General features: G+C 33.2%; 4 protein-coding genes across 6 annotated transcripts in view; 2 read left to right on the plus strand and 2 right to left on the minus strand.

The window, feature by feature from the left end:
• The first annotated feature begins 19,130 nt into the window (after positions 1-19,130).
• Positions 19,131-21,018, plus strand: LOC128280479 (uncharacterized). The gene is made up of 4 exons (XM_053018632.1): positions 19,131-19,309; positions 19,414-19,712; positions 19,895-20,382; positions 20,482-21,018. The coding sequence occupies exons 1-4, from the start codon at positions 19,131-19,133 to the stop codon at positions 21,016-21,018; spliced, it is 1,503 nt and encodes a 500-aa protein (XP_052874592.1).
• Positions 21,019-34,772: 13,754 nt separating this feature from the next.
• LOC108457367 (growth-regulating factor 3-like) lies at positions 34,773-37,733 on the plus strand. Of its 2 annotated transcripts, none has more exons than XM_017756385.2 (5): positions 34,773-34,922; positions 35,058-35,598; positions 35,723-35,893; positions 36,275-36,650; positions 37,212-37,733. In XM_017756385.2, the coding sequence occupies exons 2-5, from the start codon at positions 35,367-35,369 to the stop codon at positions 37,645-37,647; spliced, it is 1,215 nt and encodes a 404-aa protein (XP_017611874.1). In that variant the 5' UTR covers positions 34,773-34,922; positions 35,058-35,366; the 3' UTR covers positions 37,648-37,733. The 2 variants fall into 2 exon arrangements, with proteins under 2 accessions (XP_017611874.1, XP_017611875.1); XM_017756386.2 differs by having other exon boundaries at positions 35,726-35,893.
• Positions 37,734-37,948: 215 nt separating this feature from the next.
• On the minus strand, positions 37,949-44,613 carry LOC108457366 (pleiotropic drug resistance protein 2-like). The gene is made up of 21 exons (XM_053019113.1): positions 44,349-44,613; positions 43,803-44,263; positions 43,603-43,723; positions 43,380-43,468; positions 43,205-43,289; positions 42,829-43,119; positions 42,660-42,750; positions 41,676-42,576; positions 41,420-41,580; positions 41,238-41,341; positions 40,980-41,145; positions 40,810-40,893; positions 40,614-40,729; positions 40,183-40,515; positions 39,801-40,091; positions 39,606-39,689; positions 39,394-39,527; positions 39,072-39,299; positions 38,810-38,981; positions 38,459-38,713; positions 37,949-38,367 (listed from the first exon to the last, which is right to left on the minus strand). Exons 2-21 carry the CDS (start codon positions 44,171-44,173, stop codon positions 38,098-38,100), a joined length of 4,347 nt encoding a protein of 1,448 aa, XP_052875073.1. The 5' UTR covers positions 44,174-44,263; positions 44,349-44,613; the 3' UTR covers positions 37,949-38,097.
• Positions 44,614-68,294: 23,681 nt separating this feature from the next.
• The window catches only part of LOC108457342 (serine/threonine-protein kinase D6PKL1), a 4,427-nt gene continuing 2,128 nt past the window's right edge, over positions 68,295-70,593 (minus strand). For both annotated transcript variants that reach the window (XM_017756354.2, XM_017756355.2), the window contains exons 2-3: positions 69,842-70,593; positions 68,295-69,346 (exon numbers count right to left, since the gene is read on the minus strand). The exon at positions 69,842-70,593 is cut by the window's right edge. In XM_017756354.2, coding sequence (XP_017611843.1) covers positions 68,500-69,346; positions 69,842-70,593 — 1,599 coding nt within the window. In that variant the 3' untranslated portion in view covers positions 68,295-68,499. The remainder of the gene's footprint in view (positions 69,347-69,841) is intronic.

Here is a 70,593-nt window from a genome sequence, read left to right on the forward strand (position 1 = left end):
CGAATTTCGAATAAAGTATGTTGAGATGAAAATTGATTAGATAACAAAATCCCAATTAGCTAACATTTCTAAAATACAAAGCAGGATTGGGTTAAGACAAATTAGCAATTCTGATTGTTATCTAATTGGGATTTTGTGATTAAATATTTCCCATGTTTCTAAAGATTTAAATTGCGTTAACACAAATTAGCGATTGTGATTTTTTGAGTTGGGCGATGAATGCGTGCACAAGTTTTGGCCTTTTTCTCCAAAAATAATGGTGCCTTTTTTTTTTCTATTGGATTTACATCATTATTATTACAGTTATCCGAAAAAGGCAAAAGAGTTATAACTGAAGCCCGACCAGAAACTGAGATGGGTAATTATTTCATCCAATTAAGTGATTTGGGCTTTATGTTGGATATGTTTTGGGCATAAAACCTTAAGATTTATTTTAGGCACAACCATTTAAGATTCTTGTGTTTAAGAAAAGGATAATTATAATTTCATTTTAAAAATGTGAAAATAAAAACAATTATTATTTAATTTTTTAAAACAGATCAATTTTACTACTCGTAGAAATAATTTTAACAAAGTAATGTTTCTTAAATTTTTCATAATTAAGAGAAACAAATTTATTTCATATAACCACCTATTTATGGATTTAACAGAATAAAACATATTTTAAAGTATATTTAAATTTTTAAAAATAATTTATTGAAAATTTAAGTTTTAGGTTCATAACAATGTTTAAGAAATACTATTAAATAGCTATACAGTTAAAGTTTCTTAAAAATAACTTAAATTTAAATCATTGTTATAAAGATAAAATAAAATACATCACATATATATTTTTAAAAATAACTTGAATTTAAATATTCGTTATAACATACAAATTGGGTAGCCTCATGTTGCATTTTTTTAATGATTCTTATTTTAATGAACGTTATGATATGGCTATGTCTCTAAATAAATAAATATTGGGTTTATGATAAAAATTCAACATTAGCATTGGTAACTAATTGAGATTGTGAATAGTTTGAGTAAAATAACAATATATCAATTGTCCAACTAAGATATCTAAATATGTACTTGATTATATTCTAATGTCTACATGTTGGAGAATAGCTAAATTTTACTAACAAACTTACTACAAATGTTATATCCGATCATGTATATAAATTCTCTCATGGCACTAAGATATGATACTTTAAAACCAATGAATTTTTTTTTTTCATTTTCACAAAAATGAAAGTGGACTTTATTCTACTATCTTATGTCCGCTTTCTTTTTGGTATTTTCTATATAAGATAACTGATAAACATGAATCTCATATTTTAAATACTCAATGTAACAACTTATGTCCAACTCAATTAGTGGATCTAAATATAAATTGCCACGTTCAAATGGCGAAACAACCTATTTTACTATTTCACTTTATTGAAATGGTAATGTAGTGGTAAAATTATTTGAAAAAAATTTTGACAACATTTTTGCTTATTTTACGTAAAACCCCTTGCAAAATTTAGATTACACAATTTATTCATATTCAAATCATCTCCCAAATCAATTCTCAACACTTCGATATTTCGAAACATACCGCAACTCGGTATATCACATTAAAACCATTTAATTAACTAATAATATTATGATTATAGGAACCAAAAATTAATTTTGTTAATGTCACGAATACATATCTATAACCAAATGACTTTACTAAAAACCAAGTACATGCCAACTTGAAACAAAACAAAATATACGAACTTTGTTGAGTCTAGGATTTGTCGGTTGGATGCTAATGGCTCTGAGTATAAAATCTCAAAATACAAGTAGCTTGCATATGAAAACAAAACTATTCGGTGAGTATTAATTTCAAATGGTATTACTATAACTTACTCAATATAGCATAAAATGTAAATAAATGGACTCAGTTGATTTATTTTTTCCTTACATCAATTCAAGTATGTTTCATATTAAAATTTATCCAATACATTAATATACACATGTATCCGAAACAAACCAAATGCGATATTATAACTAACCAATCTATTTTAATGAACTTATTAACACTTTTTGCTAACGGTGTATGCAACCTTATTTGATTTTGTCTCAATTTGTCATATTGTATTACATTACCAATTTGAATCTAACCATTATTCCTATTCAATATTGATGTTTGCTAATACATAGCCCAGATCTAAACTAATTTACGGATCCTATTAATACTACAATTTGGCATTCAGTGCCTCATTGATACGTCCCGAACTAAACAAATTGCGCCCAACGCTTGTCGGTTAATCCAAAGTAATAATCGTGCCCAGCACTCGTCGGTATGACCAATGGTTAGTGCTCCAGGCGCTCATCGACCTATAGTTGAAATAATTTTATATCGATACATCCGATGTAAACAATTTGCGCCCTGCACTCAATAACTCAACTAAAGTAGTAGTTGTGAATGCCACAGTTGGGACGTTTAAAGGAAAATGCGCCTAGCACTCATCGACTTATTGTCAAAGCAATTATTATTACTATTATTTTACTTGATTTTATAACTCATTAATTATTCTCAACTTTGCCCAATAATTACTACAAAACCCATAGTCTAATTTCATTCTGAGTTTAGTTTCCATTCTATTGCCCAATAATCTTGCAACTGTATTTTCAGCTCTTTTAACTCTTTAGGTGACATCCGATATGGAGGTATAGAGATTGGTGCTGTGCCCGGATAAACCTCTATACCAAATTCAACTTCTCTATCGAGCGGTAAACCCGGTAATTCCTCAGGAAATACATCAAGAAATTCGCAAACTCTTCGGATCTTGCTACATTGACTTCCAACCGAATCTGAGTTAATAACATATGCCAAATATTCTGAACAACCTCGTTGAAGTAATTTACTAACCTTTATTGCTGAAATGATACGTGCCGACCCACCAGTACAGATACCGTTTACGTCAATTCGATCCCCACTGTCTGTTTGGATACTAAACTTCTTTTTATAACAATCCAAAATCACTCCATATTTGGATAGCCAATCCATTTCCAATATTATATCAAAATCCCCAAATGGCATAATCAACAAGTCAACAGGAAAAGTTTTATTCTGTATAATTAACGGGCATCTCGGACATACTCGATTCACTAATATTGTTTGCCCCAACGGACTCGACACTTCTACAGACACTCTAGACATTTCAGATTTTAATTTCTCCGATTCAACTAATTTTGAATTAATATAAGAATGCGAAGATCCAGGATCAATCAAAGCATAAATAGGCTCAGAATACAGTAAAAATATACTTGTCACCACATCGTGAACATCACCTTCTTTTCGTTTTCTGACCACATAAGCTCTGGCTGGTACTCTGGCTTCAGACTGCTGAGTAACAATATCACTACTCCTTCTACCAGCACCTCCTCTGGAAGCCGAACTACCCCTACCTGACCCTCTGCCTCTAGTAGTAGATATTGATCTTTGTGACGATACAGGTGCAGCACTATTGGTGTTCGGACAATCTCTAATAAAATGGTCTGTAGAACCACATCTGAAGCAACCTCTAGTTACTTTCCAACATTCTCCTCTGTGTTTCTTCCCGCAGTGCTCACAGTCTGGAATTTCTACACTTCGAGATGGACCTCTCACACTACTAGTAGATACTGTCATCTGTTTACCTCTGCTTCTACCACTTCTTTCTGAATTAAAATTGGGTTTCCAGTCACTTCTTGATTCTCTGAATCTCTTCGGTAATGGATTAGAACTAGTAGTTCTCATACGTTTCCCAGCTGATTTACCAATTTCTGATTTTTTATCCAGGCCCAGTACTTGTTCTTTCATTTTTGCTCGCTCAACCAAATCAACAAGTTCAGTAATTCTGAGACTTATCAATTGAATCTTGATTTCATCTCGCAGTCCCCGTAGAAATCGTTTACAACTATCAGCCTCGGTTGGAATATATTCTAAAGCATACCTGCTCAATCAAGAGAACTCTCGCTCATAATCCAGTACTGACATATTCCCCTATTTCAACACTAAAAACTCTTGCTTATTCTCTTTTATGTACAATTCCCCAATATACTTCTTCTGAAATTCTTTTTGAAACAAGTCCCAGGTTACCTAATCATCCGGCAAATGTCTAACCACAGATTCCCACCAGAGATACGCTTCTCCTTGTAACAGTGATACAGCACATATTAGACTCTCTCTGGGGGTACAGTCTAATTGTTGCAAAACTCTTTTTATCGTTTCCATCCAATTTTCAGCAACGGATGGATCATCTCCTTTTAATCCCTAAAATTCCGTGGCACCATATTTTCGTAACTCTTTAATCGGGGCCTGTTTGACAGTAGGTACAGATGTAGTAGCAGGTATAGTTCTCACTATATGCTGTAATGCATCAGCTATATCTCTTAACAGTAATGATATATCTCTTAACAGTAATGAGGTATTTCTTTCTCTCCCTACGTTAGGAGGTTGATTATCTAATGGATTCACACTAGGTGTAGCAGATTCAGTTTCTTCTAATTCTCGACTTCCAGTATACATTTCCTGTTCAACATTATCCAGTCTTTCATCTGACATTTTATCTATAAAACAAATTCAAATAAATATATTAGCATCCAAAAATCCCGACTCAATTTTGACTCGACAATGGCATGTACTCCTAAACTCAATTCCGAGCCCAATTTAGCCCGAGAATCGGCTAAACCTGATAGCTTTAATACCAACAACTGTAACACCCCCTAACCCCAAACCGTCGTCGGAATGAGGTTATGAGGCATTACCGGATATATTAGACAACTTACGAATAATTTACAATTAATATAACTTTCATACTATAATATAATAATTAAGTCCCTATATTGGACTCTCGAAGTTCAAACACGTATTAAAAATAGAACGGGACTTGTTCGAGTATTTCGGAAATTTTTTTTTTTATAAAAATTTCAGAGATTCGCTTATTTTTACCTAAAACCCCCTGCAAATTCAAACCAAAACAACCAACACCAATGTTTCACATTCATATAACTAATATTTATATCATTAACATAATTTTTAACTTAATAACTATCATAGCATCATTCTAAATTGATTAAAACTTCATTCATTTAACCATCTAAATCTTATAATTCATCCTTCACTACCCAAAGTAATATACATATTCAAGTGACTAAACAACACCTATGTACATGCCACCTTTACCCAAAAGAAAATATACATCACCAAATTTGTGTTGGAGTCGGGATTGTTCGGATCTTGGTAGGGACACTTGACTTCTACTAACTCTCAAGACTGAAACAACCGACAATGAGTATGGATATACTCAGTGGTATTACCATAATTCAAAATATATCATCAATAATAAAAATATAAATATTAAAATACATAATAATTAATTTCTTAAATACTAATTCATACTTTATTTTTATTTTTATTTTCATCATTTCATAATAACAATTCAATTTAATTATTCGTCAATCAATGTATTTTTCACAAACTTGAATTTAAACCACTTATGAACATTTAGCTCATACTTTTCTCTTTCTATCACAATTACAATTTCTATTCATAATTCAATTTCTTTTTTTTTTTCAATGCCTTAAATTCACATTTCAATTTTTCACCCTATTAAAGTAACTCGGACTTTGGCGGATACACGGATCCAACCAAACACACCAATATGGCACCCAGTGCCTCATCGGATAGTTCGAAGTAATAGTTGACACCCAGTGTCTCATCGGCCTAGCCGAAGTAAAGTTGGTACCCAGTACCTTATCGAATCTATCCGAAGAAATTTAGTGACACCCAGTGTCTCATCGACTCGAGGTCGAAGCATCCCTGAACACTTCTAATCCTATGGCATGCCAACTATATCCGACTCAGCCCGACTAGTTAATAGGGTATTCAATTCACTTTCTCAATTCTATATCACTTTCAATTCACAATTCAAATCACCATTCATTTTTCAATCAATACACTTTTCAAATAATCACATATTCCATAATTCACTTATTCTATTCAATTTAATTCAATTTGCATCACTTTCATTTTCACTCAATATTCATATCAATTTCACATACTTACCTCAAGTCTTACTTACCATACATAACAATTAAAAATTCATCAATCAATAATAATTAAAATTCGAATTTTAATAATACACACCGTAATTCTCCCGTTTTAGTCCTCGATGACTTTCTCCTTTCCTTTTGATGCTGATGCTTCAGGTTCTTTGTTGGCAAATTAACTCCAAGCTTCAAATCCTTAGTTTTCTCTTTTATTTTTCTTTCCCTTTTTCTTTCTCTTTTTCTCCCCTGCTTCCCGTTTTCAATTCTGTTTCTATTCCCTTTTGTTTCTTTATTTCTCTTTTATGTTTATTTGCTTTACTTATTTAATTAGCATATATTATAATAAATTTATTTTAAATATCTATTTTAACATCATTTACATATTTTACAATTGTACACATATTTAATTCTACATTTGTACCAATAATTTTATTACATTTGTCATTATTTCATTTGTTTCTCAAACAAAAATCTCATAATTTAAAATTTTAATTATTTAATTAACAAATATCTTTTTACTTAAATTATAAGTAATTTAATATTTAAATTACAAATGTACCAATATAATTTTTACACATGTATATTTTATTACCATATATTTATCAACTATTTAATTTATTTAAAATATAATATTTATTAAATAATCATAATAATTATAAAACCATAATAATAATTTTAATATATATAATACATACATTCAAGAAAAATCTTGATTTTTTTCCATTTACCACCTCAATTTATGTAAATGGCTTAATTGCCATTTTGATCCTTTTTATTTTCTATTACTTTAGAATTAAACTTTTACCCCTTTTTCTATTTAGTTCTTTTTGCTAATTGTTCTAAATTAAGCTAATTTCACCTAATTAAATCCTAGTTAGACACACCACTAGGCTCATAAATATTTTTAATAATTATTTTTGAATTTATTTCACTAAGACGGAGGCCCTATAACTTACTTTTCCGGTGTCCGTGGATTTTGGGTCATTACACATAGTCTACTCAAGATATCAAGAAACATGAGATGGAGTATGCAAGTGTGACTATTCCATGACTTGTGTTCATTCCAGAGATAAAGGACTTAAGGATTAATACATGAAAGATAAATCACAAAAGGTTATGTCGAATCATGACTTATTGTAACTTAGGTAGCAATGATGCATTGCTAGATGTCACTCATTGTATGTAACATTAGAATCGGTCTAGTATTACTGCTAACATTACAAGAGCCTACAGGTTCACACCATATGGTTGAGATGATCGGAATAAAACATAGTTGGTATTGTTTTTTATTGTCACATGAATTCAATTAATTATAGAATTATTATAATTGGGCAATCAAATATCAAACATATTATATATACAAGAATGTTATACACATAATTAGAACATAATTCTATTAATATATGAAGTTGGTTCGTGTATTTATTTATTTTAAAATATCCGATATAAATATACCAAATTTAAAAGGGAAGTTATATATAGATAATAATCCTAAAAAGAAAATCTAGTGTTGTTTTTGAGTGGTCTAGCAGCCATCAAAACAAAGAAATCTCTAAAACTATTTTGGGGACTTCTTTCATTCATCGTCAACTAGGTGGACTACGTAGAGGTCGGCATTTGAAAAGTTACGACTTGGTTCGATAGTGGTTCAGGAATTCTCGTTGCCGAGGCGTCGCTGTCTACTGAGATTGAAGTTTCTGTAATTTCGAAACCATTTTTATTATTTTGATTCAAGATTCGTTCCTCACACATTGATCCATGGTTGGATTGCGGGAATTTTATTTTTTTCGCTACGTCTTGGGGGCACCGGTATTCCAACAGAAACGCCTTATATTAAAACATGATAAATCAAGTATGTTATTACAAATAGATGGAATTTAATAAGGTTTAAAAAACCTTATTTTAAAATAAAATAAAAGAAGTGTAATTCTATATGGATTCTTCTTTTGTTTTATTTCACCACTGTATTTTATTTAAATAATGATTCGGGTCACTTAATTCTAACAATCTCCATCTTGACACGAATTCTCAATGAACAAATTCTTCATCGTGAACTCTCAACGAACAAGCTCTCCACCTCTTCCATAAAACCCCTTAAGGGTTTAATTTCAACAATGGACACCAATCAAGTCTAAGCAATGCTTAAACTTGGTTATAGGAAATGACTTAGTCATCATATCAGCAAGATTTTCATGAGTACTAATTTTGCTCACAACAATATCACCACGAGCAATAATATCATGAACAAAATGATACTGAACATCAATGTGTTTTGTTCTCTCATGAAAGATTTGATCTTTTATAAGGAATATTGCACTCTGACTGTCACAAAATACAGTACTAATTTGAAGGTCTTCATTGAGTTCACTAAATAGTCCCTTCAACCAGATAGCTTCTTTACAAGCCTCAGTAATTGCCATGTACTCAACTTCAGTAGTAGACAAAGCGATTGTAGTTTGCAAAGTGGCTTTTCAACTGATTGCACAACCTCCGATTGTAAAGACATAGCTTATGAAATATCCTCTTCTACCAAGGTCTCCAACAAAATCAGCATCAACATACCCAATGGCTCCATCTCTAGTTCTTCCAAATTGTAAGCAAACATCAGTAGTACCTCGTAAGTATCTTAAAATCCACTGAACTGCTTTCCAGTGTTCTTTACCTGGATTCGCCATGTATTTGATAATTGCACTGACTGCATATGATAAATCTGGACGTGAACACCATAGCATACATAAGAGATTCCAATGTACTAGAGTATAGAACATGTGACATGTACTCAATCTCATCATTTGATAGTGGAGACAAAGCTGATGAAATTCTAAAATGGGCTGCTAAAGGAGTACTAACAAGCTTAGCACTTTGTATATTGAACCTGCAAAGAACTTTCTCAATGTACTCCTTCTGACTTAAGTACAATTTACTTGCTTTTCTATCTCTGAGAATCTCCATACCAAGTATCTTCTTTGCTGGTCTTAAATCTTTCATCTCAAATTCTTCACTTAGTTGGGCTTTAACCTTTCTTATCTCTCATTTATCTTTTGCTGCTATCAACATGTTATCAACATAAAGAAGTAGATACACAAAAGAACCATCATTATTTTTATTGAAGTAAACACAACTGTCAAAACTACTTCTTTTGAAATCATAAAAAGTCATAAATGAATGAAACCTCTTGTACCACTGTCTTGGTGACTGTTTCAAACTGTAAAGGGACTTTTTCAGCAAGCAAACATAATCCTCTTTTTTTTAGTATGTAAAACCCTCTGGTTGTTGCATGTAAATATCCTCCACAAGTTCTCCATGCAAAAATGCAGTTTTTACATTTAACTGCTCAAGCTCCTGAATCGACCTATGCTTAACAACTGGGAGAACACATCCATGAAGTCCACTCCTAGAATTTGACTGTAACCCTTTGCAACAAACCTTGCTCTATATCTGGGTTCTTCAACTTCTGGAGTCTTTTCTTTCTTTTTAAACACCCATTTACAACGAATAACCTTTTTACCTTTAGGAAGTTTCACAAGATCCCATGTTCTGTTTTTGTGGAGTGATTTCATCTCTTCTCATATAGCAAACATCCACTTTTCAGAGTCTTCACAACTAACCGCCTCAGAATAATTAGATGACTCTTGATTCACATCTATATCTTCAGCCACATTTAAAACATAAGCAACTAGATCAGCTTCTACATATTTTTTTGGAGGTTTAATTTCTCTTCTAGTTCTGTTTTTGGCGATAGAGTATTGCAGTGAAGAAACAACTCTATTCTCAATTTTTGTATTACCTTAAGGAGTCGACTCTGTATTAATCTGATGCTCCACTTACTTTTGATTTTATTTATTAGTTAGGTAGCATAGCAGTTTCATCAAAAACAATATCTTTGCTAATCACAACTTTTCTATTTTTAGGACAGCATAACTTATACCCTTTTACACCACCTTTATAACTAAGAAAAACACATTTAATGGATCTCGATTTAAATTTTCCATTATCAACATGAGCATACGCAGGACATCAAAAAATCTTTAAATCAGAATAATTAGCATGATTACCAGACCATACCTCTTGTGGAGTCTTTTTCTCAATGGCAACGGATGGGGATCGATTGATCAAAAAAATGCATAGAGGCTGCTTCAGCCCAAAACGATCTTGGTAAGTTGGTATTTGACAACATACATCGAACCTTCTCCATGATCGTTCTATTCATTCGTTCTGCAACGCCATTTTTCTGTAAAGCATGGCGAACTGTCAAGTGTCTCACGATCCATTCTAACTTGCACAATTTATTAACCTTATCAAAACAGAACTCTAAGCCATTTTCTGTGCTGAGGTATTTTATTTGTTTTCCTGTCTGTTTTTGAATAATAGTTTTTCAAGACTTAAATGCAGAAAAACACACTGCTTTTTTTCTTTAAGAAGAACACCCAAACTTTTCTGGAAAAATCATCAATAAAGGTTAGCATATAATTAGCTCCACCTCTCGAAGGCACTCTGGATGGCCCCATAAATCAGAATGAATATACTCCAACGTTCCCTTGGTGTTATGGATTTCTCTGGTGAATCGAACTCTCTTTTGCTTCCCAAAAATACAGTGCTCACAGAAATTCAGTTTCCAAATTCCTTACCCATCAAGAAGTCCTCTTTTGCTCAATTCTTCCATGCCATTCTCACTCATATGCCCTAGGCGCGTATGCCAAAGTTTAGTAATATAATCATCTGACAAGGAAAAGGAAGCGGCAGCTACATCACCAGTAACAGTAGAACCCTATAAAATATATAACTTGGTAGTTTTTCTCTGCCCTTTCATCACAACAAGAGAACCTTTGGAAATCTTTAAAACCTCACTTTCAGCTGTGTATCTGTACCCTTTTGAATAAAGAGTACTTAATGAAATTAAATTTCTTTTCAATTTTGGAACATGTCGTACGTCACTGAGTATTCTGACAACTCTATCAAAAATCTTAACTTTAATTGTTCCAACACTTACGATTTTACAAGAAGCATTATTTCCTATCAAAACAACACATTTAGACACTGTTTCGTAAGTTGTAAACCAATCCCGATTGGTATTCATATGGAAGGTGCAACCTGAATTAAGTATCCACTCCTCGTTCACTTTAGAATTTTTGACTAAAGCGACTAGAAGTTCACCATCGCTGTAGTCTTCTACAACATCAGCTTCACCAAAATTTTCTGGTTATTTTCACAGCCTCCCTTTTAATCTTGTTCTGTGGCTTATACCACTCAGATTTATTGTGCTCTTTCTTCTTGCAGAAGTTACAAGTTTTACCTCTGTTTGAAGACTTTGATCTACCTTTAGATTTACCGCGAGAATTCCGTTCCTGTATCCTTTCACGATCATTATCAGCATTCCAATCTTGTTTCCCACGAACAATGAGACCTTCTCCCTGAGAGTCGGGTTTAACCACAAGATGCTTTATCTTATCATACGAGGTCAAAAATTCATAAAGCTCATCAACTGTGAGAGACTCGCGGTTATATAAAATCATGTCTCTAAAGGTTGAATAAGACGGGGGCAACGAACAAAGTAAAATCAACCCTAGATCTTCCTTATCATATTAAACCTTCATGGCCTCCAAGTTTGTGAGAATTTCTTTAAACATTGTTAAGTGTTCGTGTACAGACGCACTTTCCTCCAAACGATGAACATAAAGACGCTGATTCATATGCAAGTTGCTTGTTAGAGTTTTCGACATACATATTTGTTCTAGCCTCTTCCACAATGCAGCGACGGTCTTCTCTTTCATTATATCTTGCAAAATTTCGTTGGACAAATGTAGATATAATTGTGTTAACGCCTTTCGATCCTTATGCTTCATCTCTTCATCTGTTAATGTCGAAGGCATCTTATCTATCCCTAGTAGGGCATCCTCCAGATCCATCTGCGCAAGAACTGCTTGCTTTTTATTTTGCCACAATGCAAATCTGGTGTTGCGATCCAATAGAGGAATTTCATACTTCAAAGACGCCATTACAGTGATCGATATGAACAACCCGGAAGCTCTAATACCAATTTGTGAAAATAAAATAAAATAAAAAAATAAAGAACACACAAATTTGTATGTGAAAACCCTTTCGGGAAAAAACCACGGCCAGAGGAGAAAATAATTCACTATGTCGAATTCGAATAATTACAAGAGGAATAGACTATATCTATTTATAAGCTTGTAAAGCCATATTCTAGTAAGACTGAAATACCTTATTCTAATCAAATCAAATAGATGAAATTTAATAAGGTTTAAAAAACCTTATTCTGTAAGAGCCCAAATATGATCGGGCTTAAATAAACCAAATGAATAATTATTATTTAACAGTCCATAAAGTCCAACTTACAAGAGTCCAAATATACATCCAAATAGCCCTAACAGTTGCAACCCAAACAAACCCATTACACCCGAGGCCCAATACTACCCAGCAGACTAAATTAAAAAGGGGCCCAATTGACTCAAACTCTAAGAGGCCCAAAACCTAAAATCATCAGCTAGGGTTTCTAACCCTAGCTCTCTCTCTCGCGCCGCAACTGCTTCTGGAAGGTTCAGGGAGCGTCTGTCTAGCTCCCCAATCAAGGCCACCATTCAGGGTTCTGCCTCCGTAATCAGCACCCCACCGACACCACCACCAGACTGCAGGCCTCTATCAACGTCAGCAACCCTTCCATCGCCAGATTTTCTACAAGCATCTGCAAAAGAGGGAAAGAACCACAGCAGCAAGCAAAACAAATATGGAAAGATATAAAAAGATTTCTTTCCTAAATTTTTGTTATAAACAGTGGCTATAAAAGCCCAAATCAAACCATTGTAAAAGGACCGATTTTTTTAAAGAGCATAGAAATACATACTTACAAATGCTTATTCAGAAAGATACAAAGAGTTTCAGAAAAGGTGATTTAACCGTGTTTTTTTTTACTATTTCTGTAACATATACATGTATATAAACTATTTTAGCAAAAATATAGATTACAAAAACAAAAGGAAAGAAGTTACCTGGCGAACGACGAGTGAAAGGAAGGGATTTTAAACCCTGGCCATCGTGTACGGTGGTCCTTAGGGTGGCGCGTGGGTGCGTGACCGGTGTGTGGCCAACGGAGGCCAGAGCCCGGAGCTCCCTCCTCTCTCCCTTTCAGAGAGAATTCTTAAATTTTTTTTTAAACCGGTTTCAAATGATTTTAAGGCTAATAATCTGGATTATATAGCCTTGACAAAACGGCATCGTTTTGTAACCCAAGGATCCGCGCGTTGACCCGATTACCCGGGGAGGATCCGCGTATTTTTGAGAATTGGGTTAATTACCCAATCGATCCTTCTATCCCTTTTGTACTTACAATCAAACTTATTTTGTTTTATAATTTGGCCCATTATTTTATTTTAGTTTTAATTTAGTCCTTATGGCTATTAAATTATATTCTGGAAAACGTCACCGTTTTGGGAATAGGGCAATTTGTCCATTGAGTCGCTCTAATTTTGCGTACGTTTTAAATAGGACCTTATTTCAGTTTTATTCCTTTCAAAATTCGCCCATTAATTTTGCTAAACTCTAAATTTAGTCCTATACTTATTTTATTATTCTATATATATTTTATTATTTGTTTTATTTTAATTTTACTTCCATAAAATTATTTTATAAGTGTTATTTTTATATGTATTATGATTGTTTATTATATATTAATTCTCTCATAATTATTATTTTTATATATATTATTATATTTTTACATATATTATATATACATATTATTTTTACATATAAATTTTCATTATTACATGCTATATTTATTATATTATTTCCCATATATTTTATTATATAATATTTATTATGTTTTACTTGTATGTTGCTTATTATTTTATATATATATATATATTATGTATGTTACATATTACCAATTATATTATTTATGTTTAAATTATATATTATTTTAAATATGTAAATTGTTATTATTAAATCATATTTTTAACTCATATTATATACACATTTCATTATTATTTATTTATTTATTTATTATATATATCATTTCATTTTAAATTTATATTACTTAATTCTCTTACATACTTTCAAGCCAATATATTACCATATAATTATTATTCTTTTGTAAATATTCTTGTTATTATATATTATATATTATATATTAAATACTATTTTAAAATTGTTATGAAATATCTTATTGTTAATTATATGCAATTGTTGTCAGCAATCAATCATTTTTATTAATTCTTTTGTAGATTTTATATTGCATGTAACATGTATGTGTTAAATGTTATTATTTTTATTATTATTATTATATGTTATATTTTGTAGACATGCGGATTGATATTATATTTCTTCTATTTGTATATCATACATTATTTGATTATTGTTTTATATCATGCATCATTTAATTATTATTTTAGATGTTTGTATATTTTGCTTATTCATTCTCGATTCATGCTATATATATTTTTGTATGCATATCGTTAATATTTGCTTTATATGTATATGTATGAATCTGATGCATGATTTTTATATCATCGCCATCATTTTGTTTAAATGCATGTATTATTTATGATTTATGATACAAAATAATCCCTCATGCATCAGGTTCAAAAAAGACAAGGCTCCAAAATTTTCAAAAAAATATAAAGGCAATGCTTGGTGTTTGAAAATTTCGAAAAAGTAATGCCCTAACTTACTGGGTTACAACTTTTCTCGTGAAGTTCGAATAGTCAAGTATCCTTCTAAATTTTTAAAGGTTTTCAAAATGTAAGCAACTGTCTTGGAATTTCAAAGCGTTGTGTCCTAACTCATTGAATGTGGCAATTTGTCATTTCGAGATAGGGATTTCCAAAAGGTTAACTTAGTGTCAATGTTTTGATACGAGTGAACCCAAATTTTCAAAATCAAAATACTTTAAAGAGGATTACATCTTAAAATTTTTCAAATTTCCGACATTAAAGACACTTGATAATCAATTAGGTACCAATTTTTGGGCGTTATGAGGGTGCTGACCCTTCCTCATATGTAACCGACTCCCGAATCCGTTTTCTCGACTTTCGTAGACCAAAATTAATGTTTTAAAACAAAACATTTTATAAGGTGATCCAATCATACCTAAAAAGATTGGTGGTGACTCCTGTTTTCGTTTTTTAAAATCGATTCCCATTTTTCAAAACTCGATTTGAAAATGGTCTCGATAGCTTGGCGACTCCACAGGGGACTAATAAGAGAGTTAAGCCGTATAATTGATTACCTTTTGTCTTAATGTTGAAAATTTGAAAAATTTTAAAATTCAATCCTCTTTGCATTACATGTGTTTGTATTATTGCATATGTTATATATTCTGATACGCATTGCATTTCCATGACCGTTGTGGTCACACCCTTAAGTGGGAGTGAGAAGCTACGCCTGCGTGAGGTTTTCGCCTCCGTGCAGGATAGTGGATCACTTTCGGAATACATCCGTACTTATGGTTTCGTGAGATTTTCATCTCCGTGTAGCCATAGGGAAATGTATTCCCTTGAACCGAACTCGATTCGAATGAGCCTATAATGGGTAAGGATCGAGGAATCTGCTGGTTCGGGTACCTCAAACTTTAGAACCAACCTCATATTGAAAGACCGTATGAGCCCAACTTAGTTAGGTTTAAACTTTAGATATTACCCTTATAAGTTTTCATTGAAATTTATTGATATCATGTGATACTGACTATTCTTTTCTTTTGTTTGCATGTTATTTTGCATTTACAAAGATATCGATTTGTGATCAGTATCTAAGTTAGAAAGTTTTATTATGGAGAACGGACTTCTTGATAGAGTGGAAGGCAACGTCAACGTCCATAGATGGTCCGAGCAAACTCAACTAGAAAAAGGAGATAGTATAGTTGAGGGATACGTATCAGAGCTGTCAGATTACACTCGTATTAGTGTCACGCAGAATAATCTCTAGGAGCTTAAGAAAATTTGGGATCAGTGGGGCAAAGAGACCAAGCAGTTGTTCTATGGTAATTACGAAGGCTTACCTTACTTGCTTGATGTTCAGATAGACGAGCACTTATTCCGAGCCATTGCTCAGTTTTGGAACCCGACGTACAGTTGCTTCACTTTTGGAGAAGCAGACACGGTACCTACTGTGGAGGAGTACACTGCCTTGCTTCATTGTCCCAGGTTTCAGAATGATAGGATCTATTCTCGAGCTGCTTGTGTCCCTACATTTTGAAAGAAGTTGATGATTATTATAGGGATGAGCGAGCAGTGGGCCATGCCACGAATTAAGGAAAAAGGTGAATGCAAGTGCATTTCATGGAATGCTTTGAAAGAATTGATTCTGACACACCCTGATGAGACGAAAAAGGTAGATGTTTTTGCCCTAAGTTTGTATGGATTAATGGTCTTCCCTAGGGCTTTGAGATATGTGGATGAGGCAACTACGGATCTTTTTTATCGACTTAGTAAAAAGGTTACTTCTGTCCCTGCAATTTTGGCAAAAACATTTAGGTCTTTAGGTGCATGTAGGAGGGTTGGTGCTGGCAGGTTGACGTGCTCAGTTACTTTTGGCTTGGTTCTATAGTTATTTCCGGTTGATAGATAATGTGGTTTGTTGGGTTTTCTTCGAGGATTATTCACCGTTGAAAGATATAGTAGCTTCAACTAGGAGAGTTGATGTTCCAGAAGAAAATTAGATAGCGCTACTTCAGAACCTTTAGTCAAAAGATGTTGAGTGGAGGGCTCCGTGGATGATGCCTGGTGAGGTTCTTTACCGATGCGGCAGTTTTGGTTGGGTACCCCTATTGGGAATTTAGGGTGCCATTAGTTATGCCCATTTGCTCGTGCTGAGGCAGCATGGATTGAGGCAGTTCGTACCAGCAACTCAGGGGTTGGCTCAAAGTGAGTTTGTATACAGAGAAACCGATTACAAGAAGAATGTTAGTGAAGTTTCTAGTGCTTGGAAAAAGACTTGTCGGTTGAAAGGAGTAGCTATTAGCCTGGCAACCACACCGAAATACGTTGAATGGAGAAGCAGAAGGGTTAACGATAGCATCCCCAAGCCAAATGTGGAAGGAGCTCGACCAATGGAGGAATATTTGTGAGCAAGACCCTCAGAGTTAGAAATTATGAAGCAGGAGTTCGAGAGAAAAAAGCTTAGAGTTTGAGAAAAGGATAGCAAAACTCAAAGAAGAGAAGACGTACTTGAGTTTGGAGGTTGAGGTTCAAAAGATGGAGGCCGAGAAAGAGAAGAAAGAAAAGAAGAAGATCGAGATGATCTAAAAGAGCATTACAAAAAGGCACAAGTATCCTTGAGAAGGACGAGAATAGGAGGATCTTCGAAGCAGTTGCAGAAAGAAGTCCAAGAGGAAAAGGCTAGAGCCGAGTGTTGTAAGAGGAAGTTCCAAGAGATACAAGTGCAGAATTTGGTATTAGGGGAAGAGAATAAAGGATTAAAGACTAAGGTGATTGAGCTTGGAAGATCCCTGCGTCGGCACCAAAGCCATAATTCTACGGTCGAGTTAAAGGAGCTAAAGAGCAAGGTTGAGGATTTGGAGGTCGCATTACATGACGGTGAACTCCGGGTTGAGCAGCTCAAGGCGCAAGAAGATTATCTAAAGGGAGAACTACATCAGGCTAGAGAACGGGTCAGAGAAAGGGATCATGTCATTGGAGAGGCCATAGCCCAGATTCGAGAGGTTGCTGAGTATATGCAAGACTTGACAATTTGAGCTGATGTATTGAGTCTGATCTATTCATCATCGTCGGATATAGGACGAGAGTTAGCTCTTTTATTAGATAGAGTTAAAGCTTTGGGCTTTAGGGCGAAAGCGTATTTGTGATCCTCTTATATATGAAGATATTCTTTTTCTAAATAAAATTTTCTAAATGAAGTTGAACCAGAATTGATATTCTTTATGCATTTATGCATTTGCATCTCATGCCATTTCATCACATCATTTGTATTCAAAGTTATAGAAAGACCCTGATTAGTTAAAGTTTACTTTTAAAGGTAGAAAAGAAAATCGGGAAATAACACATCCTTACGGTACTCGTACTAAAACTAAGAGCATGGATTAAAGGTTCGAGCAATTACAAAAAGATATGCAAGAGCAAATGCAAGAGCAGTTGATGAAAATGCAGAATGAAATGAGGGAGCAGATGCTAGAGGCTCAGAGAAACACGATAGCTGAAATGGCTCAGCTACTAAGAGCTACTGATAAAGGAAAAGCTCCCATGGCGATCACTGAAGAGGAAAATGAAGGTCCTCCTCCAGGTTTTACTCCACCTCATGTACCTCTGCAAACCGAGACACCTCCTAGAAGGCCATCTGTCACCGTGAAGCCTCAACATGGGCCAGTGGATGCTGGAATCCCTGTAAATTTCCCATCTGGGTTGGAAAATAATTTGGGTGATAGCTCGATCAACCCTATCACTCCTGATTTGGATTTGATGGAGAAGGAAAGAATGGCCACTAAATCCGCAAAACAATTGGAAGATCACTGCAGATGGCTAGAAGAAAAATTCAAGATTTTAGAAGGCACTGGCAATCATCATAGGATTGATGCCAAAGATTTAAGTCTAGTCCCAAACCTAGTGCTGCCTCACAAATTCAAAAATGCCGGCGTTCGAGAAGTACAATGGTACTACCCTGCCCGGAGGCTCACGTCACAATGTTCTGCAGAAGGATGACAGGGTATGTAAACAATGATCAGTTGTTGATCCATTGTTTTAAGAGAGTTTAGTGGGAGCAGCAGCCAAATGGTACAATCAGTTGAGCCGGGCCAGAATAAATTCGTGGAGGGATCTTGCACAAGCCTTCATGCAACAGTACAACCATGTGACTGATATGACGCCGGATAGGATCACACTTCAGAATATGGAGAAAAAGCCTAATGAAAGTTTTAGACAATATGCACAACGATGGAGGGAAGTGGCAATGCAAGTACAACCACCATTGTTAGAAAAGGAAACCACCATGTTGTTTATCAATACTTTAAAAGCGCCGTTCATCACTCACATAATTAGAAGCACCATGAAAAGTTTTGCAGATATAGTTATGGCAGGGGAGATGATTGAGAATGCCATAAGGGGCGTAAAATTGAGGGGGAAATGGCCAAAAGATCGGCCCCAAGAAGAAAAGACAATAAGGTAAACAACACGAGCAGCTTCAATTCGAAAACAGTCACGGTTAGTCAGCCCAAAGTAGCCACAGTTGGGCAGCAGAGCTCTCAAAAGCAGAAATCTAACACCAGGCATGAGAGGATGCAATTTATACCTATACCTGTGACGTATCGGGAGCTTTATCAAAACTTATATGATGTGAAGCTATAGCCCCCTTCCACTTGAAACCATTACAGCCTCCATATCCTAAGTGGTATGATGCAAATGCCAGGTGTGAGTATCATGCTAGAATATCGGAGCATTTAATTGAGAATTGTACTGGATTCAAGAAAGCCGTAGAGAGGTTGATCAAGAATGGGGATTCGAAATTTGAGAGTACTTCAAATACTGAGAACCCTTTGTCGAATCATGACAATCAAGGAGTAAATGCCATTGTTGAAGCTGGTGGAAAAAGGGGGAAGGAAAATGTTGCTGAAGTAAGGATACCTTTAAAAGTAATCTGGAAAGAGATGGTAAAGAGAGGGATAATAACCTCTGAGAAAGAGGGAAACGAAACGAGAAACTATGCGAGTTCCATGGGAAGGAGGGTCATGAGACCCAAAATTGTGAAGAATTTAAAGCCTTGGTGCAAGGTTTCATTGACAATAAAGGCCTACAGATTTTTGAAGATAGCTCTTATAAACGAGAAATAAATGCGTTAGAAGGAGAACAATAAGGAATCAGTCGGCCAAGGATCATTATCTCCCTGCCAGGAAATAAGGAAGTAGAGGCACCAACAGTGCCCAAGGTCATCATCCATAAGCCCAATCCTTTTCCTTACAAGGATGACAATAGGGTACCTTGGAACTATGACTGCAGTATAACGGTACCAAAGGGAGAGAGTATAGCCAGCGCGTCCAGGGGCACGCAAAATGAAGGTTCCTATACAAGAAGTGGGAAACGTTATGATGAGGGGGGTATCAGAATGGAGCCCACAAAAACAAAAGATATTGAGATTGAGAAGAGAAAAGCAACCAAAATACCCATTAATGAGTCAGTTATGGAGGAAGAGGCTAAGGAGTTTCTAAAGTTTTTGAAACATAGCGAATATAGCGTGGTCGAGCAGCTGCGTAAGAAACTAGCACGTATATCAGTGTTAGCCCTACTCTTGAGTTCTGAAGTGCATAGGGATGCATTGCTAAAGGTGCTTAATGAAACATATGTCACCCATGACATATCAGTTAACAAGCTAGACCGATTGGTAAACAACATCAGTGCTGATAATTTCATCTACTTCAATGATGATGAAATTCCACCTGGGGGCATAGGGTCAACAAAAGCCCTGCATATTACAACTCAGTGTAAAGGATACACATTACCCAGCATACTTGTCGATAATAGGTCTGCTTTGAATGTCCTTCCCTTATCTACCTTGAATCGATTACCTATTGACAGTTCGCATGTGAAGGCATGTCATAATGTGGTAAAAGCCTTCGATGGAACTAAAAGGAAAGTAATAGGACGAATTGACATCCCTCTGAAGATTGGACCAAATACGTATGAAGTCGACTTCCTGGTAATGGATATCAACCCCTCCTATAATTGTTTGTTGGGGAGACTATGGATACACTCGGCAGGAGCGGTGCCTTCTTCATTACACCAAAAATTAAAGTTAGTGACAGATGGACACTTGATAACCATCAATGCAGAGGAGGACATCATAGCAGCAGTCACCAATAAAGCTCCTTATGTGGAGGCAAATGAGGAGGCTATCGAATGTTCTTTTCGCTCCTTGGAAATTGTCAATGCTACCTTCATTTCAGAGGGAAATAAGGTGTTGGTACCCAGAATGTCTAGAGCAACAAGGATGGCCTTGCAAATGATGATGGGGAAATGAGTATTGCCAGGAAATGGATTAGGAAGACAGTTGCAAGGAGGGATTTAGATTCCAAATCTGATTGAAAGGAAGGACCGCTTTGGCTTAGGCTTCAAGCCAGACCACAAGCACAAGAGGCAAGAAATTGAGAAGCACCAATCGAGAAGAAAGGCACGTTTGGATGGAAGAGAAATGGAGTGGGAACCGATGACATTCCCACTTATATCCAAATCTTTTAAGCCAGAAGGATTGCTGATAGAAGAAAGTCGTCAGGTCAATGCTGTACACAATGAGGGATTGGAGCAAGGAAGTCTCGAGGGCATTCGCCCTTACGAACCAGAGAGCTCTCTGAATAATTGGACTGTGGAAGACCTTCCTGTAGTCTTTAGAAATTTTTCAGAGTAATTCTCAAAACATGTCTGTTACTCTAGGGCCTAGGAGTAGTAAGATTATATTTGTGAAATAGGCTTATGTTCATCTATAATTATTTAAATAAAACATAACTTTTATCAATTTAAATGAGTATGGTTTCATTTTTATCAACCAATATTCCTTCAAATTCTAGGAATTCTTATTCTTTTATTCATAGCACATAAACAATCATTCTTCAATTCATTCATTCTTTTTATATTCTTTCATACCCCCACAGGTCCCTAGATATCAATGATATGAGTGCTGATACTACAGCTCCTAATTTTTCTGGCGAGCAAGACATGTGTTTAGAGGAACCTTAGGATTTTGAAGATGCTCAAGATTTTGATGTATTTCTCGATCTGTTAAGAATGGTTAAGCAGGAGGAGAAACAAATTATGCCACATGAGAAAGAGGCAATAGAGAATATAGCCCTAGAGAAAGGGAAGGAGTTGAAAATCGGAACCCTAATTGGCCAGGACACAAGGCATGGTCTGGTTGAGTTGCTTAGAGAGTTCAAGGATATCTTCGCCTGGTCATATCAGGATATGCCTGGATTGAGTACTGACATTGTAATACATCATCTTCCGATAAGACAATATTGCAAGCCAGTCCAACAGAAGTTGCGGAGAATGCGTCCAGATATTGTTCTGAAAATAAATGATGAAGTCAAGAAGCAGTTTGACGCAGGATTCTTGCAAGAAGTGAAGTACTCCGATTGGGTAGCTAATATTATGCCTGTTCCTAAGAAGGATGGGAAGGTACGAATGTGTGTTGATTACAGAGATTTGAACAAAGCAAGCCCAAAAGATAATTTTCCTTTGCCACACATTGACACTTTAGTAGACAACACAGCAGGATATTCGTTGTTCTCTTTCATGGATGGTTTCTCAGGATACAATCAGATAAAAATGCATCCAGAAGACATGGATAAGACTACATTCATAACCTTATGGGGCACATTTTGCTACAAAGTAATGCCATTTGGATTGAAGAATACAGGGGCAACATACCAACGAGCTAACGTAAACTTATTTCATGACATGATGCATAAGGATATCGAGGTAAACGTTGATGATATGATCGCCAAGTCGCGAACAGAAAAATAACACATTGAGGTCTTAAGAATATTGTTCTTAAGATTGAGAAAATTTCAGTTGAAGCTTAATCCAGCAAAATTCACCTTTGGGGCCAGATCGGGAAAGTTATTAGGCTTCGTAGTAAGTAAAAAGGGAATTGAAGTTGACTCAGACAAGGTCAGAGCCATACGAGAGTTGCCTCCGCCACGTACTCAGAAGGAAGTTCGAGAATTCTTAGGAAGGTTGAATTACATCGCTCGGTTCATTTTACAATTGACTGAGAAATGTGATCCTATTTTTCCCCTCCTCAGAAAGCACAATCAAGGTACTTGGGATGAAAAATGCAGAGTGCTTTTGAGAAAGTCAAGCAGTATTTGTTGAATGCTCTAGTGTTATCTCCACCTAGCCCAGGTAAACCATTAATACTGTATTTATCAGTGTTCAGTAATTCTATGGGATGCGTGCTTGGCCAACATGACGAGTCGGGGAAAAGGGAGAAGGCAATCTATTATCTCAGTAAAAAATTCACTGACTGTGAACTGAGATATTCACCAATTGAAAAGTTGTATTGTGCGCTAATCTGGACCACCCGAAGATTAAGACAGTACATGTTATACCATACCACTTGGCTCATCTAAAAATTGGATCCATTAAAATACATGATAGAGTCAACGGCTTTAAATGGAAGAATGACGAGATGACAAGTTTTGCTTTCAGAGTTTGATATAGTTCACGTAAGTCAGAAGGCTATAAAAGGAAGTGCGGTAGTTGATTTCTTGGCTAGTCGAGCTCTAGAGGATTATGAGCCATTGAACTTTGATTTTTCAAATAAGGAATTAATGTGTATAGTAATGATTGAAAATTCTCCGTGGAGGCTCAATTTTGATGGGGCTTCTAATGCAATTGGGAATGGAATTGGGGCAGTCTTGGTATCCCCGAATGGTGATCATTACCCTTTCACGTACAAGTTAGACTTTGATTGCACAAATAATATGGCTGAGTATGAAGCATGCATCATGGGACTTCAAGCAGCCATAGGGTGAGGTATAAAAACCCTGGAAGTATATAGAGATTCGGCGTTGGTAATTTATCAGCTTAGAGGTAAATGGGAAACGAAGGACCCTAAATTGATCAATTATCAAAAGATAGTTTTGGGGTTACTTGAGGAGGTTGATGATATCACCTTTAATTATCTCCCACGAGATGAAAATCAGATGGCAGATGCTCTAGCAACCTTGGCCTCAATAATTAAGGCAAATAAAGAGGAAGAGATGCGACCAATTCAAATGAGTGTTTATGAAGCTCCAGCTAGCTGTTGTAACCTTGAAGAGGAAGAAAAGGATGATAATCCTTGGTATCAGGATATATTGCGATATGTAAGAGATCGTAAATATCCAGAACAGGCAACTGAAAATGATAAACGAACTTTGAGAATGTTAGCTTGTGACTATATCTTGGACGGGGATGTCCTGTACAAGAAAAGGAAAGACCAAGTACTTTTGAGATGTGTCGATGCTGTGGAAGCCAAGCTAATTCTAGAGGAGGTTCATGAAGGTGTATGTGGTACCCATGCAAACGGGTTCACGATGGCAAGGAAAATCATGAGGTTTGGCTATTACTGGGCCACTATGGAAGGAGACTGCACCAACTATGCCAAAAAATGCCATAAGTGTCAGATTTATAGAGACAAAATTCATGTACCACCTTCACCTTTACATGTCATGACTTCTCCATGGCCTTTCTCCATGTGGGGCATGGATGTTATCGGACCTATATCACCGAAAGCTTCGAATGGACATCGGTTTATCTTCGTGGTAATTGACTACTTTACAAAGTGGGTAGAGGCCGCCTTTTATGTGAATGTGACCAAATCAGCTTTTAGTCGATTTTTGAAGAAGGAAATTATTTGTCGGTATGGAATGCCTGAGAAGATCATATCTGATAATGCATTAAACTTGAACAACAAAACGACAGTGGAGGTTTGCGACCAATTCAAAATCAAGCATCACAATTCTTCTCCCTACCGTTCAAAAATGAATGGGGCAGTGGAGGCCACAAATAAGAACATTAAGAAAATAGTGGGAAAAATGACTGAGACTTATAGAGACTGGCATTAGAAATTACCGTTTGCACTCCTCGCCGATCGGACATCTGTCAGAACTTCTACTGGGGCAACTCCATTCTCGCTAGTTTATGGGATGGAAGCAGTGCTACCTATTGAAGTGGAAATACCTTCTCTTTGAATTTTGATGGAGGAAAAGTTAGATGAAGCTGAGTGGGTTCAGTTCCGATATGATCAATTGAACTTAATTGAAGAAAAGAGGCTAAAAGCCATTCGACATGGTCAGATGTATCAGAAGCGAATGATGCGAGCTTATGACAAGAAAGTTCGACCAAGAGAATTCCATGAGGGAGACCTTGTACTGAAAAAGATCCTTCCTATTCAAAAGGATTTTAGAGGAAAATGGATGCCGAATTGAGAAGGGCCATATGTCGTGAAGAAAGCTTTATCCGGTGGTGCATTGATCTTAACAGAAATGGATGGGAAGAGCCTACCCAATCCAATGAACTCGGACTCAGTTAAAAAATACTTTATCTAAAGAAGAATAGAATCTAAGGTGAAAACCCGCAAAGGGCGCATTGAGATTTAAAAAAAAAAAAAGAGAAAAAATGGAGAGGCCAATGTGAAAACCCACAAATGGCACCCTGTGACCAAAGGGATTTTGAGTTGAAAACCTGAAAGGGCAGCTCAAATTTTGAAGGGCATACGGTAATCTTGTTATTATTTGATACAACAAAGAGTGAAGAACATTGCACACTGGGGCATCAACAGAGTACTTGGGATCTTTTTAACACATGTTAAGTTCAAGAAAGACTTCATGGAGCTGGTGTATAGGCACTCAAGCGGCGATATCTAGAGAATCTAACTTTTGTCTTGCTTGCTATCTTTAGATTTTATTTCTTCTAGAAGATAGGCTAGTAGATCAATTCCCTTTTGTATCCTTTTGATAATTCATTCAAATTTATTCGTCTTTCACTATTATTTAAGTATGTTGCATTGAAATAATGATAGATGAACTAAATATGTTCATAAACGAAGTTTTGTGCATTACTCTGAAAGTTCTAAATAACACCAGAAACTAAAACAGGACAATTGTTCGAGAGATTCACGTAAGTATGGGATGAAAGAACTTGAGGAATTCCTTTCTTCCTGTCCAAAAGGAAAATAGACAAAGCCATCCTTAATAGATTATAGTATTGGAGGAAGATTTATGGGCTGAGCAAGAATGAAATTTTGAATAGTGACGCTTAGGATAGGGGTCACATTCACAACATTTTGCATCATAACACATTTAATTAGGAACATTCGACTCACTTCGAGCATAACATCCTAATTATCAAGCATAATCATTCTACAGGTTATCAAAGACGGCGTGCTTTAGTCCTCTAAACAACAGGGTAATAGGCTGCAGTATAGCAGATCTAGCTTTCAGATGTTTATACTGAAGCAGATCCAAGATGATTTGGTATTCTGCTGTTTATAAGAAACAAATCGAGGACATAGCAGATTTGACTCTCAGACATTCTCAGATATAGCAGATCTAAACTTCAGATGTTTATACTAAAGCAGATCCAAGATGATTTGGTATTCTTGTGTTTACAAGGAACAAATCGAGGACATAGCAGATTTGACTCTCAAACGTTCTCAAATATAGCAGATCTAAACTTTAGAAGTTTATACTGAAGCAGATCCAAAATGATTTGGTATTCTTGTGTTTACAAGGAACAAATCGAGGATATAGCAGATTTGACTCTCAGATGTTCTCAGACACATGGCAGATCTAACCTTCAGATGTTTATACTGAAGCCAGATCCAAGATGATTTGACATTCTTGTGTTTACAAGAAACAAATCGAGGACATAGCAGATTTGACTCTCAAATGTTCTCAGATATAGCAGATCTAAGCTTCAGATGTTTATACTGAAGCAGATCCAAGATGATTTGGTATTCTTGTGTTTACAAGGAACAAATCGAGGATATAGCAGATTTGACTCTCAGATGTTCTCAGACACATGGCAGATCTAACCTTCAGATGTTTATACTGAAGCCAGATCCAAGATGATTTGACATTCTTGTGTTTACAAGAAACAAATCGAGGACATAGCAGATTTGACTCTCAGATGTTCTCAAACAGACTCAAGATGGTTTGGCATCCTTGTGCTTACAAGGAACAAATCGAAGACATAGCTGATTTGGCTTTCACGTGTTTATGATAAAGCAAATCTAAGATGATTTGTTGTATCTGTCAGAGAACAAATCGAAGCCAGGCATCTTCACCTCAACGGGGAGCAGATACATGGCAGGTCATACCTTCAGATAATTTCACTGAAGCTAGATCCAAGATGATTTGACATCTCTACAAATCGAAGAAGTAGATTCGGCATCTCTGTCATAAAGAAAATTGAATACCATGATAGGTGTAACGGCCTAATTTTCAGTGGTGTCGGAAATGGTGATTTGAGATCACTAAATTCGACAAATAAGATTGAACAAGATAGTAATTTAATATTTATGAGTCAAGTAAGAATTTAGAAGAATTTGTGAAATGGTGAAATTAGTGAATTAAAAGAATTTATTAGGTCAAACGGGTCAAAAATGAGGTATCGAGACCTCAAAGTTGAAAATCGAGCTATAAATATTTTTATAAATATTTATGGAGTGTCATTGAGTTAGTATTAAAGTTTCGTTAGAAAATTTTAACGCTTGGATGGCTAATTAATTAAAAAGGATTAAATTGAAAATAGCACAAAATTTGTTAAATTGTGAGTAAATAGCTTAAGTATTTAAAAGATGGATTTAAAGAGCAATTAGACCCAAAGGTTAATGGCTGGACGGTTTGGGTATGAAATAAGCAAGAAAACAATGTGAACAAGGGCAAAATTGGAAATAGATAAAAGTTAATAGTTAAATAATGATGTAATTGAAAAATCTAGACATTTCTTCATATTTTCTCAGCCAAACGCCATAGAAGGTCTGGAGAAATCTGGTTTTCATATTTTTACATCATGTGAGTCTAATTCTTGCTTTTTCTTGATAATTTTATGTTTTTATGACTTTTACAATTAGGTCCACTTGTAGAATTCATTAGTTTTGATTTTATGGGTGAAATTGGAAGTTACCCTGGATGGATAAGGGAATTTTATGATGAATTATTATGAAATTTAAGTTCTAATTTCATATTAAGGTGGTTTTATTAAGTGATTTTGATAGGAAATGATATTTAGGACCTAATTGTGAAAAAGTTGTGAATTGAAGGTTGCTGTTGAAATTCAGAATATAAAAGGTTTTGAAATAGTTTATAATGATAAAATAAAGTGTTAATTGAGAAAAATTAGTTCAATTGATGGGTGAATTGAGTAGGGACTAAATTATGAAAATTGTAAATTTTGGGGTAAAAGTGCAATTTCGAAATTTGAACAGCATAAATTGTGAAGTGAAATAGAAATCAAATAAATGCTAATGAGTAGAAATATTTTATATTATAGATCACGAATCCAAAGAAGAACGAGGAAATGAAAAAGTTATGAATAGTCCCTAAATTTCAATATCTTCTACAAATTAGCCGGGTAAGTTCATATGGTTGAATTTAGATGTTTATTTGTGAATGATTGAAGTTTATAATGTGTTATTATATACTGAATTTGTTGTGGGATTGTGTAGATTTTGTTAATGAAAGAATAAATGTGGAAATGCAAATTAGGAAAAACGCAGGATTGAGTACGTTCAGATCGTGACGTGTGATGAATTGATTGGATAAGACCATGGTTGTTCCATGGAAAAGTGTGAAATGTAGGTATGGTATCATCCATACTGAGTTGTGAAATGTAGGTATGGTATTATCCATACTTGAAATGTGAAATGTAGGTATGGTATTATCAAATCCATCTTGAGTTAAGAAATGTAGGTATGGCATTTCCCATACCGAGTTGAAAAATGTAGGTATGGTATTTCAATGAGGAAAACCATACTGAGTTGTGAATCGTGGCATTGAGCAACGACGTACTCAATTTCGTAAGCCGTTTCCTAATTTGATTATAAGAAATAAAGAGAAGTGATCCAAATGGAAGAGATTGAGTAGTTATTCTTGTTGAGCTCAACTATGTGAATTATTATAACAATGGTTGTGAATCGCAGGAAACTTTAGTAAGTGTTTTGGTATTGTTTGGAAATATTATGTTTGGTAAGCATTACTTTTAACCTATGAACTTACTAAGCTTCAATAAGCTTACTTGTGTGTGTTTAATATTTTTATGTAGATTGACTTGAAGTGAAGTGGGTAGATCGGATCAACACAACAAAGCACACTATCCAGATCAATTCCGGTAGCTTTTATTTTATGTTTGAAGATTTATATGGCATGTACAGAGTTTAAATGAAATGAAGTAAAGATGTTATAAACTAGTTAACAACATTTTGTACTAAAATAGTTTTTGGTTAGTAGCAGTAGTCTGAGTTTGAAAATTCACCATAAATCATAAAAATATAATTATAGGTTGAATAAAATATGAAATTAAATCTTATTGAATCTAGTTTCACATAGAAGAAACGGTGTAAGCAAAAGGCTTTCATATCAGGAGATATTTGAATTTTTGTGAGACAAGGTCAGAGTGATTTTGAACTCCCCTGTTCTGATTTGTAAAAATCATTAAAAATTATAAAAAATTAATTAGGAGTCATACTATATATGTATGGATTCCTTATTGAGTCTATTTTTAATAGAAATAAACGTCTTGGTTATTTGAATTCTGTACATGGAGAAATTTGGTTCAGTAGTGAACAGGGTCGAGCAGCCGAACCCTGAAACAGGGGAGACTTCAACTAATAAACTGTACTAATTGGCCCAACCAAAAATTCTAGAAAAAAATTAGTAAGTAGATATATGAGCCTAGATTTGGGGAAAATTTACGGATTTAGATTTTGAGTTTTGTAACTCGAGATATGATTTTTTTTTGCATCTATAACGCAGTTGGACAGCTTGTCTGGAAAGTGTGATATAAATTGTTTGAATTTGTTTAAGTGCTCAAATAAGTTTAGTAATGCCTCGTGCTCGACTCCGGCGACGGTCTCGGGTAAAGGGGGCGTTACAATAGGGCTGGTCAAATTTGGTCTTTCTATGAGTCTTTGCTTGATTCTTGTTACACAGCAATAAGCAAAGAGGGGCAGCTGTAAGAGCCCAAATATGACCGGGCTTAAATAAACCAAATGAATAATTATTATTTGACAGTCCATAAAGTCCAGCTTACAAGAGTCCAAATATACATCCAAATAGCCCTAACAGTTGCAATCCAAACAAACCCATTACACCCGAGGCCCAATACTACCCAGCAGACTCAATTAAAAAGGGGCCCAATTGACCCAAACTCTCAGAGGCCCAAAACCTAAAATCATCAGCTAGGGTTTCTAACCCTAGCTCTCTCCCTCGCGTCGCAACTGCTTCTGAAAGGTTCGGGGAGCGTCTGTTCAGCTCCCCAATCAAGGCCACCATTCAGGGATCTGCCTCCGTAATTAGCACCCCACCGACACCAGTACCAAACTGCAGGCCTCCATCAACGCCAGCAACCCTTCCATCGCCGGATTTTCCGCAAGCATCTGCAAAAGAGGGAAAGAACCACAGCAGCAAGCAAAGCAAATATGGAAAGATATAAAAAGATTTATTTCCTAAATTTTTGTAATAAACAGTGGCTATAAAAGCCCAAATCAAACCATTGTAAAAGGACCGGTTTTTTTAAAGAGCATAGAAATACATACTTACAGATACTTATTCAGAAAGATACAAACAGTTTCAGAAAAGGTGATTTAACCGTGTATTTTTTTACTATTTCTGTAACATATACATGGATATAAACTGTTTTAGCAAAAATATAGATTACAAAAACAAAAGGAAGGAAGTTACCTGGCGAACAACGAGTGAAAGGAAGGGTTTTTAAACCCTAGCCACCGTGTACGGTGGTCCTTAGGGTGGCGCATGGGCGCGTGACCGGTGTGTGGCCAACAGAGGCCAGAGCCCGGAGCTCCCTCCTCTCTCCCTTTCAGAGAGAATTCTTAATTTTTTTTAAACCGGTTTCTAATGATTTTAAGGCTAATAATCTGGCTTATATAGCCTTGACAAAACGGCATCGTTTTGTGACCCAAGGATCCGCGCGTTGACCCGATTACCCGGGGAGGATCCGCGCATTTTTGAGAATTGGGTTAGTTACCCAATCGATCCTTCTATCCCTTTTGTACTTACAATCAAATTTTATTTTATTTTATAATTTGGCCCATTATTTTTTTTTTGTTTTAATTTAGTCCTTATGGCTATTAAATTATATTCTGGAAAACGTCACCGTTTTGGGAATAGGGCAATTTGTCCAGTGAGTCGCTCTAATTTTGCGTACGTTTTAAATAGGACCTTATTTCAGTTTTATTCCTTTCAAAATTCGCCCATTAATTTTGCTAAACTCTAAATTTAGTCCTATACTTATTTTATTATTCTATATATATTTTATTATTTGTTTTATTTTGATTTTACTTCCATAAAATTATTTTATAAGTGTTATTTTTTATATGTATTATGATTGTTTATTATATATTAATTCTCTCATAATTATTATTTTTATATATATATTATTATATTTTTACATATATTATATATACATATTATTTTTACATATAAATTTTCATTATTACATGCTATATTTATTATATTATTTCCCATATATTTTATTATATAATATTTATTATGTTTTACTTGTATGTTGCTTATTATTATTTATATATATATATTATGTATGTTACATATTACCAATTATATTATTTATGTTTAAATTATATATATTATTTTAAATTTGTAAATTGTTATTATTAAATTATATTTTTAACTCATATTATATATACATTTCATTATTAATTAATTAATTATTTATTATATATATTATTTCATTTTAAATTTATATTACTTAATTCTCTTACGTACTTTCAAGCCAATATATTACCATATAATTATTATTCTTTTGTAAATATTCTTGTTATTATATATTATATATTAAATACTATTTTAAAATTGTTATGAAATATCTTATTGTTAATTATATGCATTTGTTGTCAGTAATCAATCATTTTTATTAATTCTTTTGTAGATTTTTATATTGCATGTAACATATATGTGTTAAATGTTATTATTATTATTATTATTATTATTATTATATGTTATATTTTGTAGACACATGGATTGATATTATATTTCTTCTATTTGTATATCATACATTATTTGATTATTGTTTTTTATATCATGCATCACTTAATTATTATTTTATATATTTGTATATTTTGCTTATTCATTCTCGATTCATGCTATATATATCTTTGTATGCATATCATTAATATTTGCTTTATATGTATATGTATGAATCTGATGCATGATTTTTATATCATTGCCATCATTTTGTTTAAATGCATGTATTATTTATGATTTATGATACAAAATAATCCCTCATGCATCAGATTCAAAAAAGACAAGGCTCCAAAATTTTCAAAAAAATATAAAGGCAATGCTTGGTGTTTGGAAATTTCGAAAAAGTAATGCCCTAACTTATTGGGTTGCAACTTTTCTCGTTAAGTTCGAATAGTCAAGTATCCTTCTAAGTTTTTAAAGGTTTTCAAAATGTAAGCAATTATCTTGAAATTTCAAAGCGTTGTGTCCTAACTCATTGGATGTGGCGATTTGTTGTTTCGAGATAGGGATTTCCAAAAGGTTAACTTAGTGTCAATGTTTTGATATGAGTGAACCCAAATTTTCAAAATCAAAGTATTTTAAAGAGGATTACATCTTAAAATTTTTCAAATTTCCGACATTAAAGACATTTGATAACCAATTAGGTACCAATTTTTGGGCGTTATGAGGGTGCTGACCCTTCCTCATACGTAACCGACTCCCGAATCCGTTTTCTCGACTTTCGTAGACCAAAATTAATGTTTTAAAACAAAACATTTTATAAGGTGATCCAATCATACCTAAAAAGATTGGTGGCGACTCCCGTTTTCGTTTTTTAAAATCGATTCCCATTTTCCAAAACTCGATTTGAAAATGGTCTCGACACCTTATTCTAAAATAAAATAAAAGAAGTGTAATTCTATATGGATTCTTCTCTTATTTTATTTAAATAAGCATTCAGGTCACTTAATTATAACATATACAAAAAGATATTATTTGGTATACAAGTGATGAAAATTTTTAACTTTACACACGGAGTTGAAATTTTGTCATGTGTACTTAAGTTGTATTTAAAAAATAATTGAATTAATATGACATATGTAAAATCTCAATCCCGCTTGTTGAGTTAAAAATTTTCACTACCTATATACTAATTAATGACATTAATTAAAAATAAAATAAAATAGTATATTATAAAATTAAAAAATGAGTTAGATTGGATTAAGCTTGAGTTTAAAATGTTTGAGCTGAACCTAACTCATGTTTGAAATTAGTTTAATTTTCTTTGTCAAAGCGTTTTTTTTTATTTAGTGTTTTTGTCCTTATCAAATTTTGTACACCCTTTTAAATTTAAATGAATAACTCAATCGTTGAACAAATTAACTTTTAGCATGCAAATATATAATTAAAGGTGTTCATGGGCCAAGCTGGGTTAAGTTTAAGTCTGGCCTAAATATAATATTAACATATTTTATGTTTGCATAAGCTCTCAGCTCTCATCGGTACGAAATATGTGCTTAAAATTTTACCTAGGCTCACTCATATTTGTAAAAGGCTAATTGAAACCTATTTTCGATCCTATCATATTATTTTTTAAAATGTTAAAAATATATTTATATTTATATTAATTTAATATTTAATAATTTTATTTATTATAATTTTGTATATAATAATCTTAATTTTTAATGTTTATATTATAATAATATTATGTATTACTGTAAATTTAATTTTATGTATTATAAAATTACATTATATATAAAATAGAATTAGCTTAGGCTTTAAAAATTTGAGTTTAAACTTAACTTCATATTTTAAACGAGTTTAATATTTTAGTCTAAATTTTTAAATTTTAAATAAAATTTTAAGGTTGAACGAGTAATCTGATTTATAAATAAGTTCATATAAAATACGCAAAATTAGTTGTTATTTATACATGGTAAATATTAATAATTTATTTTTGTTGATGATTGAATTTGTAAATATAAACCCACTAGTAATATGTTGTAGATTTGAATATAAGCGATGAATGATCCTCGTATTTTCTAAACTCGAGAGATCGAAGCACCTTCTTATTATTAGCTTTTTTTTTTTTTTCAAGGAAATGGAAATGGTGAGAAAGAGGAAGGCACGTGAAGGCACGTGAGGGGTTTGGGGGGGGGGGATGGCGTGCCGGCGTGCCTTACTTTATCCTACAGAAAAAGGTTGAAAAAGGAAGAGGGTCCCACGTGAGCAGCTCTACTTTTGTCTTTGTGTTTTCTGACATCGTTCCTGCCATTTTGTGTCAGTCACTGACGTATTTCCTGCTTCAGACATGTGACCCTTGTAATTTTTTTTTCATTTGCCACTGTTCTTTTAAGTTGTTCGAGTGAAGACGAAATAAGTGACGTGGATTTTGGTCGTAGTTGTAGGATTCCCTTTCGAGATCCGTACATGGTGAGTGCAGTTGATCCAAGATTGTTTTTTTCTTCTTCTTCTTACAAATAATAAAATTTATGTAACTATTCATTTATCTTCTTATGTAAAACTATTCGTAGTGTGTTATGCCTTTCTTTCACTTCATGTATGAAAAGTAAGCGTATGTTTTAAACAATATAGGTGTTCACATAAATAGTATTTGATACATTCAAATTTATAGTTTCTCCTATATATGTACTTGAATACGAAGAAGAAGAACACATATAAACATGTTTTCTTTTTATTGTTGTCTTGGGAAAAGACATGGAATTTTTAGTTGGGGGGTGGCTTGATGGAGGGTGTAAATGCAGGGTAATCTTCAAGTTAAGTTAAAGCATATCTGCAGAATAAGACACATCTTGACTGGAAAGACAAACCAGAAAAGCCTGAGGTCGGCCTCTGTCGGCTCCATCAAAATCCTAAAATATATTATATCCACTCATTTTAATATTCAAACCGTCCCTGGTTTAAGAATGTAATTACGCTTAAAATAGAAAAAGTTAAGACAAGATTAAATTAAACCGAAATTTACCTCTGTCAGTCAGACTAATAATATCTCAGCAGCTATTGCTGTTTATGTTTTGATGTGATTGTGTGTGTGTTGAAATGAGTTCCACCGCACTATCTTAAATGGATGGAGTCTTCCTTCCCCACTGGTCTCTCAAAGAGGAGCTTAAAGAAAAAGTGGTATTTCCAATGCAATGTGCAGACGCGGAAAAGACTGCAGGTTAATAAGCTTCTCTCCTTTCTCTCTCAATAGGATTTATTATTATAGATATTTTAATAAATTTTTTGAGGGTTTCTTTACTTTTTCGGGTTCTCAACTGTCTTGTCTGACAGTCTTTTATTTTTTCTTCTCAAGTGTCCCAAGGGTTCTCCACTGGGTCATTAGCAAACTTTGCAGGTTTCATGTCAGAACATAGTTTCTCTTTTTTTTTTTCCCTATTCTATATCACTCTCTTTCCTAAGGATCTATGCTATCTGCCAAAGTTTTATATATAAAAGAAGGAACCTACACTGCCTGCAAAAGCTTAACCCAAACTTTCTCTTCACAGATACCCCAACACCAGATAAACAAAGTTGTCTATTAAGAACCCTAAACCCAAACCCAAACCAAAAAAGCAACTAAACTGCAACTCTTTTATCTTTATCTCTCAGTCACTCTCTCTCCATGGACTTGCATCTGAAGCAATGGAGAAACCAGCATGAGTCAGAGCAACAACCTTCTGCAAAGATACCAAAACTTCTACTTGACCTTGACGCCCATCACCACCACCACCACCACCCACAACAGCAACAGCAACACGCATCCTCTGAACCATCTGCTCTCCCCTTGTTTGTATCTGAATCCAACAGCAAAATCAGCGGCAGCCTGTCAGCACCACTTCCTGATTCCAACAGCAGTAAGATTTTTATTCCTTGGCACCCTTTTGTTGGCAGAAAATTTCCACCTCCCCGGTTTGGAAACTTTATAACTTAGTGGCTTGGTTTCATCCAGCTCCTTGATGTTGTGAGTTTCCTTTTTAGTAGGAATGGGAAGCTATTTCAGCTTGGCTCAGTGGCAAGAACTGGAGTTACAAGCATTGATCTACAGATACATGTTGGCAGGCGCTGCTGTTCCTCCCGAACTCCTCCACCCAATCAAGAAAAGCCTTCTTTACTCTTCCTCCTATTTCCTCCACCATTACCAGCCAGCTTGTATGTCACTCTTTCATCTTTCTTGCTTCTGTTACATCATTAATTATTTCCATTTCTCTAAATGCACATTAACTCCATGGGTTCTCCTTATCAATGTTTTGATTTTCTCTGCCTTCCAAATATTTGATTGTCAAGTTTGAACTCCCCCTTAGGGTTTGTTCACCTTTACGTTTTAAAATATTGCATTTTCGTTAAGATCTCATCTCATTCGTGATCTATCCTTGCTTTGAATATTGATTAAATCTGTACTTGCCCACTTTTTCATTAATTTATTATAATTGCTATGACATAGAATAACGGGTAAAAAAATTGGTCCACAAAATAATTTTGTATTATGTCTATGCAAGTGTTCTGATGAATAGTATGTACACGTGCGATCAGTGTTGCAATCAGGGTACTGGGGAAGAGCAGCAATGGATCCGGAGCCTGGCCGTTGCCGGAGAACTGACGGCAAGAAGTGGAGGTGCTCCAGGGACGTGGTGCCCGGACAGAAGTATTGCGAGCGGCACGTGCACCGTGGCCGCAACCGTTCAAGAAAGCCTGTGGAAATGCCCACATCTAGCAGCACCGCCGCTGAAGCTAATAATAGCCATGTCAGTGTAACTGCTCGTTTCGGCGGTGGTGGTAGTGGATGTGGCGCCGTAAAAGCCAGTTCCCCAATGACCGCTTCAACCTTGGCAGCGGTGGCTAACGGTCCCAACAATTTTGGCCTTTCTAGGCCTTCCCCTCCCGTTGATCTTCTTCAGCTTAATCATGGGTAAATCTTGCTGCCTTGTCTTCTGAATTTGAATGGCTTTTAGGTGGTAGTATTGTCAAGGGAAACTATATTCATTTGTGTTTTAGTGGATCGTGATGAGGGATGTACAAATTTATCCATAATTGATACTTTTTTTAAACTGGATTTGAAAAAAAAAAGGACTTATTTTTGAAAATGGTGAATAAAGAAAAATTGTGTTGTGGTAGGGTGGGATATTTCTATGTTCCTTTTGACTGTTGAAGTTACGCGCATGTTGGACGTATGGGTTTACCGTAAAACTTTTCAAGCACTTTCCAAATAAGCTATATCTGAATTTGAATTGATATGGATTCTTTTACATATTTAATGAAACTGGTGGAACTTTGGATTCCAAAGTATCTTTGGTAGGGGCCGTGTTGATATTTTTTTGGTAGTGATATGTCCAAGGTAGGACCCTGATCAAAATCTGACCAATTTTATTTAAGTTCTGCACAAGCTGACCCCAACTACTTTTTTTTACTTTATATTGCTTTGTTCTTTTTGCTTGATTTTTGCACTAAAACGTTCTTTGATGTCTGGCAGTTCCTCAGAGTCCAAAACTGAACCTAAGGGTCTTTTTGAAGCCCAAAATGAGGTCGATGACAGATCTGATGGTCACATTTTGAGACATTTTTTTGATGATTGGCCCAGAACACTACAAGACCCTGACAATAATGGAACTAATGCAAGCCCCATGAATTCTGCCCCATGCCTCACGATTTCTATGCCTGGGAATTCATCCTCGGATGTGTCGTTGAAGCTGTCTACTGGCAATGGCGACAGCAGAAGGGAGCATCATCAGCAGCCACCGTTGAACTGGGCCATGGGAGGATGGGCAGCATCGAACCAGGTGGCTTCCATGGGAGGACCTCTTGCCGAGGCTTTACGATCATCATCCACATCTAATTCATCACCCACTAGTGTTCTGCATCAGTTGCCCAAGGGTTCTACTTCTGAAATTAGCTATATTAGCACTTGAATTTAGTCACTGTTAATGTTATTTTTTTCTCTTCCCCTTTCAACTCTTTTAACTAATTTAGACACTGAAAACACGTTCCTATTTAAGTTGCTTGCACTTTCTGTATGTTGGCTTTATGTCTTAGTGTTCTTTAACTGTCATATTAACAAACATATATATGTTACGGTGTTGCTTTGAAGGTTTTTCCTTAAAAATAAGTTTTGAAGCAATGGTGGAATGGGGGATAATTAAGAAAAGCTACTTTTCACTTCGATGAAATGGAGATGCTTCCATTTCTGATTCTGAAGCAGTTCTTTTAGCCTTTCATTTCTGTCTTAACAGCAGCAAAATCTTGTCGCTGCATTTATGTAAAAAGAATATAGAACTATCGTTTCCACCGACCAACTACAAGTTGTTTTCAATGGAGTTGGTCAATGTAATGGTTTGGTGAATTTGAAATTCTAAGCTTATCTATCTCCTTTGGTAGTTGAGGAACCTGATACCATAGGCAAATACGAAGAAGAAAAGGAGACACCATCCAACATGAGCCACGGCAACTGCTGGAAGAAAGCTGTATTCAAAACCCAAATCTTCTTTAAGGAAGCCCTCTACGGTCATATTTTGCCGTCCAGGGACCTCAAGAGGACCGTCCTTGTCACCCACTTGAGACGTCACAAGGCCATATAGTGTCCAAGCCACTGGAGATGCCCAATAATACCACCTCCACCATATAGGGATTTGCTGCAATGCGATGAATAATAAGCAATTTTTAGCACATCTTTCCCCCTCAAGCGGAGAAGGGTAGTTAGTTAATGGCTTTTAAATGACTTACAGTCCTAGGAATGAGAAAACCAGAGAACAAGTTCCAAAAACTTAGGAAGAATGACATGACAATGGCGGCAATTTGATGACCAGGAGTTAGAGCGACGACCATCATTCCATACAAGGTGAAGTAGATAAAGCATGTTAATATGTAGTAGTAGAACCATAAGAATTTCACAGGCGTCCACTCAAATCCTATCATCGAGTAAATAAGTAATGTATAAATGAGAGTTTGAATTGCAGTATAGATTATCTCTATTGCCACCTGCAGGAAATAAAGGATAGTTCTTAAGTCCCCCATTCAATGGTAATGTCCTGAAAACCAATCAATTTCGTTTGTACAAGACTGAACAATGTTTACCTGAGCGAATGCATAAGGCAATTCAGAATACATTCCAGCTGCTCTTTCCCGGTAGAAGACTGTTCTCTCTATTGCAACAACAGATTGAACAGCAGCAGCATTGGTTGCTCCGAGGAAAAGCACGGCTGAATACATTGCTCCGAGAAGATTCATCAGATCTTGTTGTCTTGATCTAGTTATCACAATAGTTTTGGTTAATCCCTAAATTTTCCATCACCCTTTGCAGAAATACATTGTTTCCATGATAAAAAATAATGCTTACATCCGTTGTCCTTTGTTCCAGAAGATAATACCAAATAAGATGCCGATAACTGTTGTCATAAAAAACCTGATGGCATTGTATTGAGGGTTCCTCCAGTAAGACCAGTGTTGTTTCCAAAAGCAAGCCTTGCATTGGGTGAGGAATGGCTGAGAATATTGTGTTGGGAAGAAGAGATCCTTGGTGCCAGGTGCTGGTGCACTCAGCTCTTTGATAAGTTCTTGGTTCATCCTGAATGTTTGTAAAATGAAGAAATTGAGCTCAATGATCGGCCAGTCTAAGGGGAGAAAAATTGCCTGGTCTTTGGCATTGCATTTGAACATACCGATAAAGTGATGAATTGGCGTAAATATCAGCAAAATCCACATCCAATTGAGCCTCGACAGATGGAGCACTGACTTCAAGCATCCATGTCGCCGGATTGTATCCATCTCTGATCTTCGGAACCCCTTGGACGGCCTGCACTCGAAGATGCAATTTTAGAACTAGCTTATGTTGCTCAACTTTGTCATTGAGTTACCTAATAATAAGTTTCACCTCAAAATATTCTATAAGCTTGTGAGAATGGCGACCAAGAGGTCCAGAATAAATGACTTGCCCTCCTCTTTTCATTAACAACAACTGCAACAAGCATAATACTAAGTTCAATGAAAAGCAGGCAATAGAAATAAAAAAAACAACAGAAAAGTGGCGAAGTTCCCGAAAAAGAAATGAGTGCATCAAGTTCTTCACCTCATCAAATGCTTCAAATATGTCAATACTAGGCTGATGAATTGTGCAGACAACAGTCCTCCCTGTGTCCACAGTGTTTCTCACTGTTCGCATAACGATGGCTGCAGCCCGGGCATCAAGCCCTGAAGTTGGCTCATCCATGAAGATGATAGAAGGATTAGCAACCAACTCTACGGCTATTGTCAACCTTTTCCTTTGTTCAGTTGAAAGGCCTTCAATTCCAGGAAGACCAACTAAAGCATTCCTTAGTGGTTTGAGCTCGACCAACTCCATAACTTCCTCAACAAACATCTATTCAACGATAAATTCCAAACATAGTTTTACAATAGGAACTCTGTATATGATTCCAGAACAAGTGATCTTTACAGATGTTTTTACAAACCTTTCTAGTGCTGGTATCTGTGTCGGAAGCAAGACGGAGCCAAGCTGAGTACAAGAGTGATTCGTAAACGGTGACATGTGGGGAGTGAATGTCATTTTGTTCACAGTAACCGCTGACACGAGCAAAGGTTGCTTGGTTCTTGGTGTAACCTGAGATACTGATATGTCCCTTAATGTATCCGCCTGTTTTCCTCCCTGCTAAAACATCCATCAGGGTTGTCTTTCCAGCACCACTCACACCCACTAACGCTGTCAATATTCCTGGTCTGAAAGCACCACTAACATCTCGAAGCAGCTGAAGGCGATCTACTTCTATGCCTTGAGTCTTCATTTCCTGGTAAAGAAACCATGATTAAACCAAAAATATCATGAACAAAATGTCAGCTTATAAAGTTTTCAATGTCTCTCTCAGATAACATGTAAGTAACTTACAGCAGGCATATCAACATAGTAGTTAACATGGTTGAACGCAAGCGAAAGGGGTTGGAAAGGCAAAACCATGCCTTTTCTAGGATTGTTCGAAGAGTTTCTTGCTTTCATATGAATACCTGTAAATCATTCAGAAAAGTTATACACTTCTAAACAGATGGGGAAAAAAGAACTCAAAGCTCAAAAGCATTTCAATCACCTTCCGGTATTCTTCCACCCGAGTATGGGTTTTTAGTCTTCTTTTCATCTTCATTGACAACTACTGCTTTGGAACCACCCAGAGCTGAAAACCCACATTGAGAATTTATTCAAACCCACTCAAATGTAAGTTGTAAATGTAGTCAAAATGAAATTAAGAATGTCACTTACGATTCAGGAAAGTCAAAGCTCCAATAAATAAAATGTTGAAGACAAGGGAGAATGCGAAGAGTGCTCCAACACAAATCCAAAACCAATATTCTTCGGTGAAGAAGCCTCTGGTCTTAAGAAGAACTTTACCCACTGTTGGTGCATCAATTCTGGGGTCTGTATTGTTCTGGCATTGCATCCATTATGTGTAAGACAATGATTTATGAATGGCTAACCCAGGTTTATATAACTAAATGCATAAGATTTTGAAGATCTTACCGCACTCCATCTTTCATCAAGGAATTCATTCATGACGATGGCATTTTGTCCATACATCATAGGAGAAACATAGTAGCCCCAGATCATCCATGGCTCAATGTCATCTGCAAGTAATAACTCTTAGGATGTTTGAACTGAAGCTAAATGTTAATAGCGACAAAGAGAGGTCAACGACCACTTACTTTTGGCAATGATAAAACCTCCAAGTACAAAAACCAATAACAAGGTGAAGGTACCCAAGGTGTTTGCCACCACTTCTGTTCTTCCTATTGCAGCAATGAACCTAAAGAGCGACAAAGCCATCTGATGGATGCCAAAGAATGCCAAGAACTGTCGGAAAAACCTGGAGATTATACCCAAAAATGGTGTTTAGTCAAAGGCTGAAATAACAAGATGATGATCAATAGAAACAAAAGAATTGCTTTCAATGTAACTTACCTGCTAGCAGCTGGAGCAAAGCCAATTGTATAGTATGTTAGAGCAATCCAAATCCCTGATTCCATTAGTGACAGTGGGATTCTAAGCACCCAAATTGGCAAACCAAAAGCCCACGCGGGATAAAACAAGAAGTCCCTTTGTTTATAGAACACTGGTAGCCTGAAAACCGTCATTGCAAGTTCCGCCGTTCCATTGAACATCACATTGATTAGACTGAAAAACAAGGCCCCAAAGAATTTTTGACCATTTTCGAAGGATCCAACTGGCATTTCAGTTCTTAGAAACACAGTCAAGGCAATCAATGACATGATTGTTATTTGGACAGTCTTAAAAATGTACACGAACGAGTTTCGCTTCATTAGCAGCCATTCCCTTGCAAAGCACGCCTTGAACAGTTCCCAATTGGAAATTCCATATTTTTTAGTAACTAAAGCAGCAGGGTGGGTACTAGTTTTGTCATAAGGAACCTTAAGATCCATTGAAAGTTGCTGACCAATGCGGAAGCAACTGAAGCCATTAACAAAGTCAGAAACTGAAACATATCCGTAAGGTAGGCTCTTTTGGAACCAGTATTGTTGTTGGTCTTTCTTGGATGTTACTTCTTGCAGAAAGTCTGCAATTCCTTTTCTTTCAGGACATTTGAAGCCCATGAATTCGAAGAAATCCAGGACACTCTCACGTGGACCCTGGTAGACAATTTGACCCTCTGAGAGTACGATAACGTCATCGAATAGATCGAATGTCTCCGGCGCTGGTTGTAGAAGAGAAATGATCATGGTTACATCCATGATATGAACCATTTGTCTCATGAACTTGCAAATCTGGAAAGTAGTTGAACTATCCAATCCTGTTGATATTTCATCCATAAATAAAGCCTTTGCTGGTCCGACCAACATTTCTCCTATAGTAGAAGTTGAATTGAAAACAACCATTAGACTAAAAATGCCACGGTGATAGACAAAAAGGCTGTTGGAGAAAATATACCTGTGGTGACACGCTTCTTTTGCCCACCGGAAATACCCCGACGCATATCATCTCCGACCATGATATCCGCACAAATATCCAATCCAAGTATCTGTTACAAATTCTTGCAAGAGTCAAATACTACTTTTTAATTTGTCTGTCTAAGCGATAAACTAAGAGGAATAATAACCTTTAGAATATAATCGGTGACCAAGCTTGTTTCTTGGCCCGCAACTGCTGTGGCTTTCATGAAAGCATCAATCTCAGGATCAGGCTTAATTCCAACTTCCTTCTCTCTCCTGGACAACTCCGAAAGCATTTCATATCGGGTACCCACACCCAAACAACGTCCCGAAAAATCCAATGTCTCCCTCACTGTCATTTCGCCATAGTGAAGATCGTGTTGACTAATATAAGCGCATGTTCTTTGAGGAACAAATTCATTCAATTCGTGACCGCAATAAGTGACTTTCCCAGATGACTGTTTAAGCCAAGTTGAAATTTTTAGGAGATCATATGATATTTCAGATGAAACCATTTATAAAAAGTAGGATTACGAAAGTCACCCTTAGATCACGATCAAGCTTTCCAGCGAGTGCCATCAACAACGTTGTTTTTCCAGCTCCTGGAGGACCTAGAAGCAGAGTCATCCTGTAAATTTTCATTCAAATATTAATTGATAATTCATACAAAGTTATATAAACTACGACAGCATGATAAATTTTCATGGGAAAAAATAACCTCGAAGGTTTGATTATGCCGCTAACGTCTCTAAGTATCTGATTTTTTCTCTTCTTAGATGGTGCAAGCCGAAGCAATCCGAGAATGCTCTGTTTTTTAAACAAAAGTTAAAAACACAGATATCGAAATAAACCAAATAAAAATATCAAATTCTAGTGCAATAGATTCAAATTCGATTAAGGTATGAGCTGATAATTTTTTTTTTTTTTGAAAAAACAGATACCTCTATGGTGTTCAAGGTAACATTGAGAAGAGTAGGCAGAGCTCTGCTTCCAACATATGTATCTCCTTCAACTTCCAAATGCTGAAACCGAACTTCAATGGTTGGAATCTCGATCCCCACTCTAAACCAAACAAAACCCAATCAATCAAATCAAATAAGATCAATATCCCAAAACGACATATGTATATTGGTTAACTTACCTATCGGTTCTGTCCCTTAATCTTCTCAAGAAGTTTTCATTATCTTCTTCAACAGCTTTCAACATACTAGCCATTAACTGCTTCTTAGCTTGCATTCCAAGCTTAGCTACATCAACTTCATGGTGAGCCACTTTGTCGTTATCAAGAATCTGTGTCAACATCCCTTTTCTCAACCGATCATACGTGGGTAACCTCTCTATAGCCGCCCAACGTAGTTCCTCCTCCTCCTCATCTTGACGTCCACTCCTGCCAAACGCTTCCGGCGGAGCTTGCCAAACCTCCCTGAAGCTGGCTGAGGTCCAGCTCCGATAGCTCCTTCCGCTGCTCATCGACCTTGCTAGTAGATCATCTCCAGCAAGAGCTGAAGCCATTGTTTTGTTCCACTTACTTCTTGATTCGGGCTACTAAGACAATAAAAATCTTAATAAAGATCAACAACATGAATGAATTCTCCTTGGTTTCTGGCAGAAAAAAGAAATGAAAACTGAGAGACAAAGAATTGAAGATGAAAATAATGGAGTCAAATCTGTTTGAAGTATGAATTACATAGACGCCATGTACAAGTAGGAAAGTCAAGTAATCACTTTTTTGAAGCTTTGTTTTTGCTTACGATTGATTATAGAGTGCATGGTTGAAGAAAAACTGTTTTTTTCTATTACAATAGAAATACAAAATCTGATTTTGTGATTATTTTCTCTGCTTTTAAATTAAAGTTAAGTCAAATAAGCCAGACGCACGTTGAACTAAAAAAACGAACACTTTGCGGCTAGTGGAAAAGATTGCGCTCATAACAGATTTTTTTGTTTAAATTCAATTCACGTGGACACCGTAGTATAATTCTGTATATAATCATGCGACCTGTAAGTGATGCCATTAACGTGGCAATCTGACGCATAAACCATGCCATGCGGCACTGATTTCAACTTAAATTTATAAATAAATAAAATAGTAAAAAACCTAAAAATAAATTGTATTTTTGAAAAAAAAAAATATTCAGGTTCCAACTTCAACAACTCCTAAAATATACATTGGTCATATTTCATAGTATACACAACCTAACTTATCATATATGGCTGAACCATGGAAATATGCCGAAAATTAAAATATTTAGCTAAATAGATTTTTAAATTTTTTTCAAAGAAATAGGTTCCTTTAAGTTGTATTTTTTCCTTTTAATATAATTATTTTCTTTGGTCAGATAGTTAAATGTGAGTGATTTTGTCTTTTTCCACTTATATTTGTATTTTTTTCATGTTGTTTTAAGCTCTTTTTATTTTTAATTAATATTTTTAACATATTAGCTTCTTTGGATAAATTCTTAAGTTCATTTCTTTTCTAAACACATTTGTAATTTTATTTCATGTTATTTCAAGCTTTTTTTAATTAATAAATATATTATTCTAAAATTTTTATTTTAATTCATTTTAATTAGTAACTTTTTATTTATAAAATCAAATAATTATTAAAAATATCATTATTTTTAGTAAATATAATTTTTATATGTGCAATAATTATTTTTCAATCCATATCATGAGTGTAGTAAATTTTAGTATTATATATTTGTGTATGTGTATTTGAAATATTTCAAATATAAACAATAATGATAATTGAAATATTTTACATATAAATACAATAATTGTATCTTAAATAATTATTTTATTTTATAATATTAGAAAGCATCATACTCACAATATATGTGGAGAAAATAAATGTTTGACATATAAATATTTAAAACAATATGAAATAAAAAATACAAATGTGAGTGGATGAGGAATCAAACTTGATACTTAATAAGAAAACCACTAATATTTAATCATTAATTTGACCAAAGAAACTAATTATATTTAAAAAGTGAGAAAATACAACTTGAAGGAAAAATACGTTGAGCGAAACACGCTTTCACACACTCTCTCCAAAATCAACATATTTTCTTAGATTTTTTTAAAAATGAATTATTTTACCAAATAATTTTTTTCAGCATATATACCTAATTGCATACACCACATTTACTACAAATGGCACATTTACAATTTTTATTTAATATTTTTATTTTGAAATTTAAAAATTCAAAAATGTATAAAAATTATTTTTAAAAACTAAAAATAAATATAAAAATATTTTTTAAAATTTTAAGAAAATTAATTAATTGTTGATGTATCATCCACATGACAATCCTCATATATGCCATGTTAGAAAAACAACATAACTTGAACTCTGAATGTTAACTTGATACATTTCAAAGCACGGTAGAAAGTTAAGAGATAGTCATTTGAGCTTATGCCAATCAAACAACACGAATATGCCAAAATCTCATTCAAAAAGTCATCCAAAGTTGACTATGAATATGCCTTTAATAATAACAATGCTTAAATCACAAAATCATACCTAAACTATATCCATTTTCTCAAGTTTGTATTTTTTTTTTTTTAGTCAGAAGTGGCACCTAAATCATACTCTGTTGCTCAAAGTGGTAAGCTATATTCTGTTATCCAAATTACCCAGTTGTTCAAAAAATATCTTAGCCAATCATTTTGTGATGCTTGGCAATTTTTAACTAAACCCCCACCAAAAAAATATATTTCCTTAAGCATTTTAAAAAGCAAACAAACTTATAAACATATTCATTTCTTTTGTTCTTCACCAAAGAATTTTGGTAATGGAAAATTCAAGAACTTGTAGAAAAACTTATTTGAACCCAGTTTTCGATGACAAAATCTAGATCCAAAAGAAATTTTACTTCCTTTTTTAAATTTTTAAATATAACCTACAGGAAATATGTAAACCTTCAACTCGCTTGTGGAATCTAAAAAACGTTATAAGTGGTGTACAAAATAATTTTTCTTTAATTAAATTAAAACTTTTCAACTTTTTTTAAATTCTCCACCTCTCCATGATTCTTTCTTCTCTTTTAAAGATTTTTTTTAGGGTGAGTGTTTGGTACACGAATAGTGTACTTTTTATTCCACAAACAATTTTAAAAAATTGACATGTGTCTTTTTTATATATTTTTTAAATATTTTACTATACTCTTATAATATACTTGTCAAACTTCTTACTTTACTTGTGGAGTCTAAAATATCTACTGACAATGTATCAAATAATTTTCCTTTTTCTTAACTGTTAGGGAATTTTTTTTCAATCCTCTTACATTTCTTATGTGGTTTCTACTTTGTATTTAGATTTTATGATTTATTTGGGGTTTTTCATTATAGAAGCTCATTAAACATTAACTATTTTATCCAAAGTATATAAAAAATGGCAAAAAAGTTGTTTTTAAGAAAAATAATAAATAGATTTTGAATTGAGTGGGAAAAGAATCGAAATTCAGGTTTAAAAAGGAAAAGAAAGCTCGCTGGAATTTGGGCTTCGTCCAAAGAAAATTGAGTTTGGATGAGTTTTCGAGTTCTTAAATTTTTCGTCACTCAAATTCTTGGGTGAAGAATAAAATAGATAAATATGTTTATAAGTGTTTTTTAAGCTTAAGGAAAAATATTTAATTTTTTAATTTCTTTTAGTTATAATTTTTTTCTATTGGCTAAGAAATTTTTTAATAACCGAATAATTTAGATAATGATGTATAATTTAAGTACCCTTGTTAAAAAAATAAACTAATTTAAAAATTAGTATAATATATGTATGTATCAATTTAGACACAAATTAATGGAATAATGTGATAGAAGGCTCATGCATCCATGCATATCAGAAGCAAAAAGGAGAAGATGCATGCATGCATATTATATGAGAAAAAACATAAAACTTAAAAAAAGCTGGTGTTTTCCATTTCTTTTTCCTCTTATAGAAACCTAGAACTAGATGGTGAAGGGGAGACCAAAAGGTGATGGGATTATGTCATTTTAAATTTCCTTTTTATTAATAAAATAAACAAACATATTATTATATCATAAAATATGGGTTAAAAGGGTGACTTTGACTTAACATCCAAGCTTTGATAATATTTTAATTTTTTAGAGGTGCAAGTGGGAAATATTAGGTACCTGAAATTTAGCTGTCAGATATGATTGCCACATGTGTAAATGGGTATTATTTTGTATGAGGATGTGTGCAACCACAAATTCAATTTTACCACCCTTTTGACTTAACATCCTAAAAATTTTATCATTCGCTTGAAATTAATTAATAAATAATATATGAAATATTTATAATATTAAAATAAAAATATTAGATTAAATTATTTATTAAAGTGTTATGAATCGGTGTCAATTTAACTTATAACATTAATTTAATCAAATACATTATTAATATATGTAATTGATAGAAGTAATAAAGTGTGTATAATAAAATTGAAATGTATAAAATATTGAAATAAGACTTTAGTTTAGTGGTAAATTAAAAGTCTTATAAATAAAATTGACTTTGGTTCAAATCTCCTTATTTTAATTACGAAATGACATTTCTATAATATTTCTAACCGAGTTGATGTCCGATTGACTCGTTAAACTAATTTAGTTAAAAGCTTATATAACAGTATAAATAAACTATGTTCAAATAAATTAATTTGTTAATTTAGTTATTAAATTTTGTGTTAATAGTAATTAATCATGATAATAATTGTTGATTGTTTGTTGTAACTTAAAAGAAAAGGGTTATGCAGTCCTTAAGAAAAATAAAATTCAATTATGTCCTTTAACTTAATTTGCACCCAAGTAAACCCCTGCTATTAATTTTTTATTTTTGACTATGTTTGACCATTAAAATTAACTAACAAACCAATCAAATGATGGTATGTGATAGTCACTTTTCTTTTTTTTTAATAAAATTATAAAATATTAAAAATATATACGAACTAATAAAATTTATAAAACATTATAAAGATTCATGAAAAAATATAAAGTTTATATATTTGATAAAAATCACAAAACTTATAAAATAAAAAATCTAATAAATTATTAAAAGTCATAAAAATATTCATCAAAATATTTCATGCTTACATATACTAATATTTGCAATAGTTGAACAAGGAAATTTCAGCTTTAAAGTATCTAAGTATCTGAAAAATACTTTATAGCATGTAATACTTATCAAATAATTTTCAAAATTTCAAGGTCCAAATTACTATATTGTATGTAAAAACTAGAAAAAATAAAAAATAAAAACAATAAATTATTAATAAAAGGAGAAGGTCATGTATTTATTGTTTTATCTTTGAAAGGTCGAGAATATTTGATTCAACATGTAATAACCTCAACTAATCTTATAACTATTCTCATTATTCAATAGTTGGTTCAATGTAACATGTTTATTCTAAATTTAGAGGTTTAATTTCTAAAATGATAATGCAATAAATGCTTTTTATATAATTTTATTAGTTTTAAACAAATTTTAAGTTTTTTTAAATAATTTTTTTAATGTTTTTAATAATTTTTCACAATTTTTATGATTATTTTAGATTTTATAATTTTTTATCATTAAAAATTAAAATATTAAATCAAGGGTTGTCACATGTCATAATCTAATTAGTCAATTAATTGGTTTTAATAATAAACATAGTCCAAAATGAAAATCGTTAAAGAAGGATGTTAATTAAATTTTTATTAACGACAAAATTGAATTAGATGTGCAACTTAATTGATTTTTTAAAAGGGTTTTTATACTTGCATTAAAAAGAATCAACTGATTAATTGTGGAGAATTGTCCAAAATCCAAAAACAGAAAAGAAAGATCTTCCTTTGAAAACTTAGATTAATTGCGTTTGTATTTATTTTATTTTCATAAAAAAAGAAATTTTAATTATTCAATAATATGTAAATATAATAATTTAATGTGATTGTAAGTTTTATATGATTAGAAATATCAATATTATAATTAGTTAATTTTATAAAATAATAATAATATATCCCTTTTAACTTTGTCGCTAACATTTCAAGAACAGTTTTTGTTTACTAGATTTTAGAAATTATACCAATGGCCTTTGAAATGCCAATTTCCTTTTAAATATAATTCCATTTAATTAATTATAATTTTATATTTGATACACTAACAGTAAATTAAAATATATATTAAGTTGCTAACTAATCACTCATTTCCATGGTCAATAAAGGTAGTCGACAGTAGGAATAAAATGGGTCAATAAAGCTAGTAACTATGCACAAGCTAGATTGTAATATTAATTGGTTAGAAATGTTGGCCGATTATTAAAACCCTCAGAATATAGTTAACTAATGTCAAACTAGAGAAAATTGGCAATCTATCTTCCCAAATAAGATGCGGTTGGTGATTTATAATGAGGAAAAAAAGTGAATTATAATTACTTTTTGATGTTTAAATTAATAAAAAATAAAATTAACTTGCATATAAAATGATGGTTGACGGTTCCAACTCTCTAAATATAATTTGTATAATTAATTTCTAACAATATTGACATTTTTCATAAATTTATAAATCGTATCTATATTAATTAAGACACTTTACCAATTAAAAAATTGAACTAAATTAAGTGGATTAGGTATAACCTATTATTTTCGTACATTAATTATCGTCATTTGAATATGTGCAATCTATCTTTTAAATATGAAATTTAATGGATAAATTAATATTATAGAAAATGAAGAAAGGGTAGGCAAAGTGTAAACCCGAATTAATAGACCTAGATTTTAGTTTAGAAAAAAAAAAGATGAGAATATAATTGATGATTAAAATAGATTGAAGAGAGGCTCCAAATTGTGGGTTAATTAGAATAAAAGCGGTGGAAAAGCATGAATGGGGGGCAGGTGAGAAAGCACTAGGGACGCCGATATTGAGGAATATCCCGTGAATACGTGCATTGGTTTGTCATTTGTGAATCAGAAATAGGAAATGATGCCAACCCATCCCAACCCCCTTCTTACAAGTCAAAGCTAATGTAAGTTACATATCAACTCATCTACATCCAACAACGTAGAGGGCAGTGGCTAAACATCTTATTAGCCATCCTAAATGTCAGAGATGAAATTATATAAAATAGATTAAGGAGTGGTTTGATGCTTTCATCATGATGAGCTGAGGAGAATGGCTGAAAACTTGAACTCCCCGGAGGATGGGTGCATAATTACGCTCTCTACATGTATGCACAGTGCACTACTTCCGCCACCCAATCTTGTTTAATCAAATCATGTTCCAAACAGACCTAAGCACTGCATTTGGAGTCAGCTACTACACTATTCGGTACCAATACAACTCACTGGGCACCAACAAAGCAAGCTTCGTCTACACCATCAAAAGCCTCCCAAATAGAGGTGTAATAACACTTACATTTCCCAGACTTAAAAGTCTATTGAAAAATAAAAATATTTGGGTAAAAATATAGGTAAAAAAAATAAAGACCTATTTTTTAAATGGGCCGAGTCTTGAGTAAGCTTTTTCGGCCTGACCCAAATTTATAAAAAAAGAAATTGTTGTTTTTTTTACCATTTTGTCACAATTTTTCCATTATTTTACTATTATTTTGTTACAATTTTGTTATTATTGTTTGAATATTATATTATTCTTGTTTTATTATTAATTTTGCTATTATTTTAGAGATATTTACTTACTAAGTTGCCCTTATCTTAATGCTATTTAAGTATTTTTTCTCCATTTGTTGAGAAATATTTATTTTAATGTTTTTAGTGTATTTGATGTATTATGTTTTTTAAAATTTATTTTTATATAAAAATACATAAAAAAATTAATACAAGTAGACTGGGTCAAACTCAGGCTTTAGCATTTTTATTCGGGTCGAGTTTGAACAAAATTTTAGGCCCATTTTTCGAGTCAGATCGGACCCGAGCCTAGAAAAATGGGCCTAAATTTTTACTTCATCTAGCCTGACCCGACCCATGGATAACTCTAGATGTAATCAAGTCGAGCTCAAATTCGGAGCTCAATACTCCATTCGAGTTCGATTGAACATATATTTTTACACTTAAACTCAACTCACTTAATTAAGGTGAATTATGAGTTTTCTTACTCATACTTGGTTAAACTTGTTCATTTTCAAACTCAATTAAAAATGTAATAATGATTTTTATAAGATAACAATATGACTTTTCAATAACTAACTCAACATACTTCTAAATATAAAAGCAAAAGTCTAATTGATACAACATTAGACATTACTCCAATAGAAAAATTCAATCAAATACAACATCAGCCCATTAAATTACTTAAAACTAAAACACAAAGACATAACAATATTACTCCAATACTTCAAAAGTGTTGGTATGCTCATTTCAATTGGCTTTTTCAATAATTTCAAGTAGAAAATATTTGTACTTTTGAAAACATTGAAGATCATTTGTAACGATCCAATTTTTAGTGGTATCAAAAATTACAATTTCGGGATCTTATTTCCGTAAATCGAGTCCAAAAATATTAAATAAGGATATTTATGAAGTCATTATAGAGATGAATTAAAATTTAGATGATCAATTTAGTCAAAATTGTGGTTAATTAGGACCCAGGGACTAAATTATAAATTTTAATCGTTGTAGATTTATTTATTAGAAAGTGACTTGAGGACTTAAATTGCAATTAAACAAAGATCTAAAGTAGGAATTAGACCATATTTAATTAAGACTTAATGGACGGTATGATTTTATTAAACTAAATAAGTGAAATTAAGGTTAATTATAAATAAAACATAATCAACCAAAACTAATCAAACATTAAGCCATGTATAAAAGGATGATTTCGGTGGAAAGAAAGAGAAAACATAACACCTTTATTCATCATCTAAACTGACCACCATTGTAAACTAAGAAACCTCCCAGGCTTGAAACATTTGGCCATTCTTGAAATTTTTGTAGATTTGAAGTCATGAGAGCTTATTTAGCTAGCCCATGTACTAATTTGTGAAACTATTAAGTTTCATAAAGTTACTATTGTTAAGAGTTAGATGAAATTGGTGTGAAATTGCTAGAAATTAAGCTTAGATTAAGAAAAAAAGACTAAATTGTAAAGCTTAATTGTTAGTTTCGTACATTAGGGGCCAAATTGAATAAAATGCAAAATTATCATGAAATTTCAATAGGAATAGGAAATAGAAAGTCCCTAATAATTATTTGTGAAATCAGATTTCAATCTGAAGCTTTAGATTGAAATTTATGTTTGTCCCAAATTTAGGGACTAAATTGAATAAATTGTAAAGTATGTTCAAATTTGTGATTGGTTCTAATTTGAATATAATTTGATAATATTATATGTTTTATGATTTTATTTAGCTAATGTTGACATGGAACTGTCGAGAAGGAACGAAAAATTGAAAGTCGTCGACGAATAGCTCAAAAATTCGGTTTGTATTTTTACGATTTGGGAACCACTCTTTTTTTGCATGTACATGTCATTTAGCATTATATGGTGTACATATGAGTTATTATTGGATTATTGAATTGAACTACTACGGTTTAGATTGAATATCGAGACAGAGACTAAATTGATAGAACATAAAGTTGTATGAATTGATTAATATGTGATAATTGATATGAAATTGAGTTGAAATATGTTGTTTATATGATGATTTGATGGATTATTTAGATATGATTAAATATGATTTGAAATTTATATAATGAATCGAAAATTTGGTTACCCTATTAGCTGTTCGGACTGAGTTGGATATAGTTGGCATGTTATAGGGTCAGATTATTAATTGAAAACCATCGTTGTCGGGCAACTTGAGGTGGTAGATTGTTCACATTAAGTCATCATTTTGGGGAAATCGGGGTGACAGATTAACCAAATTGAGAAAACCATCATTGTCGGATAATTCGGAATGGTAATATGTACATGTATAGCGTCACCGTTGTCGAGCAACCCAGGGTGACAGATCCACGTGTCCATTTTGAATTTGTGTCTGGTTAATAGGGTTATAAACACATGAAGTGATTAAATGATATATGAAATGTTAAATGAAATTGAGATACAATATGTGATAATATGTGAAATGAATCGAAAACAAGCCCTAGGGGCCAAATGCTAACAAGAGATACAATAGGCTTGGAAATAGTTAAAGAGCTTGTATGAATTTGAATATATATAAATGTTGATGTTATACTATTAATTGGTAGAAATGGTATCCTAATTGATGAATAGCATATTTGGTATATTTTGGATGCTTATGTGATGTTATGAAGCATGAATGAATTTAGGTATGTTATGAGATAATGGTAGCTATGACAACAATAGATACAAAATTTGTCTAATGAAAAATTATATGGAAATGATAGCACATGACTTGAATGATATGATTATAGGTTTAAATGAAAGGTATGCATATGTTTAAGCTTTCATTATGTGCCTTAAATCATAGAATTACCGTTAAGCGTATTTGATTGGCATACGATTTGTTTTCTTCGTGCTCAAGTATTGCATATTCCCTGTATTCGAGCAGTTGATCCATCATCTCAGAAGCGATCCCTGACTTAACAAAGGTTGTATAAGTTTCATTTTGGTGTCAAGTATGACATGTACTTAGGTTGAGTCAAATATGGTACAAAACTATGTTTATATACACTTTTGGTTAAGAAAGTTAATGTATGAACTTGGTTAATAGAATACAATGTGTAATTGAATTCAAATATGGTTTGAAATGGCATGAAATGTTGTAATTGCCAATGACCTTGTTAAATAAGTATGTATGTTAATGGTTTGGAAAGAATTATACTAGTTAGTTAGCTTATAGATAACATGGCATTGGTACATCATTGTCAAAGGTGTTTTGTTATGTTGGAGGCATAGAGATTACATGTTTTGACTGGATTGGTGGTTTAATTTTGCGTAATGTAATTTTTTGATAAGTGCATGCTAAAGTTTAATTTGAAAATTATAGAAATAGAATGTCACGTCATGACGTCGAGTGTCTGTCGTCGCAATGAGATTAGGCCGCCATGCCACGATGCGACGTTGAGCATGGGTCGTTCGGATCAGACTAGTTAGTATGTCACGTCGCGACGAAAAACCCCTTAACGTCGCGACGTCAATCTGAAATTTTAAAAACATTACAATTTAGTCCTAATTTGATCTTGGGTTTGTAATAGTCTGAATTTCAACGATGTCGAAAATAGTGGTTCGAGACCATCAAATCCAATAAATGAACTCATAGATTATATTATTTAATATTTACGAGCCAAATGTAGTTTTTAAAAGATTTTTGGAATAGTAAATTGTGTTTTATAAAGATTTATTTGGTCAAGAAATTGAGAAAAAGAGGTATCGAGATATCGATGTTATAAACCGAGCCATAAATATTTTTATAAATATTTACGGAATGTCAATAAGGTAGAATTAAAATTTCGTTAGAAAATTTTGACGTTTGGGTGGTCAATTAAATAAAAAGGATAAATTGGAAAATGTGTAAAAGTTGCTAAAAGGATTAAATAGCTCAATTGTCAAATGAGGAAGGACCTAAAGTGAAAATAAGCCCAAAGGAGATATTTTGGGCGGCAATAGCTGAGAAAAATCAGGAAATGGGTGAAATAAGGGTAAAATTGGAAAATTGCCAAAATTAGCTAAATAAAAATGGGACTAAATTAGAATATCTAGAATTCTCTTCATTTCTCTTCATATTCATCAGCTGAAAAACAGCCATGGAAGGGGGTTCAAGCTGGTTTTCATGCTCTAGCTTCATGTAAGTTTAATTCTTGCTTTCTCCTTGAAATTTCTATGTTTTTGGAATTTTACAATTGGGTCCAACATACTATTTCATTAGTTTTTGATTCCATGGCTAAGTTTTAAAGTTTTTATGGATGAGTGCTGAAATAATATGATGAATAATCATAGAATTGAAGCTTTACTTTTGTACAGGCCAATTTTAGGCCCAAAACCCATACCCATTAACCTAAACAACCAAGCCCACTAAGCCTAACCCATTAGCTAACCCTAAAAGCCCAGTACTAAACCCACCAAACCTACCCTCTGACTCAGTATTCAGAAACCCGAACCCCTCTTGCCCATGCTTCTGACAACTCAGCACTACCCCCGACCACCCCCATACCATCTGCCACCACCATGCCTCTGCACCTGCAAAGACCAAGGCAAAAAAAGCATGACAAGAATAATTAAAAATAAGTGTAAAAGGGTTATAAAAACCCAAATCAAGTCAGAAGAAAAGGGGAAAAAATTTTGAATGCACCAATACATTTTAAACAAAAGAGTACATTCGATTCAAAAACAACAAAAGCAGAATAGCAATTTCGGATACACAAAACACGACTACCATACTAATCGGGAGGCCCAAGGTATTGAAATCGAAAGCAAAAGGGATCTAAGTCATCGTTTTTCATTTTATTTCGTTTGTTCATACATTCAATCCATTTTATTTATATTTAAATATATAAACATATAACATAAATATAAAATAAATAAAAAGCAAAAAATTTAGAAAATTACCTTTTCCGGCCATGCATGCGGTGGTGTCGGCCAGGCGGCGTGAGACCTCCGGTGGTCGTCCGGTGACCGCCCCCCCGGCCGAGCCCTCTCCTCTCCCTCTCCTCTCTCCTTTCTCCCTCTCCTTTCTCTCTTCTTTTTTTTTCTTTCTTCCCTTCAAATGATTTTTTTTCGGTTTTAGGCTATTTATAGCCCAAGAAAACAGTACCGCTTTTGGTACCAGATTTAAACAAAAGAACGACGCTGTTTTGATGCGGGTCGGTCGACCGACCCGTCCGCCAGTGGTCCGCGTGTTTTGAAGCGGAAGGGCTAATTGCGATCGGCCCTTCCGCATTTTTGCTATTTTACGATCGGTTTTTAATATTTTAATTTGGCCCCGAGTTTTTGCCCGTTCATCAATTTAGACCCTCCGTCTTCGCTACCGCGTTTTGCTAATAGAGAATATTGCATTTTGGTCCTCGTTGTTTTCACGCGTGTCTATTTTAGTCCTTTATTTCTTTATCCCTTTTTAAATTCGCCTTGAAATTCTGTTCTTATTCGATTTAATCCTTTTTCGTTTATTTTCCTTTTGTTACATATTACTAATATTGTTACTATTATTTTTATTAATATATTAATTTTTTTAAGTATTATTATTATTAATGGTTGTTGTTTCTAGCTTTAGCATTATTATCAATATTGATATATGTATATTATATATGTATATATTCATACATTTATATGGTACTATTTCAATTACTTTATTTTAATATTATTGTTATATCGTATTTGTTTTATATATTTCATTATTATTTTTGTGTTATTATTAATATTATTAGATGTTGTTTATTCCTAATATGTATATTACGTAAATATCTTAGTATCATACTATATATATTTTTATACATGTTATGTATATAAATTTTCTGCATTATATGTTATGCATATTTTTCTTATATTATTAGTTATATTTTTATATACTATTTTATGTGTGTTTCTATATTATATCATATATTTCTAATCTGTTATTTATACATATGCATGTATGTACTTGAAATATGCTAATGGTTTTCTCTTTCATGTTATTATTTCTAATGTATGTGTATATTTCTATATTTATATATTATACATATATATTTTAATGTTCTTTATTGTATACTTCTTTACTATTCATACATTTGTATGTATGTGTATATATCTTTTATATTATTAGTTATGTATTCTTTACTATTTCATGTATATTATTATATATGTACATTGTATATGTTCACATTAAATATATTTTGTATATATGTATATTTCTCGCGTACGTTACGTACATACTTTTAATATCGTTTTTATATATACGTATATTTATCGTTTTCTCGTATCTTATACTATTATTACATTTAATCTTGTATGTATTATTGTTGTTTTCTTATGTTACTGTCACACTCGTTGTTCGCCTCAATATATTTCTAGATCCTTTAATTATCTTTATTTCGCATCAATTTGCTTAGCATTATTTCGAAAATCTTATTCTTGTTTTTAAATAAGCGAGGCAATATATCGATGTGACATTAGGCCGCGAGTTTCATCGCTATGTTGGATGGAATTTTTAGGCCCGTGTTAACACGGTATATCCTTCTCAAAATAAAAATTGAAAGTTTTCGTCTTTTGAATTGGATCACAATTGAATATTACTTTGAACTCATATTTTGAAAATCAAGACAACACTTGTTTATGAGATACCATTTTTTGGGCGTCGCGAGGGTGCTAATACCTTCCTTGCGCGTAACCGACTCCCGAACCCTAATTTTTCTCTGGCTTTTTAACGTAGACCTTAACTCGGCCTTTTCCTCGTTTTTTAAAAAAAATTTAATAGGTGTCCGATCACACCTAGTAAAAAGATCGGTGGCGACTCCCGGTTTAATCTAAAATCAAATTTCAAATTCCAAGTTTTTAATCGCCACAATTAGCGACCCGAAACCAAAATTTTTACGTCGCTACAACTTTTGGTATATGATGATTTTATCAAGTAAAATTGATGGAGATTCATTTTAGGACCTAATTAAGAAAGAGTTTGGAATTAATGTCTAATGCTAAAATTTTGATTTTTAGGGGTTATGAAGAAGTTTAAAATGATAGACTAAAGTATTAATTGAGAAAAATTATCTCAATTGAGGGGTTAATTGAGCAAGGAATGAATTGTATAAACTGTGAAATTTGGGGCAAAATGGAAATCAATATTTTTCGCTAAAACTGTTTTGGACAGCAGCAGTAGTGTAACTTTGAAAAATCACCAGAAATTGTATAAATCTAATTAGAGGATGAATAAAATATTAAATTAAATCTTATTGAGTCTAGTTTCTTATAAAAAAAATTATGTAAGCAATGGAATTGTGAATCATGAGATATAATAAATTTTATAAGACAAGGTCAAAATGATTTCGGGTTCGCCTGTTTTGACTTTGGAAAATCATAAAAAATTGGATAAAAATAATTAGGGGCTTAAATTTATATGTTTAGAATCCTTAATGAGCCTATTTTCCATATAAACAAACGAAAACATCATTTGAATCTTGTACGAGGATATAATTAATTTTTAGTGATGAAGAGTCGGAACTGTTAGACAGCAGAACAGGGGTAACTTTAAAGAATAAACTGTACTTATTGGCTAAACCAAAAATTCTTAAAATTTTATGGTAAGAAGATATATGAGTCTAGTTTCAGGGAAAATTATTGGATCTTAATTTGGAGTTATATAGCTCCAGCCATAAACAATTTAGTGAGTATGACACAGATGGACAGCTTGAATATTCATAAAAGTAAATAATAAAGATTATAGATAATGTTACTTACAAGTGTGTTATATACATTAAGGATGTGGAATGGAGAGGAGGAGGAGGAAAATATACATGAATATCCAGCTAGCATGGCTAATTTGCATGTTTTAGGCTTAAGGACTGAATTGAATAAAAGTAAAACTTCAGGGGGTAATTTTGTAAAAATGTCAAAAATGACCAAATTGAAGGGAATGAATTTTTTTTATTATCTAAATTAATAAATTGAATGAAATTTTCAATTTAAGATCGGGTGAAAATTGGGGAAATGGTAAATTACCAAAATGCCCCTTAATCTTGATATTTTTGCAATTTCGCCAAGTAAGTTCGTGTAACTTGAATTATATTCTTAAATGCTTGAAATGCATGTTTTTTTTTTATATGAATATGATTTGAATGTTCATTATATGGAAATTTATGAAACACTGATATATTTAAAAAAAAAAAGGGGAAAAAAATCTTGGTTGAATGGAAGGAAAATTTGATGGATCTCTGAAAAGGAATTGACGGTAAAAAGGATCTAGCCCGGACGGGTGATCCTATCCTGATATAGCCCTCCCGAAGAATATGTGGAAAATGGATTTAGCCGGACGGGTAATCCGAATTAGGTTCAATTTAGCTTGACCGGTAATTCGGATCCAAGCTCATTAGAGTAATTGTCGCAGGGATTTAGCCCGACCGGTAATCCCATCTGTAAGGATGAGGTTCATGAGGAGTGTGCTCTCGATATGGAATGTGTAAGACCATGGTTGAAAGATACCATGGCAACCTGATATGAAATGTGTAAGACCATGGTTGAAAGATACCATGGCAACCTGATATGAAATGAATAAGACCATGGTTGAAAGATACCATGGCAACCTGACATGAAATGAGTAAGACCATGGTTGAAAGATACAATGGCAACATGACAGGAAAATGAATAAGAGCATGGTTGAAAGATACCATGGCAACATGACAGAAAACGAGTAAAACTATAGTTGAAAGATACTATGACATCATGTCGAAGATAAATAAGATCGAGGAAGAGAAACGCCAAGATATCTATTGAACAATCAATATTCAGGTAATATGTATCAGATGGAATGGTTATATGAAATGGTTGTGTGAAATGTTTACAGGAATTGGTTATATGGAAATATATGTACAAAATAGTTGTATGAAATAATTAAGAAGATAGATAAATGAAATAAGTATAGGTACATGGAATTTAATTTATGTTAAGTTTAATACTGAACTATTACCGAAATAAATATATACAAGATATAAGGAAATGATGGTGCATGAAATATTGATATAACGAAATGAATGATATATGCTTTTGAAGAAACAGAAGAGAATAATATATTTTGTGACATGTACATATATAATTATCTTTGATATGTTGATACAAGGAAATTATGTAAGTTGAGACTATTATTAAACTAAAGTGTGATATGTTGAGAAAATAGGTATATCAATGTTGAATTTATATGAAATATGTGCAAGTATACTAACAATGTTGTTGTTTGACGCTTAGACAAGTGCCAAGCTATTGATTGAATGGTAACATGTTTAATTATAAAGAGTATTGAAATGGTAAGTACTTAGATGAAAATATAATTTAAGATTTTGCGAAATTTTTTATGATCTCGATTTTATTCCAGTTGGTTTCTAATGTATGTTTTGGGCTTCGAGGGCCCAATAGAGAGACGTTATGATTATTTCAAAATATGAATAATAAATGACTCAAAATTATCTGAAAATGTTCAGTAAACTCCGGTAATGCCTCGTACCCTATTCCGGCAATGAATACGGGTAGGGGGTGTTACAGGGTTAGTATTAGAGCTTTTGTAAGCTCATATAAGACCCGGAAATGAATAAAAATCTTTTAATATACCTGTTTAACTTATATTGGAATGTTTGTGATATAAATTGAACTATGATTTGATCGTAGTTACTCCAACAACAAATGTAACGCCCCTAACCCGAATTCGTCACCGGAATAGAGTTACGGAGCATTACCGGAGTTACCGATTCATTTATCAGATATTTCATTAATCCGATATCTTTTCTTTTTCACGTTCAAGTCTCGTATTCAAGTCATCCGGATCTTTATAAAGAAATTTGATCGTCGTTTTCATTTATTTCATGTTATAATACATTCAACTAATGCTCTAAACAAAATTATCATTTTACCCTAAACTTTTAATTAATGACGATTTCATCCTTAGGTTAAAATAAAATAAAATTATTGCAATTTAATCCTTATTTCCAGCCGTTATTCTCTCACAAATTGATAACAACCTATGAATTCTATAAAATGTCGAATTTTCCATAATTTTAACACTTTTCAATTTAATCCTTAAAACATGTTTTTCCACGATCTTGAGCTAAATTAATAATTTCATTCAATTTTGTAATTTAAATAATAAAATAATCCATTTCATGCAAATTGATCATTTTTAACATTTTTTTTACAAAATTGCCCATAAAATTTTACTTTTATTCAATTTAGTCCATGAGCCTAAAACATACAAATTAGCCATGCTAGCTGAATATTCATACATATTTTCCTCCTCCTCCTCTCCATTCCACATCCTTAATTTATATAACATGCAACAAGTAACATTATCAATAATTTCACTATTTACTTATGTATATTCAAAACTGTCCATTTGCGTCATAGTCACTAAATTATTTATATATTAAGCTACAGAACTCGAAATTAATATCCGCTAATTTTACATGAAACTAGACTTACTTATCTTATTACCATAAAATTTTCAGAATTTTTGGTTTAGCCAATAAGTACAGTTTATTCTTTAAAGTTTCCCCTGTTCTGCTGTCTGACAGTTCCGATCCTTCTTCACTTAGAATTAATTATCTCATCGTACGAGATTTGGATGATGTTCTCGCTTATTTCTATTGAAAATAGACTCTTTAAGGATTTTAAACATATAAATTTAATCCCTTAATTATTTTTATCCAATTTTTTATGATTTTCTAAAGTCAAAATAGGGGAACCCGAAATCATTCTGACATTGTCTCACAAAACTTATTATATCTCATGATTTACAATTCCATTGCTTACACCGTTTCTTTTATAAGAAACTAGACTCAATAAGCTTTAATTTCATATTTTATTCATTCTCTAATTAGATTTCTACAATTTTTTGAGATTTTTCAAATTTAGACTATTGCTGCTGTCCAAAACTGTTTTAGTGCAAAATGTTGATTTTCATTTTGCCCCAAATTTCACAGTTCATGCAATTCAGTCCTTACTTAATTAACCCCTCAATTAAACTAATTTTCTCAATTAATACTTTTCCTAGACATTATAAGTTATTTCATAACTACTGAAATTCAGAATTTCCACATAAAACTCTAACTTCAAACTCTTTTACAATTTAGGTCCCAAACATTCATTTTCTATTCAATTCTTTCAATAAAATCAGCATATAAACAATTTAAAGCTCTAATTCTATGTCAAATCATCATATACTTCCAGCACATATTCATAGAAACTTTCAATTTCTTTCATAGAATCAAGAACTAATGAATTCAACAAATGGACCTAGTTGTAAAAGTCACAAAAACACAAAATTTCAAGAAATAATCAAGAATTGAACTTACTTGCAGTAAAAATATGAAAAACCAGCTTAAGGGAACTCTTCCATGGTGTTTTTGCTGATGAGAATGCAGAAAATAAAGAGAAATCTAGATAATTCCACTTTAGTCCTAGCTTTATTAAGTAAATTTTGTAATTTTCCAATTTTGCCCTTATTTTCTTGGTGATTTCATGCTCTTGTTGTCCAGCCCAAATAGACCTTGGGTCTATTTTCCTTTAAACCCTCTTTCTTTTATCATTTAAGCTATTTAATCATTTCCCACAATTTTGCATTTGATACAATTTAGTCCTTTCATTCAATTAGCTATCAAGATTTTAAAATTTCTTGTGAAACTTTAATACTAACTTATTAACACTCCATAAATATTTATAAAAATATTTACGGCTCGATTTAAAATTCTCGAGGTCTCGATACCTCGTTTTCAATTCTAATTATTTTAATATATATATTTTGTACATTTCACTAATTCAAAATTTTTCCTAACTTCACATTTAACTTCTATTCACTAAATTAATAATATTTCCTACTCATTTGTCGGATTTAGTGATCTCGAATCACTGTTCCAACACCACTGAAAATTAGGCTGTTACAACAAATGTGACACCTTGTAACTACGACTTGGCAATCGGGCCGGGTATGGAGTGTTGCATCATCACTCTATAGAAATTTAAGCTCAATTTCAATTGGATTTTTAGAAAGTAAAAGAAAAATACTTAAAGCAATGGCAACACCAATCTCTTTGGCAAAGTAAAGCTTGCACTACCTCAAGTGTTAAAGAGGCACAATACGTATGAATATATTACTCTACTTCTTAAACTAAAAGTATCTTCTAAAGTCACATTGTAGTTGTAATAGGCCTATTTTGCCCAGCCCAGGCCCAAATTAGATAAACAAAACCAAATAAATAATTAAACAAGTTCAAGTCCAATTGTTACAAGCCCGGAATAATAAAAAAGCCTAATGGCCCACATGGCCCAACATCTCAAGCTAGCAGGAAACCCTAGCTTCACCATGTACGCCCTCGGCGCGCACATCGCCCGAGGGTCGATTCCCCTGGCCACCTTGCACCAGAATGGTAAAATCCACCGTTGACCTCGCAAAACCTGCAAAAGAAACATAGAAACAGCAAAGGAATGGCGAAGAAATAGTAACAAAAAAGAAGAACACGCAAACGAAAAGAAAATATTGTGTTTATTCGGCTATAAAAGCCACAAACTGGAATGTAAATTTTTTACGAAATATTAATGAAAAACGAGACCAAGAATTTTAGAAGGTGATTTTCTTTCTTTTTTTTTTAAAGCATAAAACAAACAAATAAATAAAGCTTACCGTTGGTTCGCCTACTTTCGTCGCCAGAGGGGAGTTTCACTGACGTTGAAGGTTTCAGAACCTTTAGGAGTTGGGCTAAGCTTCGACGACGGCGAAAAACATACGGGCTAGGGCTAAAAATTGCCCTTTTTTACCCTTTTTCTCTCTCTCCTTCGCTAATGAAAGGCCTTGCCTTCAGATCTTTTTGAAAAAGAGGCTGAAAGGGCTAGTTTTGTGCATCCCCGACCACCGACCACTGTGGACCACCAGCGGTCTTGTGGCCAGAAAGGGAAGGGGTGCGAAAGAGGGGGAAACTGAGAGAGTTCTCAGTATTTTTGAAAAATGAAAGCTGATATTTCATTTTTTTTTTCTATTTTTTGCTATTTATATAGGGTGCAATACGACGCCGTTTTGGGCTTAAGCACCCATGGCGAAAACGATGTAGTTTAGGCCATGACCCGAAATCCGACCCGAATATCCTTTAAGATCCTCGTGTTTTTGCACGGAGGGGAAATTTATTATTTCGGTCCCTCCACTTTCTAAAGGCTGTTCAATCTGATCCCATTTTCATTTTTTCTTTCTTTTAAATTTGGCCATGCGATATCATTGTATTTCTAATTTGGTCCTTCGATTTGCCAAAGAATACAACGCATTCAATAGGGTTTGGGGTATTTCCCCAGTTAATCCCCAACCTTTTTTGCGCAATTCATTTTAGTCCTTGAGCCAGTTTTAATTATTTTATTATTTATATTTTGACCCTTTCTATTATTTATTTATTCCAATTTGTCCTTTTGATTTTATTTAAGTTATATGTGAGTCCTTTTATTTTAATTCATTTATTTACTTGTTTAGTTATTCAAGATTCTTTTATTTATTTGTTATTTCATTTACCTTCTTGTTTATATATTATTCATTCATACATTTACTTATTTTTATCCTTGTATTCACTTATTATTCTTTCATTTTTATTAGTCGTTCATTTTATCTATGTCTTCATTATCATTGGTATTTTATTATCTATTATTATCATTATTATTATTTATTCATCTATTTATTTATTACCCATTTTGTACTTATATATATTATTCGATTTCTATTATTATTATTATTATTATTATTATTATTATTATTATTATTATTATTATTATTATTATTATTATTATTATTATTATTATTATTATTATTATTATTATTATTATTATTTGTTTATACATTTTATTACAAATTGTACTCCTAATTTCATTTATATCTTAATTCGGTCCTTTTATTTTGATATTCTTTAATCATTTTCCTTAATATTTATTTATTGTATCTATTTATTTATCCCTTCACTCACATATTTTATTATTATTATTATTATTATTATTATTATTATTATATTTTATCTCGTTTTTGCTATTTTATTTTTATTTTTATTTTTTTTACATTTGACATTATGTATATCTATTTTACCTACTTATTTATTTATTATTTCATTCATTTTAAACATTTCTATATTATGATCACTTGTTTTTATAGCATGCATTTCGTTTTATTACTTTAGTTATTCATCAAGACTAGTCTACTAATATTGTATTCATCTTTGTAATTACATCATCATATTTATTATTATGCATATTTATACTTGATTCATGATTGCCATCTTATATTTGTGTTGTGTCATTATCATCATAAATCCAAGTTGCATCATCATTTATTAAATACAAGTTTATATTTTAGCCATACTCAAATGAATTAAGTGTATATCATTTTTAATATTTCATTAATTTTTACTCAAATTCATAAAAGAGGAATTTTTTAGGCAATGTTCTACATTTGAAAATTCGAGAAAGTCATGCCCTAACGTACTGGGCTTCGATTTTTCTTCGTTTAACTTAAATAGTGGAATATCCTTTTAAATCAAATACATGAGTTTTAAATATAAAAGCTTATTCTCGAAGGTAAAATGTCGTGCCCTAACTTACTGGATGTGTCATTACTTCGAGATAAGAAGGTCTTTAACATCTATTTTGATTTATCTAAGCATTTTTTGTAAAATTAACATTAACACAAAGGGGAACCATATTTTAAAACTCTTTTCAAGTTTTCTACTCTCGACACTAAGACACCAATTATTCAACTAAGTACCAATTTTGGGTGTTACGAAGGTGCTAGCCCTTCCTCGTATGTAACTGACTCCCGAATCTGTTTTCTAAACTTCGTAGACCAAAAATTGTCGTTTTAATAAACCAAATATTTTATTAAAATGATCATGAGACGATCCGATCACACCTAATAAAAAGGATCGGTGGTGACTCCTATTTTTTCGTTTTTAAAACCAAGTCGACCGTTTTAAAAAAAAAATAGTTTCGATAGTAGTGATGCGAATGACAATATATCACGAGTTATTTTAGACAAAATACGGTAGTTTGAAGTATTTTCCTCCCACCATTATAAAGCATCAAATTTACCAGAATCACCCAAATAGATAAAACAACCGTTAGTTAGATAGACATCTAAGGGTGAGTTTGGATGGGTGGTGCGTTTAGCTGCGGTTAGTGTAAAAACAGCGGTGGCGGTGAGATTAATATTTATTTAATATTAAGCTTTCTTAGTTTTATTCATATGCTTCATCGTTACATCTTTTATATTGTTTGTCTCATCTAATTCTTTATGTGGTTAATGGTTTAGTGATCAAAATAAGAGTAAAATTTGATTTAAGATAAGATTTGTAATTTAATTTTTAATTTGTTCTTCTGTGTTAATTCTAAAAATTTGTCAAAAGAAAATCTACAAATATCATAAAATTCTAATAAAAATCTAAAACTTATAATTTATTATTTAAAAATATGAAAATTTTAAATTATAATTATGCAAAAGATTTAAAATGCAATCAAATCTCTATACTTCCAAATGCTTAAAAGGAAAAGATATTGTTATCCTGAGCTCATTAAATTATGTAGACTTAAAAATTCTTCTACTCAAGTTACATATATTAAAAACCCTATCACATGCTTATACATGTGGATACCACGAGTTTAGAATACAAATGTGTGTTTAAGAATAACATACAATAAATAGTGAAACATATAGTTTGAAACTAATTAATTATAATAACACATGAAATATGTACGATATTTAAAATAAAAATATATTAAATTGTGAGTATAATAAAATTTAAACACATAAATACATTAGGTTGACAACACTATAATTGTTTATCATAATGTTGTCATCAATTATGAGTTAGTATCAAGTTGACTTGTGACACCAAATTTCAATCAAGTGACATTATCTATATTCACAAATTTTGTGAGAGAAAACATTTTATGTTAAAAGTTATTTTTTTAAAAAATTCTAATCAAGAATTATTATTGACGTAGTGATAAAGAATTTGTTTTAAATCTATTAAACATGGGTTCAATCTCTAAATATATTAATTTTAGTATTTTATTTAAAAACTATATAAAAGTATGAAAAACATAAAACCATAAAAATAATAATAGTAGTTATTTAATAGTATAAATATTTATCATAATCAAGGTTAAATTATTTTATGATTAAATCTAAATTAAAAATAATAGTTTAAAATTGATTAAATTAAATCTTTGACTATTTATATTTTCAGATTTATCATTCAACTTTTATCTATTTTTTGATAATTGAGATAAGGTTTTCAAGGTTGAATCAAATTTTCATGGCATGCTATACAAGCATCTTGCCATGAGGAGAATAACTTTCTTTTTCTTTTCTTTTTTTTCTTTTTACTATATTTCATATTCGTTTTAGGATCTATAACAATTAATTTTTCGAGAATTTGTGGTTGTCTAATAATGTTGTCTCTAAATTTTTATTTTTTAGAGCTAAAAATAACAACTTATCTTTTGGTTTTGACAAAATAAAATAACTACTTATCAAATAAAGTTAAAAGGGACATTAAATATAAATAATGATAATAATAATCATAAATATATATATAACACTATAATAACAACCAAAACAAATCTTAGTACAAAAATTAAGAATTTTAACAATGGCGAAAAGTAAATATATATATGTATATAAATCCCTCTTTGAAGTCAATATTTCATCAATAAAGAATAATGACCCAAAAGACGGCGACGACATTCGGAGAAGATAGAGACGAATCTGGTATTTTGGTTATGGAGTAACTGCGCTGCAAGCAGTAGTAGGAGTGATCAAAACTAACTATAGTTCATGTCACAACACAAATAATTTTGTCATATAATATTAAGTAACCGAAATTATGGTAGAATATATGAACATAACCCACCAGTTGAAGTAGATGAATTTAAACATAAACACATTTAAATGCACTTTTCTTTCGATCTAAAAGTCATAAAAGCATGCATCGCGATAAACAGGAGTAGAAAGTGGTGATCAACTAGCGGGAAAAATGAAAGAACATATACAACTTACACTAACTAAACATTAATTGTTGAAATATAAGATTTTGGTGTCTGATAATATGACAAAATCTGGCGACAGCTTTACCAAGTATTCTCAATTAAATATACATCATGGGCTACATTATTAATTACAACAAGGGAAGCATGGCTCATGGCCAGCCATGGAGAAGGGTATCCTATGGAAATCCATCTCCTAAAGTACATGTTTACATCAAAACAGCTCAAATTCAAGGTGGTCTCCTGTACCTTTACATTCCAAATAATTGCTCTCTGCTCCCGGGGACATCGTGCTCAGAATCCCAAATTCATACAACTCTGGCAGTTCCGGTGGAACAGCACATCGTATCAAAGCCCAATTCAAGCCTTCAAAGAAAGGATGTTGCTTGATTTCCGCAGCCCCTTTTTCTGTTCCCAGCCGATTCTCTGGCTCCTTCACCAGCAGCCCTCTGATGAGATCCCTTGCCTGGAAACTCACAAGAGGGCTGTCTGGGAACTTAAGGCTCTCTAGCACAACATTAGTTAACGTTTCTTCATTACCTGCACCTTTAAAAGGTGTCCTACCATAGAGAAGCTCGTAAAGGAAGATACCGAAGGTCCACCAATCAACAGCAGCTCCATGACCCTCTCCTTTAATGATCTCAGGAGCCAAGTACTCGTGCGTCCCAACAAAGGAATTGGATCTTGCATCGGTAGGCTCAGCCACAAGCTGTGGCAGTGATCTGACTTGGGCAACAAGGTCAGATTTTACCTTCCTCTTGGCTTTTGCAGCAGCAGGCAAGAACCTAGGACTGAAGCATGCGACTTGACAAGATGGTTCAATGCACAAGGGTTCTATGCAGCTAGATCCTGTGCCCGGACCAGACATCCTAGCAGGATCCAAATTTGATGAAGTTTTCAGGAGAGTTGGACTAACTGTGCATCTAAGTGAAAGGTCAAAATCTGTGAGCATTATGTGGCCATCTTCTCGAACCAGAATGTTTTCTGGTTTCAAATCACGGTAAACAACTCCAAGCATGTGCAAGTACTCCAAAGCAAGCAGGACTTCAGCTACGTAAAACCTGCATTTAGAATAACATATATAACCAATTCAGATAATATTGATGTCAGATTGTCTGAAAAAAGAAAATGAACTAGAGCATAGAAAGACTCTCATTCAACTCACACATTGTCTTTATATCATACCGCACCACCATCACCACAACAAAGAAAACTAGTCAAAACAGCAGAGATAGAGCCTAGCATAAACAACTAAAAACCGATGTTAAACAAGTCACTCTGAGACAAGCTTAACACTTCCAATCCTTCACTCGGATTTCAGGGGAGTTCCAAGAGAATTAGGTGGAAGCATCTATGACCTATCATGGCCACATCTGAACCATTTCATAACTTTAACTGGATATGCTAGAAATATAATGCTAAACTTATTGTGCTTTAGATGTTCAAACCGAGTGAATGACCAACATGCAAAATCAAAAGTTCTGCCTGCTAGCGTGACATACCCAGCCATGTATGAACGCAAACTGAATGAATGACTTATCACCTAAGCATCTTACCTAGCTGCTGGCTCAGGAAAATATCTCCCAGGCTGCCTTTGCCGAAGGACATGCAGGTCCCCACCAGGACAGTACTCCATAACTAAACATGATAAGTTATCTGAAGTGAATTGGGTATATAAAGTAGGGAGAAAAGGGTGATCAAGCATCCGTAATATTTCTTTCTCTGTCTGGGCCCTTGGCAATTTCTTCCTTCTTGCCAAAAATTCGTTGTCCATGACTTTTATAGCAAACAAGCAGTTTGTACCAATAAGCTCAGCAAGATATACCGTCCCAATATCTCCACATCCAAGCTTCTTCAAAAGATTGAAATGCCGCAACCCCAAGACCCCTTCCTGCATCTTAATGTGGCGGATGGCTGCCCACCTCACATCCTTTGACATGTGAGGTTTGTTGCTACAGCTATACCTACTTAAATTGCTGTCATCACTGATGCTTGTGCTAGTACTATCACCAAGGCTACTGGAACTTTGGGAGAAGTGTCCCTTTTCTCTTGATTTTGGGCTCTTTTTAGCCCTTGGAACGGCAGCAACGCTGCTGTTAGAGTTATTTACCATCAATGTTGGTCTGCGCACATCAGAATTCACATGACTTGAGCTCACTTCAGTACTAATCCCAGCTGACTGCAACTTCACAGATTCTTGATTAGATTCGTTATTTGAACTCTTCAAAGAACAGTGGCACCTCTGACAAACTAACTCACCTGCAGTGGAATCCAAGCTGCTAGTTACTTCACTGAAAGTATTAGCAGC

Source organism: Gossypium arboreum, chromosome 9 (assembly GCF_025698485.1).
Source record: "Gossypium arboreum isolate Shixiya-1 chromosome 9, ASM2569848v2, whole genome shotgun sequence".
Lineage (NCBI taxonomy): Eukaryota > Viridiplantae > Streptophyta > Magnoliopsida > Malvales > Malvaceae > Gossypium > Gossypium arboreum.

Bases quoted from the DNA above. Each gene is read 5' to 3' on its own strand.
- LOC128280479 (XM_053018632.1), top strand. From the start codon at position 19,131: ATGGCCAAAAGATCGGCCCCAAGAAGAAAAGACAATAAGGTAAACAAC. The intron at 19,310-19,413 runs GTATCGGGAGCT...TGCAAATGCCAG, and splicing joins TTTATACCTATACCTGTGAC to GTGTGAGTATCATGCTAGAA. The intron at 19,713-19,894 runs GTTCCATGGGAA...TCTCCCTGCCAG, and splicing joins CGAAACGAGAAACTATGCGA to GAAATAAGGAAGTAGAGGCA.
- LOC108457367 (XM_017756385.2), top strand. From the start codon at position 35,367: ATGGACTTGCATCTGAAGCAATGGAGAAACCAGCATGAGTCAGAGCAA. The intron at 35,599-35,722 runs GTAAGATTTTTA...TTTCCTTTTTAG, and splicing joins ACTTCCTGATTCCAACAGCA to TAGGAATGGGAAGCTATTTC. The intron at 36,651-37,211 runs GTAAATCTTGCT...GATGTCTGGCAG, and splicing joins CTTCTTCAGCTTAATCATGG to TTCCTCAGAGTCCAAAACTG.
- LOC108457366 (XM_053019113.1), bottom strand. From the start codon at position 44,173: ATGGCTTCAGCTCTTGCTGGAGATGATCTACTAGCAAGGTCGATGAGC. The intron at 38,714-38,809 runs GTAAACATTGTT...TATTTCCTGCAG, and splicing joins TGCCTTATGCATTCGCTCAG to GTGGCAATAGAGATAATCTA. The intron at 38,368-38,458 runs GTAAGTCATTTA...ATCGCATTGCAG, and splicing joins GTTTTCTCATTCCTAGGACT to CAAATCCCTATATGGTGGAG.